The sequence below is a fragment of the Copidosoma floridanum genome, unplaced genomic scaffold (assembly GCF_036245765.1).
Source record: "Copidosoma floridanum isolate Cflo_tuat_1 unplaced genomic scaffold, Cflo_Japanese_pri ptg000032l, whole genome shotgun sequence".
Lineage (NCBI taxonomy): Eukaryota > Metazoa > Arthropoda > Insecta > Hymenoptera > Encyrtidae > Copidosoma > Copidosoma floridanum.
This window is the reverse complement of record NW_028321909.1, coordinates 5,799,730-5,871,818: the sequence shown is the minus strand read 5'-3', so window position 1 is coordinate 5,871,818 and position 72,089 is coordinate 5,799,730. Positions and strand designations below refer to the sequence as shown.

Here is a 72,089-nt window from a genome sequence, read left to right as displayed (position 1 = left end):
GGCGCACAATGGCACGCGCGCTCTCTCTCTCTCTCTCTCTCTCTTTCGATGTTTCGTCTTTGACGAACAAAGTGGGACGAAGAAGAAATGAGAGAGGGCAGAGCCATAAAGAGGTCGTCTCGACCATGAGAACGGCTTTTTAAATGCATTTTAGTTTTGGCGGCAACTTGTCAAGCGGGATTCCCCGGGCTTTATGATGTCTCGCGTCTCCTGTACCATATTACACTATACTCGGGGCTGCTTTTGCGGGGAGCGCGGAGAATCGCTTAAATATACGGCTAACCGAGCAATATTGTTTTATTGCGCCTCCTTAAAATGCTGTTTCGCGAGCCCACCAAGATCCTTTTTTTCTTTCTTTTTTTTTTGAGGAATCCCTTCGTTGATGAGCTCATTTTTGCCTCCGACGATAATGGTTTTTGCCGATGACGGGGGGAACAAAGATTTTCATGTTCCGATTTACAGATATTTGGACACGAAGATCAGAAGAAACATATCGTTATATTATGTGCGAGTACAATGGCGTACTTGTGTAAAAGGATGAACACAAAATCCTTTCGGATGAATGAAGTCGGCTATCGATATAATGCACGTACTATTAGTTTGGAAAACGCGCGTATACAAAGGACCCACCCTCGGTCTGTTTGACGGGTGTTTATATGAAACCCGATGCGCACGCGCCTACAAGTAATGCGAGGGTAAGCGAGAAAAAAAAAAAAAAAAAGAGCTCGCCGTGCTACGCGCGCGCACAATGCGGTCCTACGAAAATAAATTGTGCCGCGGAAAGCGTCGCTTGAGAAAATAAGCCCCGGCCGGGAGTTGACACGTACGCGTGGGTATATATAAAAAGCGTGATTGCTCTTACGCGCGAGCGATCTCGTATTTTCCTTTTCGCGTAGACTCTCGGTACGACGGTAATGTACGAGCAAAGTTTTCCGAAACCCCGTCGCTTTCGGGGGACAGTTCAAATAAACTCACCGTCACGGCGCTCCGTGTCTATATACTGTATATTATACGTAATACTTGCCGAAAGCTCTATAAATAACCGTGTTTGCTATGCATCTATTATTTGTATTTTTTTTGTTTATTTTGAAATACATTAAATTATTGATCACCACACAATATGTCGAGGCAGCCGTGTTGCTCATGTAAATTGACGATACAAGTCTTATCACTGACAAAATAAAACTTCTCTCGTGTAGCAGTGCACAAGTATACTAAACGTGTATACGGGGAGAAAAGAAATAAAGCACGTGGAGAAAGAGAGAGGGTGGAGGTGGGTATGTATAAAGGGGAGAGCTACCGATGCAGTTCATGCGGGCAATGCACGTATAGTGTCCGCGGCGAAGGCGCGCACGAGTCGACGGCAATACACATATGTATACATATACAGATAAGAAAAGAAGAGGAAGAAGGGAGCAGACGGAGGATAAGTACACGAAGGAACTGCAGGAACACGATGAGGGGAGAAGGAAACTGGTCGCATTCCGCGAGGAGCTGCATCCGCGGGACAAAAGGGGATACGCGCCTGATTACAACATTAATAAACAAATGAGCCCCGGGGATGTAACTATAGCTGCGCTCGTGGGTATATATAACGTGTGTGATGATGCCTTGTGCACTGCTGGTATAAATATATACTCTCTCTCAGCTGGAACAAAACTAGTGGAGGTGCAGTATTGCGTTGTAGGTGGGAGAGTCCAGCTGTGTGGGTGCGCGTGTACACATGCACACCGTGAGAAAGGAGCGGCGGGGCGGCCAATCGTCGAGAGTGGGCGGTTGAAAGGCGGCGCTGCTCGTGGCCAATCTCCGAGCGACGAGCCGAGGCATCGCGCCGTCTCTGTCCGGCCGGTGCGTCTTCGAGAGACGCCTACCTTTTTACATGTACCTTATACTGCGTGCACGCCGGGCATTTGTATGCGTCAATGCGCCTATGCACGAGTTTTACTTGCATGCACTCCGAAACCTCCAAACTGTACTTGAGCTGATGCGGGACGGATTTGTTTTTGGGTAACTGTACGTGCAAGAGTGTTGTATAACTAATTTTAGGATAATGGGACGTTGTACAGATTTTTACGAAAATAAAATTCGATGGCTTGAAAAAAGTTTGCAAAACCAACGGTTATACCATTCATCGAAAGAGAGACTGATTTTACAAATTGTACATTAATCATCGACCGTCATCGACTGGCATTACTCGTGATCTTATTCACACGTTTAGTTCAGAAATTCACCAAATTTCGAACCATCCATAAACTCATGGTTTACCTTTAACCGATTGAACCATGTCAATCTACACTTGGACGATATTATTTTTGAGTGTTTGCAATAGACAATATCAATCAAACTGATTGCAAACATTTATAATAAATCCGCTCGAATAACCGCACGAAGACGTTAAAAAAAAAGATTCCTACGCGACGCATGCATCACATAACAATATTTGATTCCTCTTTAAATAATTCCTCAAACGTGATAAGTTACTCCTTTTGTTTAGTACAATATCGTTTAATGTCAAGTATATTGTACGATCTGGCGATTTAATTTCGTGAAAAACAAAGCTCCCCCCAGCCATGCAACGTCAACATGTGTTCGCATCGTAGTACGTATAGTTACGTATTACCTATATATATCAATATTGTGCATGCAAGTCATACACACTCGTACACACCCAATATAAACCTCACGTTCGTGTTCTCATTCTCTTGCATTTCTTTCCGCTATCCTTCCCCCTATATATACTCGGAGAAGAGCCGACTTCTCCCGCTCGTGCGGTGCGCGAGTGTGGCTCTTCAGCTTGCATTTGTTGCGGCGAGGCAGTCCATTCAGAGTCCCAGAGATAGAGACGGAGAGCGAACGCGGCCCGAGAGCACAAGACAGGCTAAGCCAAACACTATTAGCTCCCCTCGTGCGGCTTCGTATCGTCCGCGTCTTCCGTGGGAGGCTCGATTTTAACCCTTTCTCGATAATTTTTACAAATCTTACTTGTCCGTGCGGTGGATTTTCATTCGGTCGCACTGATGTATGCCTCTCACTCGATCGAAGCCAACTGAGATGTGCTACGCGCGGAATTAATGAGGAAATTTCTCAAACCAAGTATCGAGCTATGAGCGACGCGTTCTAAAGCCGGCCCATGGATGTGTTTTTCATGTGCGCTTGTGAGTGATTACACGCGCATCAGCCACTCCAAGCGTCGAATAAATTTGCATTCCGTTCCTCTGAATTCGTAATCTATTTTGAAAGAGCGCTCGAGTGCGCGCCGCAGCTCGACCCATGGGATATTTTATTTTTCCTCTCCTCAATCTTTTTTTTTTTTTTTTTTTTTTTTTTTCGTAATTTTCATAACTCACCGCGGTGAAGGATCTCTCTCACCTGATTTTTATCACCGATGAATTTTCAATGCGATTACCGAGCAAACATCGCGATGTCGAAACGCAACGGGCGCGTTACGCAAATGGTAAAAAAAAAAAACAAAAAAAACTTTGTAATCCAAGGATGGAAAATTTCGCTCTTACGTATACACACATATATATACGGGAATCAAACCAAGAAAAAGAGCTGAATTGACGGATGGATGTGCTAAAAATAATACCCATCGAGCCATTTCCCGGTACTTAACCCCCCAATTTCGTCAATTGCCGTCCCGATGTGCCTTTTTTTTTTTTTTTTTTTGCTGCTCTTCTCAACTCTTTATTCTCCATCTTTTGCCGAGCTAGGGTATATACACGCACGGTATTATCAGAGAGAAGAAACGAGGAAAGGGGCAAGAAGGAGCCTCCCTTGGACGCTATTAGCTTTCGTTATGCGCTTCTATCTCGTTCGGCCGAGCCATCGCAAAGTGACCATTTGGGCTCGGTCATACACACATATGTGGGAAGTCGCGCTTTTTCTCGGTAGCTCCTTTTATTCTCCGTTTGATTCAAAGCCCGCGCTGGGATTTACACACCGCGTCACACGTTTTTATTGATTCCTCCGGTTGAGGAGTTGACAATGGTGATTCCGTTTGTTCGGAGAAGGAGTAATTTCTGTGCAAACTGTCAAAGACAAAACTCGATTATTGTATACTGGAAGTAGGTATATTGTATGGGTACACAAAGGCAGGGAACGAAAATTGGAGATAGTACGCGAAGCATAACGCGGTAGGCAGGAGAGAGAGAGAGAGAGGCCTCGCCTTAATCTTTAAAGCCCGAATTAGGCTGGAGCGCAGACTTTTTTTCCTTCCCCGCTCCGCCAGGGGCGCGCCTTTTCCTGCGTTTCGAGGAGTCGCGCTGAGCTTCTCCGACGCGCCGGTGCTCCAGATGGACTCCTCGGGCTCACCGGAAGCCCCTCATTGCCGGAAAGTTAATAGTCCGTGAAAACAATAGAATTACGCGGCGAATCGAATAAAAATCGTATACGCGCGAGACGCCAAGTATATACAGTCCGTGCCCGACGTGCCCCACCATCGCCCATCCATCTCTATTTCTTGCGTTGTATACTTGCGGGTCGTGTGCACGACCGAGTCGACACGTACTCATAGGTAGGCGCGATCAACACTGCACTGCTCGAGAATAATGAGAACAGGGGGGCAGCTATCGCTGATACACTTTGGAAAAATTGGCTGCCCGCGTGGAAGGAGATTACTTATCGTATCGGTGAGAACACATTTTTCTTTGAACAAATAATATTTGGATGAAACATTGCACCTATACAATACATCCACTACGTTGTATACCTACCTGAGCGAAATTCCTGTGCTCAACCTGTTTTAGCCAAAAAGGAAATTGGCGTCACCCCTCGACACTCCATTCACACGTATACACGTACACATCCCTACAGAGCTAAAAGGTCAAGACGAACGGGAACCCTTTCGATGGGGCGCATGTGTAAGCGCGTGTGAACCCAGTACGTATATGTATATACTTGGAGCGAGCGAGAAAACAGGGAGAGAAGGAGAATTCTCGTGGGCGCTACTGTTCCGGAACGCTGATTAGCCGTCCCGAAGAAACGAGAATCGCCAAATAAGGGGGATCGTGCAGTGCCCGGCGAGCCATGAGAAAGGGCCAAAGTGCCTCAAGTGTCGAGCGTGTCTCTCTCGTGGGTGGACGACGGTAAAGGATAAGGAGGCGGGGGAGCAGTCCGTGGGATAATGGCATTTTTTTTTTTTTTTTTTATCGCCGCGTGGCTCTTAATTGCTCTATCGACTGCGCTACCTCTACTGGGACGCTCGGCCGTGTGGTGGTGCGGACGACTTGAATACCAGCGACCGAGTTAATGAACAAAGTTAATTGTTTCCCAATACTCTCTCTCTCTCTCTCTCCCTCTCGTAGGTTCAACGATTTTCCAATTTACGGGAAAGTTTGCTCGTTTGTACAGTCATTTTAGGAAACTACCCTATTACTACCTGAAACAGACAACATTGAACTATTTTATTTTAAAAAAAGCCATCGATCCAGCAGACCGATCTGCACCACTTGTAATTTGTTTTTGCAAACGACACGCCGCTAAGATAAATACAGCACTGCACCTTTCATTGTGTCCATGAAGATGGTATCGAAACCCCGATGTTGGATAGGGATGAAAATTAAAAAGAGAGAGTGGTTGGGGGGGGGGGGGGCAAAAATCAAGTAGCTGGATTTTTGTCGGCGGACAAACCGGCCCAACGTGCGTCCTCCCATCGCGTCCAATGATATGTTATTACGGCCGTACATGATCGATACCGGGACAAAAACTGATGCACCTGTCAGCCGGTGCATTAATCCTCGAAAATATCGCATTGGGTTTCGTAGCGACGGGCGGCGGTGCGCCACGTTTTTCATATCGAAAACCAAAAGGAAACAAAGGAGGATGGAAGAAAAAGAAACACCGGAGAAGTAAGGGTCGAAGGGAGGAGGAGGAGGAGGAGATAGCCGGGGCATCTCCGCTAATGAGAAGAAAAGAAGGGCGATATCGGCGCAATGGCGATCTCGAAATTACGAGTAGCTCGCGGACGTTCTCTCTCTTGGACGAGGATGCACACGAGCCCGCGAGAAATGGGGAGTATTTTCGCGCTTGCATGCATATGGACCGAAAAGGGAGAGAGAGGGAGAGGAGGAATTTAAATGGAAGTACCGCCCACTCGGGCGAGCGAGCGATCGATCGAAGGTCGCCGCTCGTCTCTCTCGCGGGCGAAGCGAGCGCGTGAAGGGAGAGAGAGAAGGGAAGAGGGACAACTACGACAACTACCAGGGATCCTGGAAAATCAAGGGGCCGATCTCCGAGAGGAGAGTCTCGACACCCAAGAAGTCCCGAGAAGTGGCGATGCAGGTGAACCCCCTCCCTACGTCGTCGTGAGAGATGGACAACGGCTCAGCTCGCGAGCGCGAATTTTCAACGATAGCCTAGGGCCCCCCGCGCCCGAGGGGAGCCCCCGAGATCATTATAATGTTGATCGTACGTGTGTGTGTGTGTGTATACGGCTGCACAGGAGGAAAATTCTCGGAACGGACGCCGATTTTTCCCCCTCACTTGCGGTAGTTGCTCACTCGGAGCTACCGCTCGTCCTTGTTCCTTTGCCTGCCTTCTTCCTTTTTCGTTTTGAGGGAGGCCGATTAATTAGCTCCTCTCTTCGCAGGTGTTGCTGCCTCGCTCCTTCTCCCTCCCCCCTTGCTCTCTCTTTTCTTCCATTTTTTTTTGCTTCCGGACCGAGAGTTTTTTCAAAAGTTGCTCTCTCTCTCTCTCTCGCTTTCTTCGACATTGGGATGTTTATTGCGAGCCTTAATTGATGACAAAAGATTATTTTTCTCTCTTTTCTTCCCGGGCTGTTCGGGTGATCCGCAAAGGTGGGATTATATTGCGATTCGAGCCGATTCGAGAGCTTCTGATCGATTGGCGCCCGTCGAGCCGATCCGACGTAATTTAATACAAGCTCCGGTGTACGTGTATGCTTTACCGCGAAACCGAGTATTTATGGTCGTAATTAAAAACTTTACATTGGAATCGGCGCGAATATTGATGTACCCGCGCGTAATGATCTCCTTGGGTTATTCTGGCCTAATTAAAAATTGAAATTGAAATTGTTCTCAAGGCAAGGGAGATACGTTCTCGATGATAACGAAAAAAAAAAAAAAAAAAAAAAACGTTTTTAAGCGGTGCTAATAGAGCACAAAATGCAGAATATTTTAATTGAACGACACGGTCTGATGTACTTTTACGCACACACGCGCGCGTGCAAACAAATACTTGGATGGGGGCATCGAAGATGTGCCGAAAGTAAAATGGGACAAACAAAAAATATGGCGACACACACTTATTAGCATTCTTAACAATGGACATATCCTGCCAGCATCGGTTTAATCAAAGTTAAGCCCCGTGACTCACAATATACAAACTAAACAGTCCATTGGGTAAAAAAGGGTCTGGCGATACCACAAATGCGTGTTCCATCCTGATGTGATATGCTGCGAGAAAATAGTAGCTGTGCAATCAATAGCAGTTTCAGAACTCATAGATGTGAGACTCTCTTGGTGACTTCGTAAGGATTTAGAGATGCATTTAAAAATACATTCGACCCTATAGGGGTGGATCCAACAATTTACAATTTAATTCAAGTGATCGGAGATGTCCGTATCCAAGTTTATTCGCACTCGATAAAACTCCCCAAAGGATACGAATATCAAGAATTCACTTCCATTGTCCTTGTAAATGAAGTTCATCGTCACTATACGCAATAAAAAGACATTTATAGTACAATGAATAATCAACAACGTTATACCTCCATCTTCAATCTGAAAAATACAATTCGTCTGTTTAAAAAAAAAAAAAAAAAAAAATATAAGTCACATGGCTCGTGTAAAAAAGACTCACGGTGGGCAGATCACGAGACCACACGAAAGATCGACAATAGTGGAAAAGAAAAAGATGCGACAAGAGTGCGCGTTTCGAGCCTAGTCCGGGATGTTCACCCAAAAGAGCGTTCTCCGGTCGAGCGAGAATTATGCTAAAACGCCCGATACACCGGTCACTCTTTCCCCTCGACGCGTTTGGATTAGGTGGAGGCTGCAGATAGATAGGAGAAACAAGAGAGGGGTGGGGGGAGATACGGAAGCCGAGATTGAGTCGGTGCGGGGGCCCCCTTGCTCTTACCTAACACCGGGTTCCGGCGGCCTTCTTATCAGGGCCTGTTCATAGAGGAGACAAGAGAGACGATTATTTTAATTTAACCAGAGAGAGAGAGGGCTACCGGGCTTCCTCGTGATTCCTTCCGTGATTGGCCGGTGATTAATTTTAATTGCCACGTGGACCGACCGGGGATTAGGAGCTTATTTGGCTGCTGTGTGTCCACACGGTGGGTCCCCTCGGAAAATAAGGTTTAATTAAGGGTCCCCGTTTATGCTAGATCATCGCTCGGCCTATTATTTGACGTCTAATGGTGGGCCTCCTGCCCAGGGAAAAGACAGCTTCATTGTGGGCGGGATAATCATTGTTAAGAATATATACTAATAAGTTGCCATTTTTCCTTTTTTCCTTTTTTTTTTACTACCAAGATGTGCATACACGAGAAAATAGAATGATTTTTACTTTTTTTTCGCTGTACGATCATTTCCAAGATCAAATCTTTTTTCTTTTTTTTTTTTTTATTTCATCCGCACTATTATGTAATGTGCTTCCTGAAAATTGTGATTGGCATCAAATGGAGGATAAAAAGAAGATACTAGTAATGACATACAAGTGCAATTGTTAGATTATCTGAATACATTGAATGTGAGAGAGACCCACGGTCAGCTGTCCAGCGAGGGAATCGATTTGCATTATGTCTGTCTGTTTGCCCATCTCTCTTGTCTAGCTCTGCGTTTAACTGATGAATATATTCATATGTACATCAAAAATGGGCACCGCATACGGGGCTAAACAACCGCGAATTGTATCCAAAGACAAAGAAAGTTGCGTCTCGACTTTGACTGTATACGATAGGCCCCCACCCTCCCGTCCACGACACACCCCACCCTCCTGCGCGATGAGATGCAAAGCGTATGATTATTTTATTGAGGAAAAAGTCCCCATCCCTCGTCCTTCTCTAATTGACCACGATTCGCGATCGCCGTGGCTCTTCCACGTACTCACACGAAAAGCACATATATATGCATCAAAGGGAGAGAGAGAGAGCAGACACAATGTACGCCTCAACAGTCACCGGATGGACATATATATGCCACGACAATACTACACGAGGCAAACGCGTGCGCGCGGTAGACCTGGGGAGGATTTTTGAAATTTCAAATCCGTATATTTGCGTTGCAGATGCGACCGAGCCACGGGATAACCGGCAAGGGAGCATCGACAGATGCCATGTGTGCACATAGGGATAAGAAGAAGAAGCGAGCAGTGTCGTCCGGAGCACGCGCGCGCTCCGAGTATAAGATGTTTTCTCTCAATTAAGCCTTAATTAAGTTAAAATTAACATCGTGGATTTCTCCCTGTGTATACCACCGGTGTGTCGTCCCCTCGCTGATCCCCGGCCTTTGGCTCACCCCCCCCCCTCTCTCTCTCTCTCCTTCCGTGCGAGGATAAACGAGAGAGAGGTAGATCTGTTGGCCCTGGGTGGCCTCCTGGACCTCATTCGTTCTTTCTCTCTCGCCCTCCTCCTCCTCCTCCTCCTCCTCGTACAGTCGCGAGGAAAATTACATCGATCGAGCCGGAGGTGGTGATTGTGCCCGAGAGTGAGCCCTAAGGACGTGACGCTCGATTGATCGACTCCCTCTGAGAAAACAATTTTTTTTTTCCTCCCCCACCTGACCATGAATCGTGATACACGTCTTTTTTTTTTTTTTTTTTTTTTTTTTCTCTCCATTTTATTGCATTTCCAAAACGACACGGGCTCGGGCTGGGTATGTTTTCGTAACCCGAGATCCCAAGAATGTAAATCCGTACGAAATTGAAAAACGCAACCTCATCGCGGACGAATTGACAGCTCGTCAAAGACAAACACCGAGAGACGCGTTATACGTGCAGGGAAGAGCCGGGGGAGGTTGCCGAAAACGGTGGAGAGAGAAGCCCACAAATCTGTCATTCCGGCGCGGCGTGACAAATAAGGAAAAAAAAAAAAAAAAAAAAAAACAAGTCCATCGCACGCCATCTCTCAAAATGCAGCGACTATACGGGAGGCCAGTAACCGTATGGTCCGTGCGTTTATGTATACAAAAGGGATCTCTCGACAGCGAGAGGGCAGATGATGACGTATGGAGCGCACGAACGTAGGAAGAAAACGTATACACACAATAAGGACCTCGACTGTGGGTATATATATATATATATATATATATATATATATATATATAACAGTAGGCAGCAGCAGGTAGGTAGGTATATGTATGGCTCGAGCGCGACACACACCTGACGCTTCCCTATATTTTCTACCTGTTGTAGGTAGGTATAGATGCAAGTGTACCGGGACATTCGAGCTTTTGTCGGCGCCTGTACAACTCGCCAATACTCACCATATATATATATGTGTACCCACACCATTACCACGAAGTAGGTGTCTCTGTTCCGAGGTATAAGGGAAAGAGAGAGAGAGAGAGAGAGATGAGGAGGAGACCAGCAGAGGAAAGGAGAATGGGGGTTTATACTGGGAATCGAAAGTCTTTAGATAAACCAGGCTTCATTAGGACGAGGATGATCAGACAAGGCGATGTGGTGTGTGCAGCTTTGCTCTCCTCCACGCTCTTGTACCTATATATAGTTGCCATCGGCCGTGTATTGTGTACGTGTGTGTTACGGTAGCTATATACTTATACCTTTCAGGGAGCCCCCCCACGTCCGTCTATCTATGCAAGCACATGGACACGCCACGAGGAGATTGACCAAGTGAAACACACGCAGTGGACCGTATATTATATATTATATAGGTAGGCACGTACAAGGTACATGCAACTGCTCCTAGAAGATAGTCAGAGTGTCATGTACGTATATATACGTGTGTGCACAACTTACAAGACGGACGCAGATAAAGTGCGATATTTTAGGTACGGTCATAATACATATATAGTAGGAGGTTGATGTGGCGTGCTATTGGCTATTTTAATGGGAGCTCGCTTTTTTTTTTCTTCCTCTCGATATTGCGAACCGTGAGATTTCGGTCTCGAGCCATACTAATGATTTAGATGGGCTGTGTGCTCGTGTACGGATCTTGGCTCTGCGGTAGGGGAGTTAAGGGACAATAGTTATCGTGTGGCTGTCATTTTTTGAGAGAGAGAGAAATGTTGGTCTGCGAGTTGTGGAAACATCTTTTTTCGTAAAGATTAAAATACACCGGAATCATAACAGCAATCATTGTTTAGTCGAGTGGATTGATTTTACAAAAAATTGACGATTCTTGAAAAAAAAAAAAAAAAAAATTGGAGTTTAGTCAAAAGATCGTCATCAAGGCGGTTGTTCCACAACCTGCACGCCTTGGCTTCTCACATTCTCAACAAAATCAGCGTAAAACGTAAGCCCCTCGATCGAGCGATCGGCGATCGAAGCAAACCATTGAGCTTTAAAAAAAAAAAAAAAGAATAAGTGCGCAAAGAAAGTCTCGATTCACCTCGCACCTACTCGGGTAAATAACATATAGCATACCCCCGATGTCTTGTGACAGATGCTACATTTCCACACCGGGAGATGCGCAATCTTGAAAATTCAAAACATTCGCGGTGGAATGAGAGATCGCGGGCTACCGATACGATAATAGCTGCCTATAGGGCTTCTCATGTGTCACACGGGCATGATATAGAGTACACCTATATAGCTTTGGGGGGGGGGTAATTAGTCTCTCCCCGGACGCTTCGCACTCGTTCAGGACTCGCTGTCGTCTCCACCCCTCTGGTATTTCTCGCGATCGGAGTACCCCTTCGTGGAAGCCGCTGTACAGTGGTACACACTGCAGCCCCGTAATAGAAAGGACTCGGGCTATTATCGACATCGGCCACTTGGATTTTTCGACTCTCGTCTCTCGTTTTGTTGCTTTGTTGTCCTTTATTTTCCTGGTGACGCGAGGCGTGACAAGTGGCGCTGGATGTAGTCGACTCGGCTTGGGAGATGTAGCCCCGTGTGTATGATTTAAGTAGGAAAAATCTCAGCTCCAGCGACAGATTTATAGCGCGGAACAGAGACGATCGGTTAGTATCGGTAATACGCCTACGCTTGTTGTCTGCACTGAACTGCTGGTAAGGCGTATTTTGGTAGTATAGATTTTAAAATTTTTTTTATTGGTATAATAAAACAAGAGGCGCTTTTTAGTTTGGCGAGTCTTGTTTGTCATTTGTGTTAAATCGGTGTTTAGGTATGCATAAAAAATAATGCTTGATAAAAATGAGATGCGTAAAAACGTGTCTGAAGATATTTCACAAATAATAAATGAGAGCGATTGTTACCAAGTGCCAAACCTTCGCAAAAAAATGTTTGTATACAATAAAATTTAGTCGTGTTGAAAATCATAGATAAATAATTACAGGTTGTTACACTTGACTGGAAATATAAAATAAAATGAATTTGAATTTGCGCTAATAGTACGAGAAAAACACAAGGTACATTAATTTTTAATGTATTTTTTTGGACTGCGCGTTTGCTCTTCAGAATTGAGCAAAAAATAGCAAAAAATTAGACAAAAATCTTTGCAAAAATAAAGCACTTTAACTTCACCCACGCAGTAGTAAAAAAAAAAAAAAAAAAAAAAAAAATTAGATGGCTCCATGAGTTGTCCGTCAGGTCAATTTAAAACGTTACACGAGGCCTCCGTAAGCCAGTCGATGTACGATCCGCTGATAGTATAGGTATCGAGATTGGTATAGGAGCCGCATTCGCGATTAACTAAGGGCCACTGTTGAATTTTCCATTTCGTATTTTGCGAGTTTTAGGACGATGTTTTGTCACCGATTATCTAAACACTTTCAGTGCTTAAGATATTTCCTATTTGTAAATAAGTAAATTTTGTGCCACCAAAGTTTGCTTCAGTATGACCAAATGAACTTTTTTTTGGTTTCAGTGTATCACTAGTGTATGAATACAAACCAGGGAAAGAAGTACTTATTTCAGGTAAAAGGTTTAATTTTGTTTACTACAACTATCCAAAGCCTAGATATTCATAAAGATTTAAATATCCCTCACTGTACTTCGTAATTTCACCATATAGTATGGGGTACACAATCACAGCGTACATTCAACTTGGGAAGGTAATTGAAAAATTATCGCTCAACGCGTTTACGTCCGCGCAATCGCTCGTAGCAGTTGAATGCAATACAGCGCCTGTGTAAGCAGTTCCGTCTCTCTTTCTTTCTTCAAATGCACTCCGCAATGAAAACAATGTGTAAACACCAAGGACGACTGGACGGCCCCCGCCCATTGTGTTTTTACCTTTGTCCTTGCGGTTTTCCCACTCGCCGACACTGCCTTGCGATTCCGGTCTCCTGCATTCCATGGCTCGGTCGATCGGCAAATTTAGGACGCGAATCGTTTCTCGATATACCTCTTGGACAAACTCTCTCGCCTCTAATCTCAACTTTTTACTCGTACAAAACGTACTCGTATCGACTGTCGTGTACCTATAATCGATATAAATCATGTTAAAAAAGAATTTCTGTTTTTCATGACACATTTTATTGTACATTTAGACTTCAAACTTTGTTTTCTTAACGAATTTATTAATGATCAAAGAACTAAGGTGTTTTTGAATTTCTCATTGAGTTGATGAAAGTATCCAAAAGACATTATTTGTTCCTACTGCCCTTGGTACATATATATCAGTATATAAGGGGTCAAAACTAAAATTAATACCGTAATATTATATCTCTATAAAAAATAAATATACCTCCCATATATTGCGTTTGCGATTATACTTGCATTATCGCGTTGTATCTTTCCACTCAAAATAAGTATATTTCCTTGTTGGCCTCTTGAAAAATAAAATCTTAAGCTCAACTTTTATGAGTAAACGCTTGTGAAAAATTAATACGGTTCTTTAACCCGCGTTATATTTTATCAACGCTCGGCTATAAACCGTAGACGGCACGTATACCAAACACACCCATATCACGCGGCAGTTGGTTGGAAAACAGTTTTGTTCCTTTCTCTCTTTCTCCCGCACCATCATCATCATCATCGGTACGTATATAAATGTATGCCAGTGCGTGTGGTTGTATCGACAACGATGCCCGCTGACGTCACTTCCGTTTCCTGGTGTTGAGATTGTCACGCGTAAAATATTAAACGCGGCCCTCTCGTCGAGCCAACGATGGATCGGAAAACAAAAACGTACCCACGCAACGCGAAGATATTGAGTGTGCGCGACGCACTCCCCATGAACCGTTCGCTTCCTTCGCCAAGACCGTCTTTCAAGTGTCGCTTAATTTCATTTCCCTCGATACAAAATAGCGTCCCCCGGTGTCTTATCCAGGGACACAATTATTTTATATCGATTTTTTTTTCCTTTTGACATATAAATACTTTTTGAAACCACATTTATGCTATAGTTAAACATGCAAGAAACATTTTTTTTTTTTTTTTTAATGTTTCAAAGTAAAGTAGGTACTTTAACATTTTTTTTTTTTTGTGTTTGACGATAGTTTCTGCTATTATTAAAAAAAAAAAAAAAAAAACAACAATAACCCACCAATACAGCCAGAAAAATATCTAATGTCTGTAAGTTAAATTCGAAACAAATGTTTATATTCAGCCCACGTGCAAGATTGAAAACATATATGAATGAAACGAATCAATGCGATGGGCGAAGAAAAAGAAACACCCCAAAAGCCACGAAATCAAGGGCCAACTGTGTATCATGGGGTGAAAAATGATCTACACCTGAGCGTCGGCGCCCCACACAGGACGCTCGATAAAAGGATGTTGCTTTTCTTCTTGTTGTCGGATCGAGGAGGGAAAGGTCAGCGGCCTTGACTAATTGGTGGCCGTTTCGGGGGGAGATTACACAATGCCCGTGGAATTCGGCCCGGCATTCACGGCTCTCCACACGCTCCTACAGGGATAACTTTGATTTCGCAGATTGTTAACAAGCTCTCCCTCCCACCGTAGCCGCGGATGCTGGTGATTTGTCGCGCATATACATATAAATGCACCCGCGGTACTCCAACTTGCTCGATATTTTCAGCCACCCTTGGCTACAGAAATAAAACAAAAAATACGTATGCAACGGCCAGGGGAGGGAGGGAAGGCTTCATGGCCGAGGCCGCGAATATATCTCTCGGCGAGACGCGGATCGGCGCATGACTGATTGGCGGACCCGCGTGATGAATCGCCCAGCTATGATTCCCGACTTGAACTGATGATGAATTTACCATCCTCCTCCTCCTCTTCTTCCTCCGGCCGTTTTGTTCCCCACACATTATATACGCGCGAAGAAGAAGAAGGGGCATAGTAGCCGCAGCTTCTCTCTCTCTCTCTCTCCCATATGGTCACGGATTAGCATAAGTCCCAGCCGAGTCGCGGTAACACGCGCGACTTATCGTATGCGGATACACGCGGTACATTATATATTATGTACGCTCGTATGTGTTCGTTCGACGCGGAGGGGAGGGAATACGGCGCCGCCGCGGATATATCCCCGCATTGTTTTCTCCCGGCGCCTCTCGCGCCCCGTTTCTCGGAACGCCGCTTTCGGCATTGTTCTAGCTGTGTAACCCCCCCCCTTGCCCTCCTCTTCTTGTGTACACTCATATCGGACGGTATGGATTTTTCTCCTTTTTCTCGGAGATCATGCGCTGAATAAGCATTTCGGTAAAACTGATGTATACGCGGGGAGCATCGACATTGCCCGTGGAACAACAGACCTCGTCTCGCGAAATTTCGAAGAATCAAACGCGCCCTTCGATACACGCTACCCCAAGCAAGTAACACACGCTTGCGGAGCGACGTTATTTTTCATCGGCCCGAAATCGTCATCGCGAAAAGATCCACGCGTGATTCATCCCCGTAATTTACACATCAGGCGAGAACGGCAATCGAAACGAGAGCTCTGTATACCCGTCGATAGAACGATCGTGCGGACGCGATGATGAACACGTTGTTATCATCTTCTCTCGTTTCTCTCTAATGTACACGCATGTATAAATATATGAGGATGCGTGAGACGAAGGCGCTGCTCAATCGGACCGTCGATCAACTCGCAGAGGCCCGAGCTCCTTCCGTTCCGAGGCTAATATTCTCTTAACAAAGTGATACAGATGCGTTTGGCCGCAAGATTTTTCCCCGAACGCGCGGCGATGCGACACCGGTAGCTATGGTCACCGGAAGCCGCATCTTCTATACTATCTTTTCGGCGTCTCTCTTGTATGGCTGTGACGATGATTGCACCAAGTGGCTCGGTCCTCTCTCTTTTGTGCGCACGACGTGTCGTACAGTCGACGCTTCAGTGAAAACGGAAATCGTCCCTCTCCTTCGGAATTGGTTAATTCCCCGACTTAATCGAGCCGGATTCACGAGCCCGTTCCGGCATTCAATTTGTTAATAAGGGGAAAAAAGAATTCCTCCGGACGCCCAAACAATGGCCTGCGTTACGATCAATGGGGAGCTCCAAAGCACGACTTTCAAATGGTGTCTCTATGGCACAGACCGATGGTTAGTACCTACGTGTATCTGTATATATATATATATGTGGCTCGTGCAAAAGAGGAGAAGAAAAAAAAACACTTTGGCACGCTTTCTCTCTCTCGGCAAAGTGCATATATAGCCACAGCCGTCGTGAAGGAGCTTCGACAGCCTCGTCGTCGGTGGATATGGTAATTTGCATCGTGGCGTCATAATAAGCGGCTCGGGGGCCTCTTGCGCGCGTCTTTGGCACCTCTCCCCTCCGCCCCGTGTCGCTCGAAAAGAAAAAAAACAAGAAGAATCCAAACACTCGAGAGCGGTAAACAGTCGAGCAGCTTGGAATTTGATTTGTTTAAAAAATGTTTAAGGAAAAAAAAAAAAAAAATTGCAGATGAGTCTATCGGATCGCCATGTGGCGCAAATGATAATCCGAGACGTGTTTGGCCGACGCGCGCGCGAGCTCGATGTTTTCTGTCAACACAAAACTCGTCCCGAGACATCGCGCTTTATGCCTGTTGTGATTCGCTTACGTATGCACTAAAAAATAAGTAAACTCGTCAAATAGATTTGCAATGATTGAGCAGTTTGCAATTGTTAGATGTTGTGGTGGTTCAGAAAAAGAAAAAAACAGCCTCATTGTGTTTTAAAATGATCGAAAAAAAAAAAAGTCAAACTATCGGAGAATGTTGTAACCACTATTTGTTACTTTTAAATATTTAATACACCATTACTAGTTGTCTCATGATGAAGCTCCATATTAGACTAAATGCTTTTTCAACGATGTTTTTAACGAATGAAGTGTAAATTGACAACAAAAAACTAGTCGTGGGGTGATTATGCACTAAATACAATTCACTTAGTTGTCAATCAAAGTGTCAATACTGTGTTGATATACACCACATGTAAACGTTCACACGGTATGTATCGAAAATCATGGGAGTTTCCGAACTCACGTCTTACTTAGAGATAACCCATTACTCTCTCGACTGGGCTATGCCACCTGGACGATCCCATCGCACGGCCTAATCGATGCCTACACCTGAAACCTCCTACTACGACCGCCCTGGCAAATTGCATTTTTCTCCAACGCGGAGCCCCGTGTATAGATGAGAAATACGAGTCCGAAAAGAACAAAGAATGGAAGAAAAGAAAAAAAAAATTGACCGTGGGGTTGTTTACGAGGATAATGAAAAATCGCACGCGCCTCTCCGGGCCCGGCCCCTGAGCTATTTCGCAAAGGTGAAAAACGGGGGCCAGAGCGAGTATCTAGAGAGAGGCAAAAAAGCGCGAAAGCAGGGGCGTACGGGGGAGAGAGGCGCGCCCATAATACACTCTTAGACCGTGCGTGGCGAGGGTAGGGGGGGGGGGGAGGCACCGAATTCGAAACGAATTCTTTTGTTTTGGGCATCTTCCCCAGAAGGAGCGAGAAACGAGGCGTATCTTTCTCTCACAGGCTCCTTTCGCGAATGACGGGGAAAAGAACCGGAGAATTAAGGCGAATGGCACACACGAGAGGAGATAGCAGCAGCAGCAGTGCACAGTGAAACGAGGATGAGAGAGGGTATATAAGGTTTTATTTTCGAAATTTATGATTGTCAATAAATTTTAAAAGCGCACCGTCTGGAGGCCCGAGGGCACCCGGCCGACCAACCAACTAGCAAGGAGAGAAAGATCTTGGACCGCAACGATTGTCTCTCTCTCTTTCTCTCTCTCTCTCCACCTTCTTTCCTCCTCCTGCTTTTGCTCCTGATGTTACTGCTGCTAGCTACCCCCTCGCTTTTTCGTCCCTTTGCTCATACACGCGTGCACGGGTATACGTGCACCGGACAAGGGACGAGGTAAAGGCCCCGTGGGCGCATTCGGCTTTCGTTTAATTGCGTTGCAGCGCAAGCGCGCCCGCGTGTACTTTACAGCCCCGGACGCGATTTTCATCCTCTTTTTTTCACTCGCTCTCTCTCTCTCTCTCTCTGCTCTCTAAGCTTCTCCCCCTGCCCCTCATTTTTTTTACTCCGCATCGTTCTCCGAGTTACTTCTGTTTCGTGCTTCCCGCGATGTTTAATTGTTCGGCCGGTTTCCAAATCAACTCCCCACGTGGGGAGGAAAGGCACGCAATCGCCCCGAGGACTCTCGACCAGCCGCTCGTATACACTCACAAATTCCGATTTATCACGCTCGGTGCGTTCTCTGCAATCGCGAATTTTTAACTTCTCCGTCCATACCGATCTTCCCCCCCCCGCGACGGATCGGATAAAAAGTTTTACCCTCCATTTTCTTTGTTTTCTCGAAGAAGAAGAAGAAAAGAAATTGGCGCACAGTGGCAGCAAGTACATTGCTCATACGGGTAGAAATCGGCAAAACCCCAGCCACGGCCAATCAGCTTGTCAAAGCTCAGAACCAATAATGCACGGCGAGGGCCCGCGCGGACAACCGGCATTTAAAGTGCCTCGAGTCCCTATTTCTCTCTCTCTCTCTCTCTGTCTTCCCCCATTGAAACGCCAGACAGTTGCGTAGCAACTGGTACGGTAGTGAGGGACGATTTTCCTCTGCAGCCGGAGATCGGTACTCGGGAGAGGGACGCCGATGCTGCGCCGATCTTTCTCTCCCTCCCTCGCTCCACGAAAATCGATATTTCATGACTAATCACCAGCATTTTGGAGGCGTGGAAAAGAAGACTCGGGTTATTTATCGCGTCGCCTCGGGACTCGCGTCGCCAAACCCCTGCGTGTACCCGCGGCTACTTCGGGGAGGATTTTTTTTCTGCGCCGAGAGAAAACTGCACGCGCGTCTCTTATCTCTGGGAATCGGTCTTACGACGCGACTGCTCTTTGCGTCGACAAACACCTGCCGAATCGCTCTGTGAGTAATGAAATTTTGCTATCTTCAACAAACAATCGCTTCGGCGCGAGCTCGCATTCAAAATACGCGCGAAGGAAGTAATGGCGTGGATGACGATCGAGAAATACGACGCTCGCGCAAGAAAAAGCGGGGGGGGGGGGTAAACACTACAGCAAAACACAAGATCAAGCCGAGAGCCGATTAGAAACCGATTAAAACTCGAGTAGGTATATATACACAATCGGTGATGATTCCCCGAGTCCCGAGCAGCACAATAACAGTAATTTCGATTCGTCTCGTTCGCTGGGGCGCGTATACACGGGACAAACGTATTCAATAAACGCGGTACACGAGATACGAAATCCGATCTCGCGCGAGCCCGTCTTTTTCCGAATCACGAACGAAATGAGCCAATAAGCGGGGCGAACGGGACAAAAGCATCCAGAGCCGCCGCGATGATTATTCATAATCAAGTCCAATCTAATGTCCGAGCGATGACGCAGCTCTCCTCCTTCGTGTGTATGCATGTAGCACTTTTCGATTGGCCGTGTAATATTTCTCCTTTCGGGAGTACGTGCGAGCCGTGCCTTCCTCATGATCGGTAAAACCGAGCCTTGCCCCGCAGTTAAATTAATTAAAAAATCCATAGCACACGTCTTCTCTCCCTTTCTCTCTGAGGAGAAAAAAAAAAAAAGGAGAGATGGCTCGACTCGATTACCATTATATCGAGCCTTGCTTACACGTCTTTTGTTCTTAAACTGTGCCCCTATTCCACATCAAGTGTTTCTACGTATACGTCTTTTCTCTTGGTCGTATCAAAAATCGTAAGAGACAGGTTATGGGAGGGGGGGGGAGGGGAAAAAGACGAGGACCAAACAAGAGAAGAGACTCTCAGCCAATGACTTACCGATTCTCGTTCCCACAATATTGAAAGCCGTCGAGTCATCATTTCGAGTTCGAGAGATGAAAGAACATTATTATTCCAATTTTAAAAGATGCGAGGAGCGCGAGAGGGGGCGAAGAAGCCTCAACCCTTTCGGATCTCAATGGACTCTATATCTCTCTGCTCTTATCTCCTCCTCCTTCTCTTTTTATCCCCCTCCCCCGTTTTGTATATAGCGCACATCCATGAATCTTTTTCTCCTCTCCTCCGTGGGCCGTCCTTACGCTCCTCTCGATACACAACCATCTGTCGAGGAGGCTGCGCTTACGCACTCACCCACAGACGAGTTTTACCCTTTTTTCCACTTTACAACTATTTTTTTTCCCCCAACCTGTCGTTTTTCCCTTGAGACTTTCTGTATCCTAGCAGCAACGAGCTCTTTTTTTTTTTTTTTATGACTTTGGGGTTGTACGATCGAGTTCGCTATACTCCGTGCAATACATAAATTTCACAACATTTAAATATGTATACATCATCTCGTGCGCATCAGATGGTGGAATCAGTCCGTGAGCCATCCCACGTGTAGTCATTAGTTACTCAGTTTTGGAGAAGAAAAAAAAAAAAATAAAGGGATAAAAATCCGGCCGTCAAGCTTGAAATGAGTCTTTGCAAGGGCGAACGGGGGAAAAAGAGCATGTAGAGCGGCCGACTGCTCGTCGTGACTGAAAAATGAGAGGCCGAGCGGCGGAGCGATATTATTCCGCTGTGGAAAATTAAGCTCTACTATAGCGGAGATTCGTATACAATATATATACGAGGCGAGCCGGCCGGAAGGGTGGGGGGCTAAAGGGTCCGCTGATTGGCCGTGTAATCCCTATTAGGGCTCTATACGTGTATTAAGTACTCCTTCGCGAATCGATTCCCCGGTATGTAATGCCGATATATATATACGTGTGTGTGTGTGTATGCATTCAAATAATCGAACAATGGCCCTCGTGCGGCCGCCGCCTGCGCGTCTCTATCCCCTTTTTACCTTATCTCGCTGCCTTTATCTCTCCTCTTCGGCCTCGATTTTGTTTTTTTTGTTTTTTTTTTTTTTTACTTCTTTTGTTCTCATTCTCTTTTTTTCTTCTCTCATGTTGATCTTCGGCCAAGTAGTCCAGGCACATAATATTTGTGTTCGCGAAAAAGAAACAAATTTGAATAATCGTAATGAGTGCATGTATGATATTGGCCGAGGGGGTAAAGGTAGAGGGTAAAAAGTTTTACCAACAAAAGAAAATGATCAAGCGAGTAGATCTTGTTGGTTTTTTTTTTGCATGATCTTATATGGCGGACTTTCATGCTCGTCACTTTTTTTGCTTCATCCCGATAATTTACTTACCGATTCCTATAAATTTGACAACGAGATGCATCATTTCATTGTATTGAATAGCAAAAGAGGTGCGCGCGTTTTTCTTGATGCGCGTAGATACTCGGAACAAAACAAAGTCAAACCACTCGTCCGTTGTCATCTGCAAAGAGAGTAGATGTGGATACACGTGACGTCGATCTTCGACGAGGCGTTTCGTCGCCAAGCATCCTCAGGCAGCTATGATGGCTCGAATACCTCCAAGACAAAGAGAGGAGGGGGTGAGGGAGCGATCTTTCTCCGAAAGGGAATCTCAAAAGTAATTTGTCCGTCGATAGTCCATCTCCGCTCATAAATAAATCATTGCTCCCCCGTGCGCTGGAGATCCGATCTTCGGCTGTGCCCCTGCCGTACGTGCACATATATATATATATATATATATACACGTGTATGTGTGTGCGTGATTGTGCTCGCGGACGATAATAATTCAGAAACAATGAGCAGAAGTGGATTCCCTTCGTTTTGGACGCTTCCCCGAAACACGACGGCTGATAATGCCTAATATATATGCAAAGGTGAAAAAATTGTTACCGCAAGGACGAAAGATCTGCTCGAAAATTGAATCGCGGCTTATACTCGTATCCTCGATGAAAAATGCCCTCGCCGCTAATCGCGCCTTCATCTGAATAGGGAGTCTTGTTCTGCTTATTTTCCTTTTGTATTTTTTTTGCTTCTTTTCTCAAATTAGTCATACCGTATGAATATACACTGGGAGTTCAAAAGTCGAGTCGTTTATATAATGACGGCAATAATGGATAAATACACGCTCAAATGTAGGGGGGGGGGGAGCGAATAAATTCGCGCTATCGGGTAATTTATTTATTACTCGCCCGACTCGATCAGTTAAAAGGCCGCTTGAAAAATCATTCAATTAATTTTAACAATAACCGAATGTTGCAAATAACTCCGATTCTCAATGAACCCCCGGGAATCGGACGCGAAAATTTGCCGCATCATTCCACGGAATAAGATTCGATGGACTACACAATACGTTTGCGAATAAGATGACAATGGGACATTCTAAAAATCTTATCGATATTTTTGGGTAACTTGACATCGCAGTGAAAATGCAAACTTCTGGAAAAGAGAGACACATATAAAATATCCGCGTGTATCTCGAGTCTGATTCATTCAAGAGATACGAATCTTTTGGAATATGAATATCGTATTCACGCGTGCACTTGTACAGGTATACCTTTGTTGAAAAGAATGGGAAACAATTATAATCGACAGCAAGTGAGGTCAAAAAAAAAAAAAAAAAAAAAAAAATGGATTTCCCCATAGAGCACGCAGAGTGTAGATTCGACGTGATTGACGTGTATTTCGATTGCGTTGGGTGTTGTTGTATTATTTTTTTTTTTTTTCCCTTGCATTCACATGAGAATGTATATCATTACCCGATCTCCGGAGCGGAGCGAGATAAAGTTAAAAAAGCGCGCCTTTCTCTCTCGGTTGTTTCTTTCTTCTTCTTTTTTTTTTTTTTTTTTCTCTCTCGTCTCGCTTTTTTTGGAATAACGAGAGAAAGAAAGGGGGTGGGGAGCAACAAAACGCAGCGTATATAGGAGCGAGAGAGGTGCCCTCTCGTCGTATATGGCTCTGTCGTCCAGAAAAAGGGCCCCGCGGCGTGTACGCGCGCAGACCCGTCAGTTTGAAGAATTCTTCACGAGTCAGAAAAATGAGCATCGTCATGATTTTTGAAAGTAAAAAATGAAGAGAGAACGCGCTCGGCTCCGAAAGGGAGATAATACGTATGAGCTGCTCGCGGCTTTGAGGCTTGACGATCTTTCTCTCTCTCGGTCCAGTCCTTTGTGGGAGTCCCGGTGCACTGCCCTTTTACCCTTCAGGTATCGTCATTATTGTATTGCAGTCGTAAACACACGATTGTACGAATAAGCTTTCGGAGCCTTTTATCAGGTCATCGAGGGGAAAGGGAGATTTTCAAGTGCAATCTCTCCGGTACAATGCAACTTTCAATTATTTGGTTAATTGTACAGTTGACCCATTGGGTTTTCTCACGGCTGCGCATCCCTAGTCGTACGTAAATTAACAGAGGCCAAGGGTAGATAGTTTGGCCTAACTGCTACATCGTACGGGTCGGCGGTACACCTACGGTTTTAATGGCTTTCGGAAAAGTAACAGCTATTTCAGCGATAAATGAGACGACTCCTGTCAAATTTCAATTAAGCCGATTCCCCGGGGGTGGAAACAAACACGCGTTGAAAAGTCGAAAATCCGTTTTTCATCTGTAATTTCGGAGGGCTGAGCTCGCGTGTGTACGGGAGGTGAAAAAAAAAGGTTTTTCAAATTATCCTGAAAAGAGAGAGGGAGGGAAAAAAAGAGAGGAAGAATCCATTTTCTCGAATCCTTTGCTCGTCCAGCATTACCGAGCACAAAATGCCACGGCACGGATTTAAAAGCACACATACACACTCTCACGTATGGGGTTGTACAGAGTTGGAGGAAGGAGCGATCAAACGACCGGCAGAGAGAAGCACGTATATACATACACACACACATATGGTATGAGGCATCTGTGACTCGCACGGGCGCGAGCAATTAATCATATTTCGAGAATCATTTCGCGCCGAGATTCCGGAGGCCAGATATACTGCATAAAGGGGAGGGAGGGACCGATCTGCGGGAGCACGAAAGTCCATAGTCATATACGGCGTTGGGGGCTGGAGACGGGCGCAACACTGTGGGCTTGTCTTTGTGAGCCATTGGAATCGAGACGCGACACCAAGGACTCGTGTAACTACTTGCTTTTAAATTTTTCTTCCCCCCATCCAAACGGGAGCGCGGGTTTTTTTTTCCACCTGAAACCCCTAGACTGTACGTATGTAGAAAGAATCGCCTAACACAACCAAGTACTTAAATTTTGTTCAAAGAAACGCAGGGTTTCAAGTAACCCTCGTAATGACAGAAAATCGTGTACGTAAAAAAAAAAGTACCTCGCAGTTTCACGCTCAAAGTACAAAATTGCGCGTATAATGTGTGCGCAAGGCAAAGGTATATTATATACCTGAATCATTTGCACGACCAAAACGCGTCGGGTTTGCACGAGAACGCGCTTCAAATTCCGCATATGAATTAAAGTCTTCCGGCTCGAAAAAGCAAAAAAGCGAAAAGCAGAAGAGCACGTCATATTTGTGCACGTGCGTATATGGACACGCATGCGAGAAAGGGCCGAATAACGCTTTTTACGATTCAAAGCGCGTTAAACTTGCACTTAAGGACCGAAGCGGTGTATGGGCGCATTCCCGCGCCCTTTTCTCGCATTCTGCTCGCGCGCAGCTCGCAATTATAGCCAATTTCGCGTAAACGAGAGCGGAACAATCGAGTCACCCGTCCGTTGTTGTAAATAATAATATGCGCGTATACGCGAGCCGGAAAATAAAAAAAAAAAAAAAAAAAAAGTACCGGGGGAAGAGCAAAAAGAGCGCGGGGCCGTGTTTTTTGCAGCCTCGCCCTCTTTTTACTCCTCGGACTCTCTTTTTCGGTCTCTGCAGCCAGAGCACCGCGCTCCAAGTGAAGTTATTAAATTTAAAATTGAATATCCAATTTAATTTGCGCTTCCAGCAGTCTTGGGCTGTTTTTTTTTTGTTTTTTTGTTTTTAATTTACGAGCGAAATAAATCACCCAGCCCACATAAATGTTTGATGATACTTTTTCGGAACGAGGTGTCGCATACGAGGGTACAGGTATAATTGAATTCTTCCCTCGATACCTTGCGATCCGACGATTTCTCGAAATCGACGCGTATAGGCATCTAATTGCGATCTATCGGAGGGAGTGCATCGTCGCAGAAGAGAGACAGAGGAAGGGGGCAACTCTTGGGCTTGTAATTTGGCATCGAGACGAAAGAGAGAAAGGGAGCGAAACCACATTGGTTTCGCAAGTCACGTAGCAGGAGAGCGTCTTCCCCTTGCCATATATTTATATGCACTTTTCTCCTACCCGCCCCCTCCCTTTCTTTCCTTCCTTCTTTCCGTATCCTCGAATTGGCCGAATAAAACGCGGCGAGGCCCTTCTCGCCCCCTTTCGCAATTATTCCCTCCTGATGCCCAGCCTCGAATCGACCTCTCTCCCCGAGGTATTACCTCTATTTCGAAATTATAACATCTGCAAGCCCCCCCCCCTCAACCCCACCTCTCTTTCGCAAAGTACGAGAATCGAGGAGCTTTTGTCCCTGCAGCGAAGAATCGGGCCACGATAATTTCATCTCTGGCTCGGCGATGCGCTCTGGGCCGCCGGTATACAAAGCGAGAAAAACAAGAGCAGACCGCCGCAAGTGTAGATTGCCGCGGAACATTGTTGTCCTGCCTTTATATATATATATGTAAACGGTATAAAGAAACCGAGAGCTAATTTTTTTTTTCTTTTCTTCTTTTTTCATTTGGCCAGGACAAAATTTCACTTTCTCACGCCGCACCGTCCGAGACTCGTATTGCAGTGGGAAGATAATACATATAGTTGCGTCCTGATGGAGGGTGGGGTGTCGGAAACGTGTTACACATTGGCGATGATTCTCGTTTCGAGGAAATGCCGATACCCGAGAGATAAGAGCTCACTGATTTCACTGTCAGGGGCACACCCAAACTCTCAGGCCGCAATGGGCGCAAAACAACGAAGCACGACTGTATGGAATGAATCGCGGTGAAGTAAGAAGAAGAAGATGCTAAAAGAGGAGGAGGGGGAGAAAAAAGAGTTGGGAGCAAGAGATGGGGCGTTTGGAAATTGTTGGGGGGGGGCAAGGGGGTTGACAGCGGCAGCAAATCGCGATAGCGGGTTATAATACTGCGGGGTGTATACGCTCACCGAGGGCTCCGTCTCTTTTCAAATAATTCAAAAACCGGCCGATCGGACACATATATTTCTGGGAGCCCCCTTCCCTCGCAACCCTCGGTGTTCTTCTTCTCTCGCGCACCGTGTAATTATCGTAGACCCTTTCTCTCTGTCCGCGAACGGGCGAGTTGGGGTTTTTGTGCGAGTCCGCCTGTGCTGGGGTTTTTCAACCGGCACGAGGGAGATCGGATTGAGATTCTTGTCTTATTGGGGGCTCGTATTACCTGAGCGGGCGGCTGCTTTATTTTGTGATTTGTCGTGCGCTGCGATGCAAATGCTGCGAGTGGTGTGCGAATTATCATGCCCCCGTTCGGCCAGCTGCTCGGTGGGTTTTCGGGAGTCCTGCTAATGGCGATCGGATCGGATTCGATTGGACCTACCTTCGCTTAGGATTTATTCTTGTTACACGTGATAGTTGTATTTTCGGTATTGATGCGTGAGAGTCATTATCCGACGATTTTGCTGCTTTTTTTTCTTTTCCTTTTGCCTAATCTTGTATCGTATGGGGTGATTCGTTCTAGAAAATGATTGGCTGAATTTTATCGCATTTACGAATCGGAATCACCCGAAGTTATGGGTATGTCTTTTTTTTTTTTTTTTTTTTTTTTTTTTATAACTATAGAAAATGACATGCACAAATTACACTTGAACATTTTACTTATACAGGCACACGGTCTACAGTTGACTATAGATAACTCACAAAAATTAATAAACACAAATGCACAGTACAATCACTTGACCTTGTCTTTGTAGGAAAAACATGAGCGAAAACCAATGTTTACCAATGTATACAAAATCATCACTACAAGAAAATTTTCTATGCACGCAAACGTTGAGCTGACAACAAATTCAAGCGTCACATTTTTTTTTTCTTACTTTTTGGTTTATCTTATTAGCATGACTTTCCCTTATCGCCAAATCGAGGCGTACCATTATCGTGTACATTTTTGTAAGTTTTTGATATGAATCAGATCGGCCCTTGATAATGAGATCGTTAGTCGATCGTTGTAAAGTTTGGCTGATCGGGTGAAACAAAGATTTCTTTTCGTACTAGATTTTTCTGATTTGTCGTGCGATGTAAGCGTCAAAAATCGAGACGCGTCGAGTAATCTCTTAATAACATAAATGAATACATAGTCATGTATTACTTATATCCATTATTTACAAATTTTTCGTGTTCGACCAAACGAGGAGAAGGAGCTGGTCTGATAATTTCATTTAAAAGAGTATAACTTTTAAATCACAGGGAATGTTTGGTCGCTAAAGTATTCAATTCCTTGATTAAACAACTGCGATTAAAATTTTTAATTTAATTGTTTCGTAAAATATATCATAAAAAAAACTTTTTTTTACTTATTCTCCTCCTTTTGGGAATTTGGAGAATAGTGGATTTTCTGTGTGAATCAATAAAATTTGATATTCTGTTTCAAGTATACAAAAATGTCACTTGAGTCATAGCTAAATGATATTTTTAATTTAATTCTTAGTTAAAACAATAATCAATCAAACAGTAAATTTTAATTACTGATCAAACTGTTATTAAAGTATAGGATTCAATGAAATCATTGAGAAGACTTGTACTACTTCAAGTTACACGTTTTTTGTATTTTTATACTTGGGCACATATACTTTACGATTTTTAAAAAAATTTTCAGAAGAATGTAATACGTTGTTTATGCTAAAAAAATTTTTTGATTACTATTGTTATAACATGGCAATTTTTATAACGTTTAACATAATATTTTTTAGGAAAAACAAAGCATTCTGATTTAAAAGTGAAAACAGTTTATAAAGACTTAAAGTATTTGAATGAGTACTTAAATATTAAATTTCAAACAGGTACAAAACAATAAAATTCAATATTTAAAATGGAGTGTATCTGACGAATAAAAATAATTTTCTGACTTAGTATTGAACTGTCAATAGTGATGAACAAAAAAACTTTTCAATAAAATAAGTGCACTTTATTTATAGGAAAAAATAATTTTTTTTCAAGATGTATCAAAATGTATAAAATAATTGTGCCAAAGTGAGGTCATGTTAACTTGGAAATGAAGAGCTTCCGGCTGTTTGATAGAAAAAACGTACCCTTCCAGTTATTTCCTGTCTTATTTTCTACTTGAAAAAAAAAAGTCTCGAGTGGATTTGAATTAATAACAGTTTTGTTCATAATCTCTCGAGGTTTGATAAAAAAATAAAATCCCATCACGAAATAAGTATAACTCGAAACGCCGAGAAATTGTACGCACGAGACTGGGAACGAAAAAAATCCGTTGGAAACTCAATTTGGAGAGAAAAAAAAGAAAAAAAACGTTACCTTTCGTCCCGAGCGCGCTCTCCGCATGTAGTGCTCGATCATTAGGTACCGTGAACTCTTTCACGCTTTTCGACGCCGTTGATTGATGGATCAGCCCGTCCGCGTTACCGAGACCCCTTTGAGTCGCAAACGCCGTGTACGTACGTAAAACAGAGCTCGAGCGCAAAAAAAAAAAAAAAAAAAAATTCATCAAAAATTTGTGAAACCTTTTTAAAACGCGTGTACCAGCTAGAGCGTTTCGTCGGTGCGTGTACACGCATTACACGCCAGTGAGGATATTTTCATCGGAAATTTTTTTTTTAAGGAATCACGGAAGAAAAAGAGAGAGAATCGGTGCGCGGAGAAAGAGATGATTAATCGATTTTCGGATGATCGGCCGTCCCCTCGCCCTCAAGTACGCGAGCCTCGGATCATCAGCGTTTTTTCCCATGTTGATCGCTTCGGTCGGAAAAAATTGATTCTCCGACGCGCATTCCTCCAAAGTGAGTACCTACATTTTCTTCTTTCGAAATGTTATTGACTCCCGACGGATTCTTAAATTTCCAAAAAAAAACAAAAAAAAAAAAAAAAAACAAGATTTATGTGCCGTCCATCCATCGGTGCACCAACACAATAACTCCTGGTAAATAAATTACGAGTAACGAAAATCGGATCTTTTTCGAGCAACACACGGATAAGTATTCAAACACTTTCACCGGCTCATCCGAGCTGCGGGTGAAACAAAGAGTTTCCCCCTCGACGAATCCTATACATTTAAATGTACAGCCCACTTAGCTCTCTAAACGTTCCTTTTTTTTTTTTGTTTTCCTACGAGAAATAACATAGGTGGTGAGAAAGGCGGCCGTAAAAAAGGTATAACCTTATATATGCTCAGCACCGGCCTCTTTTTGTCATCTGCTCGGGGGTGCTACGACTCTCACAGTTCACGCGGGGGCGGAAGTAAGATTCAACCCTTCGGCCGATGTGTACTATTAAGCACTTTCTCATGGAAAAAAGGGAAGGGGGGGGGCGAAGGAAGCGCCCCGAGAGCCGTGTATTTTAGTCGCTGCGGAGGTGGCGGTGCAGCGCGCATAGCGGCACTTTCGTGGGGAGGGAGAGACAATCGAGCAAAAAAACTGTGGAGTATGGGTTTCCGAAGGGTTTTTCTAATATTACCGCCGATGGGGGAGCTTTCATGAGAAAATCTGGAAAAAAAACGTGCCCTCCGGTGTCTCATTTATCGCTGTGAAAATCAACTTGTGCCCCTGCGCGTACATTTATTTTTGAATATGGGATCGTTTGTTGCCTCCTCTACGAAAAGCGAACTGAAAAAAAAAAAAAAAAAAAAAAAAACCACTCGTGCTTCAAAGTGCCATTGGAAAAAGCGCGAGTTCGAAGGAGTTAAAGTTCGACGACCAGGAGAAGAGCGCTCGGCATTGGAGCACAGTATCTATAAAACCGTACTCATTTTTGATAAGCCTCTTTTTCGATCGGCGGGCCATCTGTTGTACCAGTTATTCGGAGTACGCGTGCATGAAGGAGTGAAAGAGCGCGCGGAGGGAAAATATCGAAGGAGCCCGAGTCGAATGAGCAGGAACGCGGTCTGTTACTTCTCAAAGCACTCGTATCTCGCGTATAAGCAGAAACGCTCCCCCCCTCCCTCCCATGCCGTTGATTTTTCAAATAACGAGTTATCCCTCGGTATCACGTACGCGCTCGACTTATTGGTTGAAAACAACAAAAAGTATTTTTGGTGATACAAAAAAAAAACAAAAAAACAATGAATAACCACGCGGTGGAGAAGCTCCAGTGAATTTATTTATCTCGAAACGGTGCCTATTATCGGCCAGCCCGAGCTCTCGAACTTTGTCGATTTTTCCAGACGCCGCCTCGCGCGATCATTTTTTTTTTCTTCCCCCGACGCCCCGATCCACTTTGGACAGATGGAGAGGGTGTATACGCGTGCGCACCTATTTATGTGTATGCGTACAGATTGTACGCACAGTGCAACGAACTCTAAAGTGTTAAACGCCATCTCTCGAAAAGTGAAACGAAGCAACGACGAGCGGCTAGAGCGGAGGAGAGAGATAATTCGCTTCCGTCCACGTCGTGGGAATAATGGGCCATGTGACGTATATATATACACGCGCTTCTTAATTTCCTTTCTCCCCCTCTACATATACATATATGCTATATCTGACTCTTAACTCCCCCCCCCCTCCTCTTGGTATTGGGTACAACATGCGCTCTCTTTCTTTTCTTTATGTTTCCTCCTTTCTTCCCTCTATTACGCGTGTAATACGTGGGTTCTATGTGTACCCGAGTCGGATCTCGTCAATTTCGAGAAGGGCACGTCTTTTGCTCCGTCAATGCATCGCGGAATGAATATGTACAACATTACATGGATTAATGAATGGGATCCGAGCCGACTGACGAGTGAAAGAGTGAACGCGAGCGCTGCTCTCGGGCACTTTTGTACATTGACGAGAAAGTCAAAGGAAATGGCTCAATGAGGAATATAAAAAAAAAAAAAAAAAATCTAATCGGCCCTGCTTTCGTAACAATACGCGTATGCGATACGATGGGGGAGGGCTCGAGGAAACACGCTGGTAAAACTACTCGTCTTTCCGCTCGAACAAAGACCGATTTGACAATGTATAAGGGACGATTAGGGGTGTTATAATACATATATGAATACAGCTCGGCCAACGAGGAAAGCGAAGCAAGTTTTCGTATTTCGATGATTTATGTTATTCACAAAAAAGAGCCTCGTCTTGGATTTCCATCACAGGATATGGTGATCGATTCGTATTTGCGGTGTATCGCGTATCTCGAGAACACGAGGGTGGGGTGGAAAAACAAAATCACCCCTTTGGCCGGTCAAACAAGGGGCTGATCGGCGGAGGAGAGGGTAAGAAAAAACCTTCATTTGCATCGATTGACTCACGATATTACTATTACCATTGAAACCGATCCAACGTACCAATGTGAGAACACACGTAGCAGTAGTACATTACGTATCGAGGTAAACTCTCCTCGGAGCTCATACAGCTGCCGCGTATACTGCTGTGCCGTGTATGCAGCTGACGACGGGAGGGAGGGAGAAGGAGCTTTGGGAGGAAAAAGGGGTTAAGGACCCCAGTGCCGAAACACTGGGGTGTCGTTAGGAAGGAGCCTCGAGGGAGCGAGAAGGAGAGAGTCGGTCAAGTGTTGCGCTCGAAAATCCCCCGAGTGATCATTTATATATGTAGGTACGTGAGAGAGGGAAAAAAAGCGCGTAACCACTCGAGGCGCCCTTCGCGATTTCTGGATTTCCGGGCGTCTTTAGTAACCCGAGAACCGAAAACACGAAGCGGACAGGTAGGTCTCCCGTTAGTTTCACCCCTTCGCTCGCCGAACCCCTTTGATTGCGCGCGTACACACGAAATTGCGCAAGATGACACGGCTCCACGGCTCCCTTTCCCCCCTTTTCCCGACGATTTTCGAGGGGTGCGCGCTCCATCCTTCTTTCCCTCTTTTCTTCCATACAATTGCGCAGTGCTCCTTCTTCTTTTCACTGGGCCATTCTATTCTCCGCCTGGCTTTCGACGCCAATCTCTCTCTCTCTCGCTGTAAAATTTCTCAAAAATCCCGTATACCTGCCCCCTCACACGTACACCCGATCACGATCTCTCTCTCCCCGGGCACCCATACACGTGCACTAGTCCCAGCTGTGTTTTCTCAAAAGATTTTAGATTTTTCAGCGCGACTCTCGCTTTCATTGTTCAGCTGTATATACGAGATCTGCGGAAAAGAACTGGTTACATAGGTGACTCGCGATGAATTTACCGCTGTACACTCATTGTTGTGCATTGTTATTAGTATACACCTCCTTTTTTTTTTTTTTTTTTTTTTTTTTTGCTGCACAATGTAGTTTTTTTTTTTTTCATCCTCCCATTTGATGATGTAGTAAAATGATTTTTGCCGATTGCCGGTCCATGGCGCATATTTCTGTGGGACAGTTGTTTTGACAGAGACCCAAAAAGTTCGGGTGACGTGTATGCAGATGGGTCCGATCAATCTTGAAGGAGGAAGGTTCTGAAAGTGAGAAAAATAAAAAAGAGAATGTGATAAATTTTCAAAATTATACGCAACGACGTCAAAACAAAACAAACAAAAAAAGGCACGTGCGAGACCAACGACAGAAGCGCAGCCGTCTCTTATTTTCTTCAAATTGGATAAAACCGAGCTGTATACCGCCAACGAGTCCGGAAAAATCAGACAAAGCCGCGACTGAGTTGGTACAACCTTGAGATCCCACCCTCTCATCCGTCCCTTCCTTTCTTCAACTTCTCCGGCGGATTATTATACCAAGCATGCGTCGGGCCTTTCATCCACCTCTCCCCTCCTGACTCGCGTATGACACTGCTCTCTCCCTCCAACGCCCGAGTCAGCCTCCTTTTCCACCTTGTCCCCGTGAAAACACGATTTCCCATCTTCGAATGACTAATGTCCAGAGATTTTGGCCCCTAGCTCGTATTTTTTTTTTTTTTCGAAAAATTGGAAACGTCGGCAAATGGACCCCTAACGAGATTACCGGAGCTGTATAAGCGGGTTCGTTCCGCTGAAAATGTAAAAGAAAATTTATCGACTCGAAAGGCGGGAGTCTCCGGAGCGGATGTGCTCTCAAGCCCTTCATTAAAATCCATCGGAGCGATTCGTCGTATTGCGCAGCCGCAAAATAAAGCGGAAAAAGAGACGAGAACACCACGTTTCGTCGACTCGATAGACGTGCGGGGATGGGGAAATAAGAGCGGCGAAAATGACTACCTCTAGCATCCGATTTTCGGTTCTAATGATACTACGCGGACACTGGCTAGACGCCCGATGGGTCTCAAGGGGACAGAATTCGATGGGAGCAATCGAAAAGGACTCGCTGGAAAATTTCAGGAAACGTATAGGCAATTTTATAGCTCGCGATCGCATCGTGAGACCCTTTCGATCGTGTTTTTTTTTTTTTTTTTTTTTTTTTCTTACTATACGCAATTCGTTGTACGTGACTCATCGATATTTAAAAATCGGCACAATATCACTGTATGAAACTCTGGACAGTGTTGTTTTTCAACTCGATTCAAATACTTCGAATGATACGACGCTATATATTCGGAACTAAAATATTATAATCAATACACGAAATTCAAAACGCGAAGCACGACGCTACCGACGCAACACAATGTACACAATATGTGTACATTTTTAATACTTCGTTACAATGAACCTCCCCGTAGGTAGACGCGCATCTCGAGAACAAGAGCTGCGGGGAAGAAAAAATATTTATTCATTCAAAAAAGATACAGCAGCGAGCACATATACGCGACGAACCGACGAGCGGAAGAAATATCCTCGTGAGTTGGAAAAAAAAAAAAAAACGTTTTTCCCATGAACTTCTCAGGTATACAACCCGTTACGATGTTACCGCTGGTAGCGTTACCGAACCTATTTTAGAAAAAGGGAGAAGATCAGGAAGTGGAGAGAGAGAGAGAGACACGCAATAATATGGTTCCTATTCAAATCAGAGACGCCTCGTATAGGTATATTATGTACACACAGGCTCCGCCACTGGCAACACGGAAGCTGCTTATCATTTTCTGCGATTCCCCGGGCCTTGTCTATATACATACACGTATAGGCACGCATACCCGTTTCAAAAAAGCCCTTTCCTCTCCTATTTCACCCCTTCGTCGTTCTATACGTACCAACACAAAACACACCGTAAGCAGAACGAATCTTGGCCGTGAGCGCGAATAAGGACGAAAAACTTGAATGTCGTGCGACTGGCTGCGATGCGCCCAGAAATTCTAATTTTGTCGCTCGCGCACCAGGCCCCCCATGTACCTACCCCGAAAATGTTGATTTTCATGATCAAGGGGTCCACGCAACCCCGTCCTTTTCTCTCTCTCTCTCTTTTTTTTTTTATCTTTCTTTCGCATTCAACAACCCTTTTGTGCCGGGAGCGTTGGATCGAGCTTGTTATTATCCGTATGCAAATAGCAGGCAAGCTGCGCGAAAAATGCCTATAGCACAGCAATAAAACATTTCTCTCTCTCTCTCTCTCTTATTTCGTGTACAAAAGTGCCGGCTGCAAAAATCCCGGAATACAGTGGCGCGCATGTATGTATCCCCGCTCTCTCCTTTGCATTTGCATAAACGTATTTATCGTACTCGCGCGCGCGATTTCCGAGGGAATCGCGCGCCGATCATTGTTTGCTCTGATATGAAAAAAAAAAAAGTGCGAGAAAGGAAGATGACACCGGTGGCGTGTATATGCCTACTTACAGATTTCCCGTGCGTGGTACCATGGGAGGAGGGGTGGGTTCGTCCTCCCTTCGTGCCGGTGACAAATGGATTTCGGAATAGAGAGCGAATCCGGGCCACTTGAATTCATCTCCTTCGGCGTGTAGGCACTTTTTTGATGGATGATTGCGTGTCTTCGCTCATGTGTGGAAAATTTCGCCAAGCCATACATATACCTACCCCCCGGGACTTGTAACGGCGTCGTGTCGAACTACACCGCGAATTTCCTCGGTAACGATGTCAGGCCGTATTGTCGGCACAATGCTAGAAATCCATATTACGTATGCATCTGTTTGCCCTGGTTTTTTCGATGCTTCGCTCCGCATTGCACCCTTTTCTTTTCAGCTTCGAGAAGGGCGCGTCAACTGCCCTTTTTTTTTTTTTTAAACATCCATCGCAGCTTTTTAAAATGAATGACAGATGATCTGGTCTACTCTGACTCTCATGCATGTGGGAAAAAAAAACGCGTGTGTGTTTACGTGACGTTTCTGACACAAGTCGTCGATTTGCGGACAATGGGATAATGTATATTTTGACGCTCTCCCGATCACTTCCGCGGAGTTAAATTTCACCCGATAGTTCCGCGATGGGGTAGCTTTTAAATCGTCCACCATCAGGGATATAATGACAAATGCCGTCGTTTCGGACTGATGGTATTGCAGTGAAGAAAGGATCAACGATCCGTACCTCCCCTCTCCTCTGGTTTGGAAAACGAGCGACCGGAGCGTGTTCGTGTTTCGGGTACATAAATATATACGTACGGTATATTATCTCGAGCGCGCGGGTAAATAGAAAATTAATAACAGCAGCGCGGTTCCAAAGGAATCACGATCGGCGAGCGTTTGTAGAAACTTCAAAAGCCGAATATTACTTTTCGGAGGGGGTGGGTGGTGTGCGGCATAAACATATACCATACTCGTTTATGGGACGCCCGTGTAAATATATACATATAATATATACATGGATGCACGCGATGCTGGGCCGGCGCGGCTTTATTAAGTGATTACTCTCATTAGGTCGCACGCGATATTCTTTGTGAGCCCCACTCTCGGCGGGACTTGTGTGCACACACGCGGATGGCTATCGATTTATTTCCCTCGTTAATTGAAACCGTATACCTACTCGAGGATCATTTTTTATTTATCTTTTTTTTTATTTATATCTTGCATTTTGTGTACCTGTATAAATATATGTATATACCCTCTTGGTTCTCGGTTACCATTGTCTCCCTCTGCGCCAGTTATTGTGTATCAGCCACGATTCGGTACTTTTACGCTAATAGACGATCGGGCGTTTGTTGCATTACACTCGTAAGATCCTTTTGTTTCTCGCGAGTAAAAAGTTATACCTATAAATGATATAAATACATGCAAGTGGTATACATGAGCGAGAGCCCCGGGGATATCGGATTACAATAATCGTAACAACTTTTAGTGCTAATCGACGCCTGTTGCCCGCTGGAATTCTCGTTTTGCTTCCTCTGCTCTTTTGGCTCGGCTCCTGGCTGCTGCTGCCCAATAAATCACTCCGCTTCAATTAAGTAATATATATCGGCAGAGCCGCAGCGCTGGAGAGAGAGAGAGAGAGAAGAAGCGCGGCCATTAAATTGTTTCTCGAGGAACAGAACGGGAGAGCGAGATGGGAGATGGGACATGACATTACACGCAGCCCAGTCCGTGGATATACGTACCAGCAGGTCTGTTTTTTTTTTTTTTTTTTTTATGTGTCCTCGCTGCAGCACACACGTTACGCACTACTGGCCGCGGGATCCATAAATCAATTAATTTTAAGCTCGGGCGCGGATGAGGCGGCTGTTTTCTCGTCGATATACGTACTCTCCTCCCGAGTCTTGGCCGCTAATTTAAATTCTTTCGGGAGACAGTGGAGCAAAAGAGATTCCCTTTCTTTTGCGCCAAAGTTAACGGGGGGCTGGGGTGATGTGCAGAAAAACACAATGGGGGACTGGCTATGACGCGCGGTATGGGATGTGAAGGGGAGGCTATCCAAACGCCACCTCAAGTATTTTTCTGATCGGATTCCGAAAGATCCGTGGCTGGAGCCTCGTAAGAAATGAACATCGCGGATGCGGGCAGTGCGAGCAAAACGACGAGAGGGACGAGCAAGTTATTCGCTTATTAGAGGCGTGCGGAAATTTTAAACCCTCGATATGGTTCTTGATCGGGCCTGTGCTGGGCTTTTTTGAGATTTATTATACGTATGCGTAAACATTGATTGGACTCTGGAAATAAAGAAAAAAAAAAGTTTCGATTCGTAGTGAAAGGAATTGTTTATCTATCTTTGATTCATTTAGCCATTGTCCTTTATTCCATTCATTTAGATTTATAATAGCATTCAAATCTCGATAAGCCAAACTTTGCTCGTTTCTCGTGATTCTCATTTAACTGTAAGTAGTCCATGTGCTAGTATAGAGCAATTTCAAGAGTTTACCGCTGTTAAAGAGAGTGTTTGTATGCTAGGGAATTCTTGTAACCAGGTGGTGGTTAATGACAGCAGCAATTTATGCAGTACACTGCATCTTTCGTTTACCGACTGATAGTAGTGAACATCACTACCATACCATCAGGTAATAAAAGGAGTCCGTAATGTTATGTATCTCTTGTAGGTACATGTCAAGCAAATTCAAATTACTGGCAGATGATAATGCAGATGTTAAACTTACCTATGTATACATAATGAATTTTTTCTCAAAACGTGGCGCTGTTGTCAATCGAGCTCGATACGTTCATTATCCCTATAGTACCGACTCCTCTTAATATTTTGTTGTGCATCGTTAATATATATAAACTCGTTACAAGGAAAAATTTTTTCAATGTACACATTCAACTTCATAAAATTTACAATTTGTAAATGCAAAAGTGAAGTTTTAAGTAAACGTTGAAAAAAATTTATCATTTTTTACTTTTCTTAAAATTTAGTGTTCATTGATTTTGGTGATGTCTAAGGTTGGAGATAAGATCAAATAACAAGAGAAGTTTATTTTATTGATGGTCACATTTATTCCAGTCGACGCTTTATAAATAGTCAATTACAATATTTATAAATTATTACATTTTCCACAGAAACAAGTACCAAATTGTTCGAATTTCATACTTATTTCAATGTCTTGAGATGTGTTTGATTGGTAATAACGCGTTACACCAATGACAATGAAATTCTCGATTCTTATGTTTTTGCGTATTATAATCCTGACAACGTAACTGAAACATTGACGTTTAACGCGTATAACGTTTTAAAACATATATATACAATGCCGAGCAAACTATAAAGTAAAAAAAAAGAGAAAACAAACGAGGTGAAAACCACTCGAGTGACTCCCACCTTCACATAACACCGAATAGTAATATAAACAGTCTTGCGTTGGGCTTAGCAGGGGTGATCTTGCTAAAATTCGCCCTTACGTCGACTTACGAAAATTTGAGCCTCTTTGCGTAGTATTGAAGAGGCTCCGATTTCTTCGTCGATTTTTTTTTTATTAATTAAATAGTACTGCCTTCAAATGCTTCATTGTCAAGTTATTCAATAAATCAAACAAGTCTGGCATCAACAGGTATAAATTACAAGTTATGTGATGTAAAAAGAAAAAAAAAGAAAAAAAAAAATTAACACATATGCGTAATATCGCAATCATCCCTTACCGTCAACACAGACACTCTCTCCTTTCTTAAAACATATACAATTAATATAATAAATAGTTTGCTATAGCTACGATTTGTTTTATTTTTTATAATTAATGGCTTTCGATTAGCGGTTACGATAACGATTACAATTTTACATAGGAGCGTTTAGAAGATTCACTTCGCGCCAATATCACATATATAACACACGTCATCTCAACTTTTTCTCGCATGCGTCAAACATCTTTTCCTCGTTATAATAATTTTTTTTTTTTCTGTTTCGATCTCAACTTTAACAATTTCCGTCTTTTCGAGCTTATAAAATTTTACCTCGTTCCTTTCTTCACTCAGACACCCTTTAATGCGTGCACGAAACAACGACAAATATTACAACGTGTTAAGTTTTTTTTTGTTTTGTTTTCTTTTTTCTTGAAAAAAAAAGACTGATTGGCAAAAATGTCATTCAAGGCACTTGAATGTTCGCCTCAGTTAAGACATGATTCTCTCCAACGCACGTGTACATGTATAAAATTTTCTTCAAAAGCTTCATCACACCGAAGGATATCGCCGCGTGTATCCCTTTGTGCATTTAAAAATTAAAAAAATACATTAGTTTATACTCGATATATTGAAAAAGACGTTAATTTATTAAAATATATATATATTTTTTTTTATATATTTATATACAGATGATACGATTATAAACGGTACGCAAAGTGTGTGAACGTGTGTAATTTTTCGAAAAAAAGATTAATTTCGTTGAATTTTTTCTTAATTTTCTACATATTTTCAATTGGGCTGTTAATAACAGACGTGACTAGGTTCCCATGATGGTTGGACGATGCAAACAAGATGGCCCAGAAAAAAAATTGTTACGAGCGCACACACGCACACTCACACTGTGCTAACACTTATGTGTGCAGTGTTCAGTACAGCTAGTACACCTGTAGGCTTTTCGCGTATAATACTTGAAAACGTACGTCAATAAATCGATATATTTCACCACATGTTTTGAAAAAAATACATTTTTTCGAAACAACGCCTATGTTAACTTTTTCAGACACTGCACACATTGTACAGAATTCGTTGAAGTGAGGAAGACGCAGAGATGCGCGAGACGATGATACATTTTTTTTTTTTTTTTTTTTTTTTTTTCCTAATTTTCTCGACAGTAAACGTGATGTTTGAAAGTTAAATAGCCGATGTGCACGTGACATCGAATGAGGCGCGTGAAATGATGCAGAGATCGATAGAAAGGCGATGTAGTAGAGTCGAATTTACAATGAAAATCGTGTGGATCGAAAACATTATCTTCAGATTCCTAAGGGATACGTGGCGGTGTTGACAGCTAGTTGCGCATTTTTTTGTTTGTTTCTAATAATCTAACATGCTTTTTTCGTGGTAAATTTTACATCGTCCGATTATATATCTAAACTTTGTCGCTCGACAATAATTAGCGTTGAATGAATGTAAAGAAAAAAACCATCGACAGCAAACAAGAGAGAGATGTTCTAAAGCTCCTTATGCACTTGCTAAAGACGTAATTTATATAATTTACTTAAAAACTACAAATTTTTCGCGATTACGTGTACAAAACCTTACGAATCGAGGGTGCTGTGTATAAATTTCGTACGCTTGTCCAGCCGCGGGTGTGAGCCGTGTATATATTGTATACGCTAGTGACGTGATCGCACCGAAACAAGATCTACTACGAAAGATATTGGCTCTACGTGGTATTTACAAAATAACATCGGTGTGTATACTTATTATGCGCTTATTGTGAGGATAGCATGACGATGATGGTACGCGTGTGTGGGTTGCGTCATTTTTCATACACGGGAAAAATTTCATAGCGATCGGCTCCTCTTTCTTACTTGGGTGTATACACAGGCTAATCATAAAGCATCATCGTCACCTTTGAGTTTTCGCGCGTCGGCCAAAGTAACAAGAGCAAAGGGGGGGGGGGGAGGAAAAAAATTTGCGTGTTGAGTCCCACAGGTTTAAGTAAACAGGACGGCGCTTAAGACGTATAAGCTCGATAAACTATAATGTATATGTATGTGATATAAGAAACGCCATACGTTGTACTATTACGTATTTATGCAACAATATATAAATATATATGTGTATGTATATGTACTCTTGTCCAGTTGCCGACGATCTGCACGTTACAGCGTACAATTTTTATATGCATATAGTTACAATATTGTATATGTTGATTGATAATATATATATATATATACGTGTCTGTGTGTATGTACATGTATATATATATATACTTCCATATGTAATGATAGCAATAGCAATAGTAGTAGTAATAGAAATGTTAACAATAATTTATACAAAAAGTGAAGGAGCTAGTCCCGGGCCGAAGCGAGGCGCTGGAATCCTTATCACAGAATAATATTTAGCAAAATTGTCCTGCCCCACTCTTCGCGTCGTCGCCACATGGGTATGTGTGTATAATATATGCGTACGCGTATAAGAAGTGAAGCACGGGATTCCACTGTACCAAGCCCGAGAGCCCCGCCACGTGAATATACATGTACGTAGATTTGTATAGGAAGCAGGCGTGAACGATCCGTCGTATCGGCAGTTTGCACCACGTGGAAGGCCACTCTGTCTTTGGATGCACCCCGACTACTCCGGACCACCGGCGTACGCCTCCACCCCCACTGCCGGGGCCAGCCGAGCCAACCACGACTCGGTGCTCCCCCGTCTGATGTCTCTCCGTCGGCGGGCGCTGACCCAACGCTGACCACCTCACGGCGCGCCCGAGCCGCCCCCGTTACCCCCGACCTCACCGGCCGCCTTGCTCTGACGCAGCATACTCTGCAGGGTCGCCACCTCGCTGGCCAAACGGTCCAGCCGGCTCTTCACCTCCCGCTCGCTCTCTGGCGTGCCCACGACCACCACCCCGCTCGGGCCTGTCCACTCTGCCCCCAACGAGATCCCCGAGTCCCGCTCGTCGCTCGAGCCCGACTCGTTGTCCCAGGGCGGCGAGGCCCGTGGCGACGCCCTCGGCGCCGGCTCCTGCTTGATACCCTGGAGGGCCAGTAGGGCGCTGGCCGCGCTCGCGTCCTTGTCCTGGATGCGCGACTTGTGCCTCAGCTTGTGGGGCAGGCTGTTCCCGTTGACGCTGACCGCGGCGACGGCCGCAGCGGCGGCGCTGACGATGAGGGCCGCGGTGGGGCTGCCGGCCATCTGGACGCTCTCGTCGCCACTGCCCGAGGAGAGCTCGAAGGGCGATTGGGCGCGCCGGGCGGCGCGGGACGACAGGTTGAGGGCGCTCGAGGTGTCGAAGCCGTGGCCGATGGCGGGGTGGGTGAACGGGGGGTACTGGAAGCTCTCGGTCTCGGGGTAGGCGGTGGTCTCGGGGGCGTAGAGCTGGGCGGGTGAGCGGGGCGAGCGGGCCCTGGGTGCGTTGGCCGCGGAGCTGGCGCTGCTGATGGTCTGGTGGATGACTGAGGCGTGGACGGGTGGACTGGGGGTGCGGGCGTAGAGGAGGGCCGTGGAGGATTGGAGCTTGGCGCGCTTGACGAGGGTGGGCTCGGTTGGCATGACGGCGAGTACTTGCTCGGCGCTTATGACCGACTCGCCGCAGATGCCGTACTTTTCGCGGATGGCGTCCAACTGGGTCTTGAGGATGTGGTTCTCCTTGGTGAGCTCCATGACCCGTTGCTCGAGGACCATGTCGTTGAAGCGCCGCTTCTCGCGCGACCGTTTGGCCGCCTCGTTGTTTCGCCTGCGCCTGTCCCAGTAACTGTCGTCCTTCTTGTTGTCGGGGATGAACTCGCGCTGCTTGCGCTGCGAGAACAACTCCTTGCGCAACTGCTCGCTCGCGTAGTCCCGGCCGCTGGTGCTGCCGTTGCTGCTCGCGTTGCTACCGTTGCTGTTGCTACAATTGTTCACTATCGGGTAACTGTCCCCACTGCCCAGCGATTGCTGCTGCTGCTGCTGCTGCTGCTGCTGTTGCTGTTGTTGGTGTTGCTGGTGTTGCTGTTGTTGGTGTTGCTGTTGTTGTTGCTGGTGCTGTTGGTGGTGTAGGTGCTGGGGCTGGGGGTGGTGGATGGTTATGGGGCCTTGATGGTGGGACGGGTGTCCCATGGGCTGCATGGGGCCATGGGCCTCGTGGCCGTGGCCGGCGTGGGCCATCGTGTGGGATGCCGGCATCGCGCTGCTGTTCAAACACGCCGTCTCACCATTTATGGGCGATCCACTCTGCCGGGCGATGAACTCTGCCACCATTATTTGTTTTCTCAGAACATCTGCAAGCACAAAGAAATAAAAACGTTTTTACACCATTGATCGGCATTATTGCGCAACGCTCTCTCTCGTATAGTTTGCGTATTTGTGTAAATTATGTATGGTAAATTTGGGCTCACCAAGACGCCCACCAAGCAAGGGGGTGTTATTTATAAAACTCGCGTGTACTTGTATATGTGTCGCGTTTCTTGATGTCTCGAAATTTCGTCATTTGCGTGCCAGTCCCGAGCGTGTCAACGAACCGCAGTCGAGTTAGAGGTATAATCGATATTGGGGCTTGTAGAAACAAAAAAAAAAAAAAAAAAAAAAAAAAAAAAGAAAACTCATTTCCATTGCTCACGAATGCGTGGCACGAGTGCAAACAATGGCAGAGAAGGAAAGTCGCTAAGAGGAAGTGTACATTCCAAAGGCGCGAAATAGCAAATAACAAAAAAAAAAAAAAAAGTGACCGCGAGGGAAACGAGAAGCATCATCGGTTTGCGCAGCTGTAAGCACGTTTCGCTTCATCATGAGTGTATTGGCGTTTATCGTCGCGCAATAGCCAACGAAAGCACGTGGGAATAAGCTACATAGCTCCGTGCACGTGACCGCGGAGCACACGCTCTGCCAAGAAGAAGAACGACGCTCTTGTCCGAGATGCTGTAACACTTTATCGAGCGAATTACGTCCGAGCATATAATGCGTGATGTGTGCTTATGGTTGTGAAATATCGTAGCCATCGAGCGAGTTTGGATTGAAAAAAAAAAAAAAAAAAAATAAAATAAAAAATTGTACCTATACCACAGTCGCGTGTTCTCGTATTTTTAGTTTTCTCCCGAGCGCGCGGAGATTAATCGGTAATCCGCGAGTGTCGAGCTTCGGAAAACTATGTTTAGAAGAGATTGAGCAATGCGCCATCGGGTTGTTGTAAGAAACTTGGAATTTTCTTCCATACGACATACACATCGAGTATTATATGTATGCATACCTGCTCTACAATAGCGCTAATACGCATACACGTACTTCGCCGTGAGAATCTACAACGTATACAACAGATCCGCGCACGGGCTCGTATTATTAACACACAATGCGCTCGATCGGTCAAATTGCAAAATTGACATAACACACACTGGGTTGGGGATGGAAAAAAAAATCGCGCGATAGATCGTTACGACGTGCTCATAGATTCCTTAGGCTTATAAACAATGCGCGCTGTGTTTACAATACCCATATACCAGGATGCATATACATAAGGCGTAGGCATCCATATCTAATAATCGCACGGTTTATCTACACAAAATATTGTTAAAACTAGATACGTCACCATCCGAATACCGCGTGCGTGAGATGATTCAAGTGTATCTGTTGTATGGAAGAGAAGGGAAGATATTGCGCAACGGGGCTACCCGGTGACGTCAGGCACCATCAATTTTCGCAAGCGCTTTACCGAGCATGTAATAAGCCAATGTATGCTTTCTCGGCTGAGTACTGCACGTACGGGGCGTTATGTCACTGCAAATGTGTGTACACGCGACGTATAATGGACCATGGCCTACACCGGTAAGAGTAACGGGCCCTTGCCTCCAGAATTCGTAATGCCCCGCTTGGCATTGAAATCCAAAAGCCGGTGCAGGTTGCACCATGTGGCGAAACGGGTGACGGGTATTGTTTAGCCGAGCGTTCCGCAGCGCGATATTGAAAATCGATGCCGAGCGGTGCTACTACTGTTCACATAATTTCGCTGAGCAAACAAAGTGCTGTGCATGTATGAGTACTCGTATTGCGCGCATCGGTCGACGATTGTGACGACATGTGCTCGCGGAGACACGTGCATCACCTCGCGATTATGCAGAGCGCGTACACGTGACGCTGCCTTTTGAGTTTTATTTATTTATTTTCCCCCCTGAGGAAGGCACCTTTTTTTTCTTCTACCTCCTGTGAAATCGATGAATAGTACCTCAATATCGATCTCTCGGCGCACGCGAGCTTTTTTTCAACCGCACCGCTGCGGCAATTATCCAGCCCCGACGTGTGAGTCATGATGAAAAAAGAAAAGAAAAAAAAAAAAAAAAAAACAAACCAATAGTCGAGCTTCCTCGGATCGCTCTGGTTTTCACGCACAGGCAGGCGCCAGGAATCCGGGAGCCAGGGGAGCTTTTTCGTACGCGGCAAGTGACGCGGTGAGTAAGTGCAAAAGCTGCAAAAGGGGACCGGCCCGTGAGTCACGCGCCTCGAAGCTTCCGCCCGACACGCGACCTCAAAGACGAGCTCGGGCAATTTTATGGCGGTGGTGTATGTATGCCTAAGGTATACTTTGTTTTTGGGCACAAGATATATCCCCCCATGATATATATATATATATATATATATATATATATATATATATACGCGTCACTCTGCTACACTAATATTCACGAAGGGGCGTCGATCGATCGCGCGACACGACCCACAGATTAGAAGATTTTTTGTTTTTCTGTCTTTGGCCAACCATTGCGTAACTGTATCGCGCTATTGCGAGTAGAGAGAGAGATAAGCGGCGTCGAGGGAGCACGCCTCCGGAACAACGTCGTTGCCAGAGAGACTCCGTGTGCGTAGATCGAAGATACCTACTACATTGAAAAAAAAAAAAAAAAAAAAAAAAGCAAACAAAGATCACCGCGACGATACGCCGAGATGCATTACACTTTGTAATCGGAATATTGTACGCAAGGGTGGGGGATGTAAACACCGCGAGTGGCACACGTGCACGCACGTACACGACCCAGCCGGAGCTTCGTCACGTGTCGGCGAAGCGTGAGCGCACTGCGTATCACTGCAAGCTTGGCGCTGAAATGCCGATCGATCGATAAGTCACAGCACACATGTAGGAAAAACTAGGATAGATCGGCATCATCAGAAGGAGGAAAGAAAAATCTAGCTACGATATATCGGATGACGCGCGTGAGTATGTATTATGTGTTGTGTGTGTATATATATAAGCGAGGAAGAAACGGCGGCCGCGTGACACAACAGACGCGTACATACACACACAACGTGTAATAATGCCAATGCGCTCGCTTGACTCGGCCTACTAAGCGAATGGGACGTATAGGTATATATTACGCGAGTTCTCGCGGCACGTTTTTCTTCGCGCAGCTCTCCAAGCTTTTCCTCCGCCGCCCACCAGCTCGTGTCGCCCACCCTCCTTCCTTCGACAGCCTAGTTTTTCCCGGCACGTTTTCCTACGGCCAGCCTATATACACTCCGGCTCCGGTCGGTGTGGCTAATTGGCTCGGTGGTTACGAGTCTCTTTTTCCTTTGCCCATACTCCGTTTTACGAACGCGCGGGCTATGTGTTAAAGTATTATACAACTGCTACTGTACTTTTCAGCGTGTTGGACGGGGTGAATTGATTCTTTTTTTTTTTTTTTTCCTCAACATCGTTCGATCGAATGGCATTGCGTAAAACGTCGAAAGGAACCTTCTCCGTTTGCGGCATCGACATCATTCAGAGGCCGTTTATTTTGCAAATCGATCGCGTTGTCGGGCATCGGCTGTACTGTTTGACCTCCCGATTTGTCACGCCACGGTGTGTAACGAGGAAGCAAAAAAAAAAAAAAAAAACAACTTCCAACGAGCGTGCGAATGGACATAAAAATCGTCATACGTTGTAAACACGTGACTATAGTCAAGCAAGGCTTTTCCTATATTCAATAGCCGCGTCGTATTGTACAGGGAAACAACGTACCTACAAGTATGCATGCACGTGTCACTTTATTGTGTAACGTTCCAATACTCGCCGATTATATTCCGCGGAGCGATCACGTTTGGCGCGTCTGAAATTCTTCGGGGACACGTGCATCATGAGCGACGGGGTATAGGTACGTGTGTCGGGGTTGCGCAATTGCGACACAGCAACACGTGGTGCCGGTGCTGTGTGTTTGCTATTTTTCGCGCACAATTTTTTTTTCTCCCCCCCCCCCCTCCTCGTGCAAATATACACACACGTATACCTGCGCACGTTGAAAACTATTGTGTAACCGAGCACGCGGCTCTCAGCTTGTATTTATGTTTTTACACGGGGGAGCTAAACAGAGAGCCTGATAACGATGAAAAGAGATAACGCGCGATACACAATATCATACAGATACGTGGACGTTATTACAGAATTACTTTTTAGCTCACGTTTTCCTAAAATGAGGGAAATGTAAAGCTGTTTCCAATCGGAGAAACCAAGTGTGGAAGCTGTAAGTCGGATAATGGAGAGAACAATATGTCTCCGTGATAGTCGATACATCGATTAGGTCGATATATATAACCGGACAGCTCCGCGCGAGCTTCGATTCTTCCAGACGCGATAACAACCGACGATAAGGGCGTACAAGTGCGCGCTGGGTAATGGCCACCCGACTACGGGTACGTTGTACCAATTGTGTATACCAGGAGGAGGAGGAGGAGGGGGGCGTTGGCGCGATGATCTCTCGCGGATGATTATTCAATTTATCCTCGCTACTGTACTCTTCTATCTCTCGGCTGGCCGTTGCGTGTTACACACATGTATACGGTACATGGTACACGGACCGTTGACCTCGCGTTACGTGTATATATACGGGGACTTGTCAAGGCTAGCTCGATAACGCTCGGAACGACAATAGAACTCCCTCTCCCTCCTCCGTGGGTATATTGTCCATTGTCCTCGTCGGATGAGTTTTTTTTTTTTCTTTTTTTTCACAAGAGCTGCTGACTAACCATCACACGAGGCGTACCACCTATACCTAACTAATGATTTAACAGTACGTATATACATGACTGAACGATGCCTGACTTTTGTGACTATAATTCATGTGGGTACAATAGCCGAGTGTACATGTGTAATATAAAAGCGATAACGCGGGCGCATTTCGGTCCACACCAAGTGTACTATAAGGTTTTTCGTTCCCGACACGCGAGTACGCTGCACGTGCTCGTCGTTTTGGCGCGTGACTTATCGCGCCGGTTGCGCAAAAAGTGTCGAGTCGCAACTTTTTTTTTTTTTTTTTTCAACGCGTGTTTTGCTTCAAAGTATAATCACACGTTGCTGGAGACGTGAAATAAGATGAGTCCTTAATCGCCTTACATTTATTTTTATACTTGCCACTTGGAGCGACTGCTCAATAAAATGTATATTGTACAAGTATAGACGAGGGACAACAACAATCACTTTGTGTCAAAGTTTCCACGATTGATCGATCGCATCGGCAATGAAGCGCTCGTGGGTATACACGTATATTGTACATACGTAACATTTTCCACGTATGTGTGTGTGGCCGGTATTATTATCTCACTGATTACTCTTGCGTAACCCTGTAAGTTTATCCGTCGCTTCGATCACGAGTGATACATATATGATTAACGGGCTAATTGGGATTTGAAGCAAACTTATGATATCCGCAAGAAAAAAAAAAAAAAAAAAAAAAAAAAAAAAAAAAAGAACCAATCTATTATGCGTGGTTTGAACGCTGTGATATACATGCGTTATCTATGTGTACTTTACTCGCTCTAGTTAATATTAATAATCACCGCACGAGCAGATAGACACACACACAAAAGAAGTCGTTTGCCGAAACAACTCGATATACACTGTTATACATTGAGTTTTTTTTTTACTCATGGCACACGTTAACGATTTTCGTACACATGCGTAAACACACACGAGGCGTATTACCCACCAGCTCGAGATTTCGATATCGAGGCCGAGGAGCGGGAGAGAGGGGCTTTAATTAACCGTTGGAGGCAAGAATTCGGCTGGCGCGTCTCCACTTCCAGGATAATGGGACGGCTAACGGGTCCCCTATAGGCAGCCGCGGCTCGAGATGTTGCGCGGCGTGTAATGTGGGTATACACAACACGTCGAGCCCAGGTGGAAAGAAGGCGTTTAGCGGAAGAGGGGGCAACTCGAGAGAGGAAAACGATGACGGAACAGTAGCTGGAGGGACCGTAACATGTATAGTTGCGTCAACTTCGTACTAAAGGAAGGAGAAAAACGTATAGACCCCGGCTCACGTGTAAAGTGGCACGTGTGCGCCCGACACTGGTCTAATGGAGCACGTGGCTCTTTCCCTCCGATGTGTCATGTGCTTCTAATTGGCACGAGCTCTTTATTGGATTTGCATGCCCGTTTGCGCATCAACTGCAAATGTTTTTCACTATACGTGTGCTTTTTCGTTCGCAAATCGATAAATAAAAGGCGAAAAACAACGTCACACGTGACACGATCGGTATGTTTTTTTTTTTTTTTTTTCCATAATATTTCTCATCGGTCTACTGTTACGGTGCTTTTCTTATCTTCCTCCTTCGTGGGTCACGATCAATATTTAAATTCCAACGAGGCGCGTTATGTACCAATGTGATAATCATCGCGCAAACGCGTGCTTAGTCACGCTTGTAGTTCATAAATAATCATCACCTCCGAAACACAACAAACGGACGAGTAGGTCGTACAATATGACGTTACAGGTACACGAAGCAAAAAGTATGTAGCATCGGAGGGGATGAATAAAAAATACGAGAGGGTGAAGGATCTGCGAGCGGTGCAAAAGTGTCACGGCTTATGTGTACCTACAACGGTGCACTTGTGTTATACATGTAATACAGAGAGCTCGGAGTGGCGCGCACAGTGGCAGTGGCCGAGTTACGCGATTTCGCGGCCGCTCGCTCGCACACGCGTACTTATATATATATGTATACACGCGTACACGATAAAAGAAAGGCTTCGCGAGACCTGAAAGCGCTATAAGTATATACGTGGCGTCGGAGCAAAGCCGATTGATTTTTCACGGCTCTCGCGTACGCGTTTCAAAGGGGGTTGGGCTATATCGATCGGCGACAGGGGGCTGAGTCGTAAAGTGCAACTATTTGATGGCGACGGAGGGGAAAAAAAAAAAAAAGAAAAATAGCACGAGACAACGAGAAAAGGTTGCACAAGAGCGATGTACGTTGTTTTTATAGCAAAGAAAGAAAGAAAATGTAAATTCATCGGTTCATGGATGTTGGCGAGGCAACGATTATCGGCACGAAAACTGTAACGATAGCAAGTGCGGCACGGCGTAGAGAGGCGAGAGGGGGGTTGTTATACTTTCTAGCGGAGTGTATAATACACGTTACCCGAGAGCCGGATGAAGGTCAATGAATGGGCTCGTAAACCGTACGGGTACAGTTTTGTGTGTGTGTGTACGCGCATGTGAGGCCTCTTACCGGTTTATGTACGGGCCTATCGCGCTTGTATAGTTACGTTATACGTGGTAGATATTATATATATGTGTGTACAGACATTTTAGAATACGTAAGCGCGTGCCGGTACACGGAACCGAAAAATCCATACGGCGTTGGATCTTCCGTGGAACCGTTAGCCGCGATCTCTTGCCTGTGTACCTATTCCGTCTAATGAAAAAAGAAACGGTAAACTACGCGCTAGGGGCCGAGAGAGGGACCGTGTAGCTGTAAAACTGCAAATAGATACACATACACGTGTGTACGTAACGATGTACATAATACCACATTATGGGAGGACGGTTGTTTCGGAGCGAGTCGTCCTTGAAAGCTATCGGGGCGAGATTATTCCGAGCGGCCGTTTGCAACAACCTGTTGCACGCTATTTCCAATGGGCCTATACGCGTAAGTATACATCTACGATACAGTTTCATTGATCGGTATTATGACTATGAATTCCGTGTTGGCGAGAGGCAAACCATATAATTATATCTCCGTTTCCCTTGACACAACCCAGCTCGTGGAACGTCGATACGTGCACGATCTATTTGCGTTCCGACACCCTCCCAAGAGTATTTTCACCCCAGTCCTCCCACTTGTATTTATTTACCACCACGCCTATAAAGTATCTCGGTATCGGTATAATTATATAGGTCAATCATAAAGTGGCGTCCCGATAAACGCGGTGCTCTCGACCATCAGACGGCCGAGATTAATCGGCCTATTCATCCGTGACACCTGTTGTTGGAGGCGAATCGAGCCGACTGCCGTGTATACAAGTATATCTTATACATATACAACGCGGCTGCAGTTTTGCTCCACTGACATTGCGCCCGATAGAGCATTGTGTACATATATACACGTGCCGAGATATTATATAGCGCCAAGTGCAAGTCGTTCGTTTATATGCGGGGGCAAAGTGGGCCACGTACGTATGTCTATAGGTATATTTATTTATTGCTGCATAAGGTATTTTACATGTATGTATATATACAAACGAGTGCCAACACATCCTCGACATCTTTGTCTCTCGTTGTTTGCCCTTCGCCTCCTATACCTACATATATATATATAGATATATATACGTACATACTATATACCCACACAGTGTAATACACCGGCACAGCGACGTAACCCACTTCTCGCTTATATCATCCGTCCATATACAATACCCGCTATCGAGTAATACACGCGCGCGCAACCGAGCGAGCGCAAAAAAAGCAGCGAGAGACACGGCACACGAGTTTCTGCAAATTAGGCCGTGGCCCACTTTTCTCGCCCCGCTTGTATATATAATATATATACACGTACGTATGTGTATGCGGCTGTGCGCGTGCGATCGCCAATAGGAGCGAAGGGGGGGGGGGGAAGAAGCGCAGTACCGTTTCAAGGATCGCGATCGATCGCCGCCACGTGCTCCGTTGCTATACATGCACGCACCCACGAGTTTATAAGTCACTTTACCACTATTGCTACTTTACCATGTATATATATATATTTATATGTACTTTGGTGCTGGGTTGATCGCTGCACGAATGTGCAGGCACAGTGGACGAAACTGGATTTTTCTGTCTGACAGAGGGACCCCCAATAATAGTTAATAATGTCGTTCGTCATTTTAATTATCAATCGGAGTAATGACAATATTACTAACTCATTTGAGTGTCGCTAGATCTGCTCTTGATTACCATCTAGGGATGGTGATGTCAAAATTAATAATTGCGCATGTACTAGCCGATAAACGGACGAAGGGATAAGAGAGGAGATACATCTTCGGCGCGTTGAAATAATATGTAGAGTTGTTGGAAATCTAATGCCCGTGCAAGCGTGTGTATTCTATTATATACTTGAAAGTATGAGTCGGTGATGGGGTAATTATCTTATCTGTGGAGTCGACGATTGTTACGAAAATGCGGTGTACACACCAAGATTACGGCATAACTGGGTTGTATTTACATGTACATGGGGAATATCTATATATATATATATACGGCTGTACGACATGCGTCAGGGTTCTTTTGTGCCACGCTATTTTGGTGTCCATGGTCCATTAAGCCTACACACATACATACATATATGCCCATCTCTTTCTCTGGAGCATCGTAATACTAAACGATGACACACTTATGGTATGCTGGTGTGTATCGAGTCATCGAACTATTACTATTTACTTTTGCTAATTACTTTGCTATCATTCCACGAAACGTGTACGCGACAGCTCATCGTGTTAAGTCATAATGTATCACTGGTGAATCAGCATCAAGGGTACACATGTGGACAAGGTTTTCCGCGACAACTACTAAGCTCGTAAAAATAAAAAAAAAAAAATAAAAAAAAATAAAAAAAGAACCTAATCGAGGAAGTTGCCTTCGATCACAAAGTGTGCGTGGGGGTGGGGTGAGAGGGAGGAAGCAACAATGGCACTGATACTACTTTACGGATTCGTGGATCTGGATCAATGTCGAGCGATAGTTCCGCTCGTCGCGCTAGCAAGTGCAAAACAGACATATACACAGACAGGTATATCGCGTAAACTTTAGCATGGGTATATACATAAGTACACGTTGGTGTAGCGGCGAGGTTTATTTATCGATGCGCGTCGACCTCCTTTTTTTCTTTTTTCTTTTTCTTTTTTTTTTTTTCTATTCGAACGAGCCAAAACGTGCTCGCACCGCTAACGATTGCTCGTCCATTTGGTATACAATATATTGTAAGCTCGTGTGTTGCTTTTTATCAAATTTAAGTGACACATCGAAAGAGCGATCCGCTCGAAAATGGGTCGATCGTGCTTATCGGGCTGTACAGTTCTTACGTAACGTCGTGTCGTACCTACTTGTATTTTTTTTTTTTTTTTTTTTTTTTTCTTTCTTTTTTTAACGCGGACCGATAACGCCGGCTATTCCGAAATAGCCTATTCAGGAGAGGGTCATTATTCCCAAACACGCGATCAACGTCACCGAAATTATTTCGCGGTAACCCCGATTTTCTGGAGCTTTTCTTTCTTTGAAATCAAACGCAAAGAAATACGCATCTACAAGTATAACTGCTTATGCGCCAGAACCTCGATCGCTTTTTTTTTTCTCTCTCTCTCCTTTTTCTGCGACACCGACCTTGTTCGCAATGCCCATTAACAATAGCCGAAGAAGAAGCAGAGAATGAAGAAAAAAGGGGGCAACAACTGAGGGACCAAATTTTCGTAAACACCTTCACACACAAGTATACGTTTAAATTTCGCTGCTCCTTAAATTCAGTATTGCAAGAGAAGTACCGATGATCATAATAGTTGCAACAATAATAACAATAGCGATCGTTTTCGCGACCTCGAGGGAGCGAGCGAGTGACGCAAGGCTGCAGCAGAGCCGATACAAGCGCAATTCACGTTTTGTATTAATATATACGTGTGTCGTAAGTAGCGTAAGAGACCTTCTGCATGTCTCTCTCTCTCTCTCTTACCGCAAGCACGTAGCCTCCTCTCGAGTCCTCGCCGCGTTATCTCTCCTCGCTCGTAACACGACACGCGTATATTTTTACGTTCCTCTAACACCGACTTCCGAACGCGCGCAAGCTCGGCCGATGATGCAATTGTAGGAAAAAAAAAAAAAAAAAACCACCATCGTGTCCTAAGGATGCATCACCGCGCGTTTGCGTCAGAAGAAATGCGAGCTGTGGCTCTTTTGCAAACAGGAGGATTTTCCCCCTTTGGGTGATGATGATGATGATGATGATGATATAGGCATTTGTACACACGATCGATGCCGGCTCTCGTGCAGTAGGTTAATGCATACGACACGCGTCACCCCACGCGACTAGTCGCGAGATTTACTGCAGTGATTTTTGCGCTGAATCTGTTTTTTTTTTTTTTTTTTTTTTTTTCCATAGAGAGCAGAGGTAGATTTTTTTTCTGTGGCGCGAAAATTAATATTCGGGTTGGTTGCTTTTTTTTATAAAAAAAAAAAAAAAAAAAAAAAAAAAAAAAAAAGTGGGAAAAACTCACCAATTTTGAAAGGTTCCTGTAGAAAGGAAGCCGGTAAAGTCTTGCGATCCACTTTTGCCGGTCACTCGGTCATACGATCCTCGGGCAAAAGAAGCAGCGCCAACGCGCGATCGTCGGCTTGTACTCGCCGACCAAATATTCCAGGATCAACGACGATATTTCCTTGCGTCCACCAGCACAATGTAATTTCAACGTAATATTCAAAACTGAACGAAAAAAAATTATTTTTTTTGTTTTCCAAGCAAACGAGGGCTTGCACTGTCCAAACGAGGACGAACCGATCGCAAATCACACACCGAGTTCGAGTGAGATTTTTCCAACGCGATCGACGATACTGGAAAACGGAAGAGAAAAAAAAAAAAAAATTCACCAAAATATGTATCTTGAATAAACTGTGTCACACTGTTTGTAGCGGCAAGAAGAGCTTTCAGCGCTATAGCAAGACCTGCAAGCTGCGCCGACCAAGAGCGACTAATGCAATGTGCAGTACGCAAGAAGCGCAAGTCGTACACCGTCTCAATTCAAAGAGCTCGATCGAACTGTAATCGGCGTCCACTCGTGAGGACGTCGCGCTGCAGACTGACTGTGTTCACGGACAGTACGAAGCACACACTAGTAGCGAGAGAGAGAGAGAGCCCGCTCACTACCCGTCTCTCTTTCTTTCTCCTGGCGCGCGCGCGTGCGTGTGTGTGTGTGTGCCGTCGGCCCCAATGTCGCCCGATCCGACTCCTCTCTCTTTCTATACCGTCGCTCCTTCCTCTTCCCTCGCGAGCGGTGTCTCGAGCGCGCGCCTCCACGCTCTCCTTCGGCTGTCTGCACCACCACCTCCTCCTCCTCCTCCTCCTCGCTCCGTTAGTCGAGCCGCGAGTGTACACAAGTGGGGAGTCGGAGCCACGTTCCGGGGGAAGTTTATGCGAGCTTTATTATCGAGGCGCCCTCCCCCTCGCTCTCTCTCGCTCCTTGTTTCGTTGCTGTGTACATTTACACGCATATGCTCATTATGCGCTTGTCTCTCTGCCCCACTCTCTGTGCCTTTTCGTGGCATTTTGTTGTGGCTGCTGTAATATATTATATCTTGCCTTTTTTTTTTTTTTTTCCTCTTCCATATGTTGAGTCAGAAAAAAGGGGTGGAGAGAGTGACCTTTTATTTCTTGTTGCTATTTTATGCATAAAAAAAAGGCACGTATAAATATAAGTGCAAGTTTCAAGTTTTGTACAATTTGACGACTATGGGGTGTCATTGCAGATGGGCCAAACAGGTAATTGGCCGTTTTTCTTCTCGATCGTGCGTGGGTGTTTTTGTTCGGGCGTGCCGAGATTTTTCGATCGATCGCAAAACGGCTTTGTTGTCCGGCTTCCGGCGCGAATTTCACGACCATCAAAGTGACTCTACTTTCGGTCGATGTGTCATATTTTAAATTTACCCGATGGTATAAACGTAGATACGCGTTTTACATTGTAGAGCAATCGGGTCAAAAAAAGACGGAGTCTTAATAAACTGGTTGGTCAGCGTTTTGTAATTGTTTGATAAGTGCATCCTTGTTTCGAGAAACGTAAAAATACGTGCACGCGGAGCGATACGAGCCAGTTGGTATCTCGTTTTCCTGGTATTCCGATTTTAGGTACGATGACCGATTGGACGACCGGCTATTCCGAAAACGCTGATTTCTTCCCTCGCTCGACCCGCGCGTACAAATGTGATATCTGAATGTGTGCACTTTACACTATTGGACGGTACATGCTGAGTCATCGGGGAAAAATTACCCACTGACGCTGAAAAGACGGTGCTCTGTGCAATCAAAATCGTAGATTAAAGGACGTCGTCCCCTAATGTACCCGCTCGGCTGGAAAATTCCACTCGACCCCCCGAAAGCGACTTGCTCAACGTTCCCCTCGTGTTTCATCATATACGGCGCGTATCGGTTCGTTTGCTCAAAAAAAAAAAAACGAGTCAACAAACTCGGGTTTTCAAGTTCAAGAGCAACCAAACTCTCGAAAGAAGAAGGAGAAGCGTCCAAATAAAAAAAAAAAAAAAGAGGAGGAGCGCGAGATATCGCTTCACCTGCAACGTAGTATACATTTGTATCCCGAGACGACGGCCCTCGTATATCTCTGTATCTCCGTCCCTTTGGAGGTGCGTGCAAACAACGTATACACACATACGTACGTGCTGTGTATATATCGCGTAATAAAATTAAACGAGAATAGGGGCCCCCGCGTGCCGTGTATTCTTTGTCTCCTCTCCCACTCCCATGGGCTTCTCTCCCTCGACGCCCCCACTCCAACGTACGTTCCGAGTGTTCCGACTCCGTTTTGCCCCACTACTTTTGCCATCCTGCACTGTATACGGGTGGTAGTAAGTACCGGAGTCGTGTTACGTTATACGCGTGTGGAGGAGCGGCGAAAGCTGTTGCAGCACACACGAGAGTGTAATTAGATTGCGCCGCGCCGCGACGCTGAGCGCATCTCTTTGCTACATGATGCTGCGATGAGAGCGCCTTATCTATTTGTTTATCCATTTTTTTTTCAATTTTACCTCTCGTTTTTAAAATTGTAGCTGAAGACATTGCTTTTTTTTCAAAAGAAAGGATTGAATTCAAATTTAATTTGTTTTTCCTTCTTTCGTAAAACCTATTTTTAGGTCTATCGAGCCGATTTTCACGATATTTTGGTCAATAGGCTAAATAAATTAGTTAATATGCTTCTCGTGATGGTAATTTACCACCAGAAATGATATCCCATTGGAGATCAAAGATAACCGCGATGACGGAAAATTGCGGGAATAGGAAAAATAAAATCAGTAGTAAAACCCCATGAATAGTCAGACGGAACCGCTTAGCGTAATCTCGATCCCATGAATTAAATGTCCGTGCATGGATTATCATTTTTGCAATTCGTCATCGATACAGTGAGCTAAAAAAAAAAGCTGCTCTCACTGCCACGTACGGCCAACGCCTATTGTGTCCACTTGAGATCCGCAAGGTCAAAAGTAATCGCCCTTTCGAACATTGGACCGTCTGTATGTCTCATCCCGGTTATTCTCCCGATCGGAAACAGAAGATCCCACGCCTTAGAATTTAATGTTTCAATTAATCTAAAACACATCGCAAAAAATCAACTGCTGCATCTACAAACCAATTTCCACTGTCTCAAAAAAAAAAAAAAAAGAAAAGAAAAAGGTATAGCACACCTCGAAAAAAACTCGAGAACGGCCAGTTCGCACCTGCATTTCGTGTGTTCGTGCAAAAACACACACGCACACGATAATCGTTCGAAAGATCGGGTTCCTCTCTCATCGGAGCATCGGGTACACACAGATACGACGTGTGGTGCATAATAATAATACACGGCGACTCCACGCGCACACGTACGAATACGTGCGAGCGCACGAGAGCGAGCGAGCGCTCATTCTCCTGCCGAGAGGCTGACCTTGACATTCGCCTGCTGCTCTATTTTTATCGGGCCTCGGTTCAACGTCTCTCGGCCCTCCCCCCCCTGGCCGCTTCCTCCCCTCGCCGCCGCCTCCTCCCTTTTTTTGCGGAGAGCTCCCATCCGCCCCCTCCCTCCGTCCCTCACTCGCGACGATTGGCTCGATTCGCCGAAATTGTTATTTTTTTTTCTCTCTCCTCTCCCTCCCTCCCGATCCCTCTCTGCAGTTTTTATCGCGGCGCGCACACGCTCGGAATGCGATCGCTTGGCTTCTTGACGCGCATAAAATTACGATAATCGCGGGCAAGAAAAAAAAAACAAAAAAAAAAAAAGAGCCGAGTTATCATCCTCAGGGCCCCGGGGTCTATTGAATCATCATCGAAATTTTGCCGCCTCGGATTCCCACATCGCCGAGCTCGTGATATTCTATAACCCGCCGACCGAAACTTTCCGCGACTCTTATTTTCGTCGCCCTCGGTGAATCTGTTTTTGCATTGCTCGGACAAAAAAAAAAAAATGACGTCACGTCAATGAAAAAGATAATAAGGAAAACACGCCCATTACCGATTTACACAAACACAGCGCTGAAAAACCCAAAAACAAAAGCAGTGTGTACTCCCGTCACTTAGATCGCGTATGTATTGCATAAGCGCCTGGAACAGTCAGTCCGTTTCCTGCCTCTCCCCGTATATGCGCTTCTGCACCATATAATCATAATCACTCGCGTCGATGAAACGAAAAATAAAAAAATTCACTCCCATTCCTCTCCCACTTATGGAGAGCGATAAGAGGAGAGGAGACCCCTCGAAAATCGATTCGGCAAAACAGCCCATTGGCCGCGAACAACAAAGAAACGCAACGGACGAGAGAGAGAGAGAAGAGGCGAAGCGTTCACTTTCTCCGTCTTTCTCTGTGTCGGTCTCCTCTCCTGAGCTCGCCGCCGTTGGTCGAAAACACCAGACAACGAGGGCATCAGCCCCTCATGAATCACCCACCACGCGGGTCACCTTCACTTTTTTATGTAATTTTGTTAACTTTGCCTCGGTCCCTCCCTCCTTTGGGCTGCGCCTGCGCCTAAAAACGCACTCTCTGGCGCCCATACAGCGCGTATCTGTGTATAGGTGAGGTATACATCCCATCGACGTCTCTGCGGGTTTCTCCCCTTTTTCTACAGTGTATTAGTATAGAGGACTATTCTCGCAAAACTCTACGTTACACGCATGTATACATACGTGCAGGATTCATTGAGGAGCGGCTGCATGCAGAGTCGGGGGGAGGGATTAGCCGCACCTGACGGTGTATATATACCTGTACTCCTTGCGCCCGGCTGGCTGCTCGGTGTTTTTGACCCGATGAGTGTTTTTTCGCGAGAGTGAACGGCCTCGGCAAACAAAACTCTCGGGAGGAAAGTTTTTCTCTCACCCCGCGCTGTATACCGATCTTCGCAGTCGCAGTTTTTCTTTCTTTCTTTTTTGTAATTTATCACCGAGGTGCCTGGAATTTGAGGATAAAACGGGTCTCTGCGCTCGCTGTTTGCTTTTGTGCAGGTCTTTTCTTGTTCGAAACAGCTTGGCTCTGCATTCGACGTATTTTTTTTTTTTTTTTTTTTTTTTTTTCATCTCGGTCATATTCAAGTATATCGAATCAAGCGGGTAAGACGAAATTGACGCAACGAGAGAAGAGGTGGGTCATCCCAATATCTCGTAATATTACGTGACGTTGGATGTGCCCTCGGTTAGAGGAGAATCGGCGCTCGACTCCACAGTTATTGCATCGGTCCGAGCAACACCTCATCCGCGCAAATGCGCCAAAATATACCAACGACGCGTGTAAAATTTCGAGAAGCGAAACTCACTATTTTCGATGAGAGAGTAAGCAATGTTATCATATACAGGGGGGAGAGTGAATTTATATACATCACCCGTACCTGCTTATACTTTTAGCGGTGCAGTTCGTTGCTCGGCAAAATTTATTTTCGGTGGCACAACATAGTACACCGCCAAATGACGCTCGACGCGTAAGCTTTCTCCTTCGATACTTCTCCTCGTGGGTAATGTATTTTTAACTGTTGTGCAATCGTATATTGTTTACCTTATACCGATGCGCACGTGCGTATATATGATACATTAAAAGTGCCTATACGATAAAATTAGTTATCTAAAGTCGCGCGTGTCGATGATCATTGGCTCGATTTCAAATCGGCAAGCATACCTATACATCATAGAGCCTCCTCGAGAGAGAGAGAGAGAGAGAGAGGTAAACAAGGGCGGGGGCGACTTATTTCCCTCCTATTCGGCTCATGCGATTGCAATCGAGTATACGTAGTGCGCGTGCGGCTGCCGTTGCATAAACACACCGTACGTACTCATCGGCCGGAGGGTTAAAATTAAACGATGTTTCATCAATAAAATTAGCTAATTCGCATCGCTCGCGCGCCTCTTTCAAGTGCGCGTATACACATCGCGTTGCGGCGTAACAGAGCTTGATCGAGCACCTAATGATAAGAATGAAGTGTAATGAGAGAGAGAAAAAAAAAACAAACAAAAAAACAGAATATTACGCTCATTGGCTTCGAAGAAACAAAGATGGGCTTCCTGTCCCCGTACGTATACGTACTATCCTCGAGCTGATGCGTTTCCGCATCGCGAGACAAAGACTGCATTTGTACATACATAGCCGTACGTAACGCGAGACATGGGGGGACACTCGCGGAATCGCTCGTCAGCCTTTTTTTTTTTTTTTCTTCTTCTTTCCCGGCCAATCACCTTGCGTTCTACCGCTCCTGTGCGAGGCCGCGCTACCAAGTGGCCTCGCCTGCTAAATTCAGCGATTGCTGCATACCCTCCCCGGCTAAGTACGTGTGTGAATTTGCGTGCATGTATATATAAATAAATATTCGTTCGTGTACTGCGGCGTTGGCGTCTTTTTTCATATTATGGTTGTACGGACATGTTGCTTTGTTTGCCGTGGGGTTGGATCTCTTTTTTTTCATTTTCACCTGAAATCCTCAATTTTAATCAGTGCCACTGACTCGGCTGTCGCAATTATTCTTCGCAGAAGCTGAACTTTGCACGAAACGGCGCGAGAAAATATTTGCCCCGCACATGAGCACGTATATTTATATAATACGTGTTTGCACTCGCGTTTTATCGGCAAAACCGATGAACGTGAACTTTGTCCAAAGGCAAATATTAACATTTGCTTGTTATTCAACTCGGGGGAGGGGGAAAAAAAAAAAAAAAAAAAGAAATGCTCCACCGCAACTCTTTCTCTCCGCGAGTGTAACAACGGCGGCCGGAAGAGGGGAAACTCGACGCTTAGAGGACGAGTTTAGGGAGAAAGTGTAACTGTTAAAGTAACAGCGACGATGCAGGTGTAACAGAGATTGCGCGCACGCGAGCCGCGAGTGTAATACGATGCACGTCCGCGATGAAACTCCGTGTTTTTCACTCCCCGCGCACGAGCTAATAATCGTGATATTTGCTTCTCGGAACGAAAGTTACCGCGTCTTTTTCCTCCTGCAGTCTATACCTAGGCTGCGCTCTGTCATTATTGTACAGTTGATTTTATTTTTAATCGGTCGCTTTCGCTTGACAACCGCTTCGTGCAGCTACGCGTGATTTTCAATTGAAAAAGAAAAAAAATGCGTGATCGATCCTTGCGACAAGTTTGTGAGGCGTTAATTTCCCTCTTTTATAATATCAGCGTCGTCGTATTCGTATTATCTCTCGCTGTGGCGGACAAACGTAATGATTTCGAGAACAGTCGGGCGAGAATTTTTTTTTTTTTTTTTTTTTGTTTATTCGGTGAATTTTCGGGAAAAAGAAGAAAGTCAATTACGAGTCGATAACGCGATCTGTGCATCGGATGGGTGTGCGCGATGAATTTCTCTTTTCCGAACGGAAAAATTTGGCCCCGTGTACGTGCTCGAAAGACGGTCAAGTTCGATGACCCCAACATTTCCTATTCCCGAAAATAAGTCGAGTCAGCGCTTCGGGTGATACGTTGCTCATCATAGTGTCAATTTTAAGGTCTGGACAATGGGGACGTTGAACCGACTGGCGCTTGAGGTAATTTAGCTCGCATTAGGTGGATGTTATGGTTCAAGGACTTGCCCTGAACTGTAAGGTCTAGAATGCGATTTTTGAAAAATCACCATCATCGCGTTAGTGCGGTAATATTATGAAAAAAAACAAAAACAAAAAATTAGAATTTCAGGGCGGTAAAAATAAATGTTTTCTTCGACAATACCACTTACATTTGTTGGTTATCAAAAAGTTTCGGGGCAAAAGAGTGTGGGAGAAAAAAAAAAGAAGGATAAAAATACCGAACAAACACAACCGAGGCGTCGATTATAACGGTTCGTAAAAGGAGCCGAGCGAGTGAGAGAGCGAGCAACACGCTACTTTCATCGGCCAAGTGAAAGCAATATGAAAGTGCTTGATTGCAAAGTAGAAAGGTGAAATGCACGATAAAAAAAAAAAAAAAAAAAAAAAAAAAGAAAGAAAAAAAAGACAAGACTCAGCTCCGTTACGCCGAGGCTTGGCTGTATACATGTATATACAGGTATTTTGTAGAGGGGCAGACATCGGTCGGCCCATTTCGCGTCAGCGAGGTAGCTATACATTCTAGAACCATCGCGATGATTCTAGACACGACCAAGGGTGATTTTTTTTTCTTAAAAAAAAAAAATTTTTTTTTTTTTCTACTTTTACAATACATCCTTGATGGAATTCGTGGACTTTTCGGATATCAAGGATCACGAGCACATTGAAAGTTCGGTAAGATACACTGCTCGTGATATTAATTTATTTTCAAATTCCATACAGTGACATATGATTTTCATAAGTGACAAAGTTATCAACAGATTAAAAGTTTATTAACGCATTATGTGAAATTGGATAACGAACGCGTGCATGGCCATTAAAAAACGCGTGGTGCAATCGATTAGGCATGTTCAATCTAACAATAGATAAAACATCCAAAAATTTTAATATCACTAATTTCACGACGACTTTAACTCTACTTTGCCTCCAAAACTTCACCGTAGAAGAGAAACAAAAAAAAGGGGAGCGTATATCACTTATCGAGTATGCACGCATAAGCAGAGACATTAACATACATCGCAATGCGCGTTATACGGTACTTTTAAACGTAACACTTTCTCCTTGCGCGTCCGAATGACGAAGAAAAAAAAAAAAAAAATAGAAATAAAAATAAAAACACCCATACACGCGCAGGGAACGAGAGTATCGGCAAGTACGCATTAATAAACACATTCTCGAAAAACATCCTCTCCGAAAGAAAGAACTCGTATTGTATATACCCGCGCAAAGGACGAAAAAAAAAAAAAAAAAAAAAAAAAGAGAGAGAGAAACGAACAATATACGCACACACACACGAACGGGACTTCCGATTGCAGCACGGCGCCTTGGCCATTACACGTAATTTCCCCCCTACAAAAAAAAAAGTTTATCCCGGTCAACGGCTCGGTTCGGAAGAAAGTTCGGTTGTTCTGTATACAGGTACCCTCTCGGCCCGGGAGTCGTTGACATCGTCCGTGGCAAGTATACCTGTACCCACGAGGAGCCTCGCGCTCGTAAACGAGCCCCGCTCGAAAAGGTCCTGCGGAGGAGCGTGTACACAGGTAACAGGTGTCGATGAACTGGCAAACTTTCTTTCTAACTGCTACGTAATGGGTACACGAAAGAGGGGGGAGGCGATGATTTCTCCGCGGCCGCGCTCTTGTGTGTGTTACGAAATGATACCGCTCGCTGCACATCCGCCTTCGAATGTCAATGACGCCCCGGTCGCAATTACGCGAGCGAAACTCCGTAAGCCTTTGCCCCATCGTTTTCCGCGTGCTATTGTGCGCGGCGATGAATTTTTCGAGGCCACTTCCGAATCGCCCGATGTGATGACTGACTCACCCCCACCCCCTGGCTTTTACCGCGTGTGCTTTCCGGTTTCGTAATGCACAACAGCATGAGCTGTGTAGCTTGCGTTTATGCAAAATGTATACTGTTTGTTATTACCGAAAGAGAGATGGGTGTGCTCTCGAGCTTCCTATGTCGTCCTGTCATCGAAAGTACAATTTATTTATTGGGGGGGGGGGGGGCAAAGAAGGGGGTAGTGAAAAAGAAAGTTGCGCTTGACGGGGAGTAGCGCGTCGTAACCGAGAGATCGAGGAAATGGTTTGAAGGATGCAACGCCGGCGTTTCTCCAATTTCACCCGAGTTTTACGATTCGGTCCTCCTCTTGTGGTAAACCAGTTTTTCCACCGATGTATTCTCGCGCTGTGCATTTGCTGGTCGGGAAATCGTTTTCTCACCAATTTTGTACACCGAAAATAGACTTTAACGGGACCCAATGGATTTTCTTTTTTTTTTTTTTTTTTTTTTTCTTTGGAGTCGTGTCTGTTTATCAGAAAGCTCCGACGGCAACTGGTCGATAAATTTTCACGAGAGCAAAATGAGATGTGAACTTTGAAATAAAACCAAGAGCCCCAAATTAATCAACTCCATTAAATGTTATGAGCCTCGTGTTTACGCGTGTCACGTATACGCGCTCAAAGCGCCGCAGTAAAAATCGTGTCAGTATAAATAGTATACATGCATATGTACCTACATGATAATATTTCAGTACAGCAGTGCCACGTAAACAGTTACATCGGGGAGTGTACAGTTATTTCGGTGTACTCGTGGATATGAAGTGTTTTTTGTTTATTCGCTTATTTTTTCACAAAAGCCTCGTCCAAGCTCGCCGGTCGAGAAAAGAGAAACCGAACGAGAGCAAAAAGCTGCACGCGACACATTTTTGCGCCAATTATTTATCCAAGCGGCATTTTTCTGTCGCGTGTACATATATACACGCAGTACCGTTAGAAAGAGCTTACGCAATCCAAGACAACATTTTCTACAATCCCCTCCGTGCCTGTAATAATGCAAGCTCGAAGATACAGCTACGGGAAAGTACGAGTTACCTGCAAAAGTTGAAATATTAGTACTCACGTAGGTCCGTCGCCGATTGTCTGAGCAAAAGAGGCCAGACAAAAGTTGGCCGTTTAGGTGTACCCTCTAATGTGAAAAAGAAGAGTAGATCTTCAGAAAAAGAGTATACATGTATCCCTGCATAAGCCCACACACCTTTCTCCTTTTTTCCTTTTTTTTACGATATATATCCATACGACACGTTGTCGTGTCCATAAGAGAGGATGAGCATATTAATTTACAGAAGATTCCATGTTGGGCTCGAAAAAGTTGTACTAATGTAAGAGTCGTAAGGACACTCAAACATGGTACTACGTGAAAAGCTGTAATTTAGGCTCACGGATCATACTTGATTATGTGTGGAAAAAAAAACTCTACAGATGCGAATGACGAAACCGACCGAAAATCATAAAGACGGGCTGGAAAAAAAGTCACCTCTTAATCGTCCCCAAAATCGTGAAGAAAGAAAAAAAAACTTTATCTTGAGGCCATTCAACGCAGCTTTGATCGTTTTCTAACGCAGATAGTACATTACACCGAGTGGCCTTCGACGGAGAAAAAAACCTCGAGTCGCGATTAGGATGCTCTCCCCGCGTTTTTCTTCCATTATACCAAAACACCTATACACCGTTTGGCATCTGCATGACTCGTATTCGTGTACAAAAGTGGACAATCCGGTGCGCGCGGCAATGATCATCAGGGTCAAGATGGTATAGGGCAAGGCCCTCAAGGCCGGTCACTACAACCGGTGACTTTGTTTCGCGCTGTACGCAGGTATGCGCGTATGAATATATATATACACACGGGCGTGGGTACGATATATTATCGTATATTGCAAGAAGCGAGACTCCCTCGGACACAGTTTACATTATTTCTCTCGTGAATTTCAAATAATGTTTTACTTGTTTTCCATCTTTTTCATCGTGAAAGTAACGTTTATACGTGGACATTACAGTGGGCTATAACGTTATTGGGCTGTGTATAATGAGACACATCGAGAAAGAATCAATGTACTTTTCGAATTATTTACCTACTCTATTATCTTTTTTCTTCTTCTTTTTTCTGAACGTATACAATTGTACATTTACATGTACAAGTCATGTATAACATGTATACGTAAGTACGCCATTTTTACTTGGGTACAACGACGCTACTTGCGGTTGAAATTTATAATTGGACATCAAAAGTCCAGTAAATGTAAAGTATACCCCAGTTTTAAGCTTCTAGAATTTTTTTTTTTTTTTTTTAGTTTTTTGTACTCATAACGTGTCGTTTTGATTGTTACAATACTTGCTAGGCAAGTATTTCGTAATTTATCGAACGAAAACGAAATAATCACTCGTATTTTCATTTTTTTCGGAAACTGATAATATTATCATACCTGTTATTACAAACGTTTATTGGCCGTATGTGGCTTGAAAACAGCTTAAAACGTCGTTTCGAGTTTTACATCACGTTTTGCATCATCACTCCAAGTTCATTGGACCTGTGACTTTCAGATGTTATTCTTTGCCGAAGTTATCGCTTCCATCGTGCCGATAAAGCTTCTTTTTTTCCCTGACTTCCATTAATCTTGAATTTTACACATCGCGCACCTACAAGCTTTTATTTGAGTAAAATTTCATAAACTTCCTCTATGCAACTAATAAATTGTCGTTGTATGATTATACAAGTACGAAAATAATGTACGAAATACGTATTTGAAGGTAAGATTACCCGAAAAATCGATTTTTGAGTACGACTATATCCCCCGTTAGTACCAATCCTAATGAAGTACGAAAATTATATAGATACCAATAAAATTATACTTATTTCATGTGAAATATTTTCGTCTACCAAATTATCTCAGCAACGATGATTGTTTAAAATTTGCCGAAAAATCGTTGAGTAGCATCTTTTATGCACGCTTTAAATCATCCAATGTTATTTTTTTCTTCTCATGTTAACGTAGTCTTCTCGATAAATACAACCACCGGCTTTATTTTAATACTTTTTTTAATAAAAAACGTTTCCACAAGAGTTATTATTGTTTATCATTTGTATTTGCTGCCAAGGACTGTTAGTTCATCTTCACTTTTCTGTTTGACGTACATTTTTTTTTTTTTTTTCACCACGAATAAATAAAAACAAGTTTAAAAAAATTATTGTCTCACTTATTATCCTCCCGCAAAAGCATAGCTGTAACGCTGCGCTTGCAATTATTATTATTATACGCGATCGTCGGCTTATGTAAAAATATTTTATCTTCTCGCTGCATGTTTGGCTTGTTGATAAAATAAGGTTTAATCGTACGAAACAAAGTGCACTTTTCATCCCGATTTGTCATCAAACCCGAGATCTTCGTTTTAAAAGCCTCGCACGTTTTATATACACAATGAAAAAAAATTTGGTAACACACACACACACTCACGCGTTAGCTAAATTATCTGCAAAACTACGAGGTACAGGTCTTATCGGAACGGAACAGATATACCATATTCGCCTGTTTTTATAAATATTTACTTGCACGAGCTTGTAATCTCCGTCGTTTCCCGTCCAGCGAATTCGTTGATGCTTTATCCACCCGAAAATATAAACTTTCACGTAACTCGCCAAACATCACTTTGAAAAATGTCAACAACAGAAATCCGGGACATTAGCATGGAGTTTGAAAAAAAAAAACCTATAGTATATGGGACATAAAATTGTTACCTTTCGAACCATCGATAATAGCACACGTCGAACAAACGCGTGCACCGGGTGGGCGTATCAAACGGATGGAGGTCAAGGGGGAAATAAGCTATACGAAACGCTGCATCGTTGGTGCGGAATGAATGAAAAAACGAAAGATGTGCTTCCTGCCGTTCCTCCTCTTCTTCTGCATTCGATGCATTGTGCTCCACCCCGATTCTCTTGTGCCCTGTATATTTTTCGCTTCGATAGTGATACAGTAGATACGAAAGGAGTCGTAATTTCAGCTCATTAAAATCGACAGTATATTTATACAAGGGAGGAGGAGACGAGTGCGGTAAAATACATTTTATCGAAAGCTACACTCCCTGCCGCGTTGCTCGGTACACCTCACCTGTTTGTCCTCGTCAATTGTAAAGACAAGTCACAAGAAAAAAGGGGGGGGGGGAAACCTCTACGTAAACTCGCTGTACGTATGCATCACATTGTATCATTCATATTGCTCTCCCTCTCATCCACGAAGGGAAGACGCCTCCGTATACGGGAGCATAGGTATGTCATAACAGCGACGCAGTACAGCGGTGTTTCACAATAGTATAAGGCGAGAGAAAGAGAGATTGCGCTCCCGATGCGTGTGCAGTGTGTATCGAGGGCGAGGCACCGTTATATTACATTATGCCCGTGTACTCTCTTTCTTTCTTCTTTCTCCCGCTGCTCTTCATTTTTTTTTTTTTTTTTTTTTTTTTTTCCTCCTCCCGCAGTGTACATAAATACGTACAAGCGCGCATTACGCGAGTTACAGTGGAGCGAAAGAGACGAAGGATGCGCCGCGTGTTTTCGGGGTTCCTTTGTCTCGCTGTCGGAGTCCTGTTAACGGGGGCGTGAATGTTTTTTTTTTTTTTTTTTTTCCCGTTCCGTCTCTCGGAATATCCGATGATTTACGCGTCGTACACATATACATATATAGGTAGGTACTCCATTCGCTCCGGATCGATTTGAATGTCAGATCGTACGATCAAGCGGTACATCACACACAACTGTGCAAAAGTGCAGCGGCAACCCACCCCCTCTCATCCGCGTCGATTGACCTATTTACCCGAAAATATCCGTTCGAACGGCGTACATGCGTATTTGTACCCATTGTACACGTACAATCGAAGAGACTTCCGGCTGCAGCACCGCGAGCGAGAAATGTAGGTCGACGTGTGCTCTCCCTCTCTATTGTTAAACGTCTCTCTCTCTCGATATTTTGTGTGTATATTGTTATACACCCCAATGGTTTGTTTCACACCGGTCCCAGTACTGCTGTACTTCTGGGTTAACCCAGTTATCCGATACATTTCTTCTAACTTCCCTTCCTCCCTTTCGCTCTCCAGTCACGACTTATCACGTGACGAAACTGACGCGCGCTAATCCAGCCTCGTATATAATGCACGGATACTTTGCCCAACTCGCTTTCGTTTAATTCGATTTGATCTCTCTCTCGGCGCACTCGGCCGCGTGTGTAATCTCTATGGCGTGTAATTTTATTGGCAAACGGGGCTCCTCGATAAAACGATATAGGTATCGTTTTTTTTTTTTTTTTTTGCATCTGTGAGGTCTCTCCCCGCTCTCGGATATGGGCCATGCTCGGCGTTACTTTTAACCATGTACCGGTGATGCTGGATTGCTTGTAAAAAAAAATCCACGCTTATTTATACATGTATGTTGAGAGGAATCGCAATCTGAATTTCTCCGCGCGTCTTATACATATACATACGCGTGTATAGGTACACGTATAGAAAGTCACGACGATAAGATATGTGTGTGTATTATGCGTGCGTTTGTCGGGAATTCATTATTTATGGATATGTAGTACATGCAGTTTCTCATATTATACATGTGGCTTTATAGCGAAACTACGTGTATATACTTTATTGATCGTAATGGCTATTTGAGAGCAACTGATTGAAAAACGGCTATACGTACCACTCGTACAATAGAGCAATCGGTTAGACTAGCGGTGGAAAAAATCGCTGATCCTTTACTTGACGTGACGTGCTACGTATGAAAAAAAAAAAAAAAAAAAAAAAAAAAAACCAACGAAGGAAGATACATCGAAAAGTTATAATTTCGGATCCATTCGCGTAACGAGTCCGATCGACGACGACGCACGCCAGAGAGAAAGAGAAAGCGAGAAAGTATCAAGCCGCGCGTATATAAATATATGTTGCACGCAGGACACACGCACACCGCGAATACTATTATCGAAAAAAACGGCCTCGTCCTCGGGTTGAACGACACCGTGTACGGCAGTGCGCCACTTTTGTCTCTCGCTCCGCATCGTCGTCATCTGCAGGATGTCCGCTTATCTGCCGCCCATGCGGAGAATGACCGATTCGCCTCCTCCTCCTTTTATACGTGTATGTACAGATTCTCTCTCTCTCTTTTTTTTTTTCCTCTCTTACTCGCTTGTTCACACACACACACTATATGTACCAGTCAGCGCAGTTGGGTATATGAGTTGAACGAACGTAAGGGGCCCTCTTTCACGGATTGATGCCGAGTCAGCCGCGAACAGAGTTTGATGTCCTCCAACTACAGCCCGGGATATAGTTTCGAAACACACGGAATCTCTGGGTATAAGGTAATTGTTGCATCTTTCACGCTCACGTATGTACATCGGACTGTTGATAAAAAGTCACCGAAGGACAGTACATATATGTACATGGAATTCATCTCAAAACCAATAGCTTGCGTTATTTACCCAATCACACCCCTGGCTCGTTTCCAAAGAGGGTCGCACGTACTAAATTATACGTGTATTCAACGAAAGCCAAAATTGCCGCTCGAGTAAGGCAACCCGAGACCCCCTTGCACCGGGAGCTTTCCGAGAACCCTCGGCTGACGCAATGGCACGCGTATACCTATATGGATACTTGGGTGAGAGCACAGCTCAGCAGTTAACTGTCAGTCGGACGCGTCTGCAGTGCACGCGCGGGGGAGTTGGTACATTGCAGGGTATAGGAGAGCGGAAGCCTATCGACACGTGTGTGCTGGCTAATTTTTCTTCTTCTTCTTTTTTTTTTTTTTTTTTTTTTTTCAGCTAGCTGCAGCTGCTGCTTACCATGTTACACGCGCGACCCTTACAATCCTCCGAAAATCATCGACCAAATAAACGTCGCGATCGTAGACTCGACAAAGTTCAGAGGTACTTGAGTGCGCTTGCACTTGACAATGTGCAGAGTTGGATACGTATATATCATGTCGGAGTGTTGTAGAAGAAGAGGCGTCGTTGGCGAAGGAATGATCGACGACGAGGAAAAACGAGAAGCGCCGTAATGCGATTCAAACTCTGTATGCGCAAGTTTAAAATGTAGAACAAACGAACACACGAGCCGTACGCACTGTATCTTTTTACTTGAATCTTGTATCATATACCTAAGTGATGCTCAAGTAGGTATCTTTGGACTGCTGTTCTTAAACTGTACTTTTTTTTTTTTTTTTTTAATTTTACCAGTCATCTCGGACATTGCTTGTGTAACGGTTTTCGTAAAATATGTTTGTCGATTGATAAAGTATACACCACGTTTCATCGCAACGCAAGCACTAGTAAGTAAAAGACTTCATTTTGCAGAATGTCATCGCAAGATTTTTTGATCATATAATGCACAACAATAATGTAAGCCTCTCGATCTTCGTCTGTTGTATCTAAATATTTCATCGAGCGAGTGCATCTGTGCATCCTCTGATAATGCATTGTGCACGACCCCAGGAAAGATTTATTTGATAATTTTCAAGGGATTACTGAAAAAAAAAAACTTATACTAGTATCGTACACAGATTACTGACCGACTGACGAGTCTTTTTTTTTTTTGTGGTGGACCTCGAGGAAGACGTCCTTGTATCATCATGCAATGTTTGATCAAGAACAGGTCCACCAAAACAGTCGTTTACTTACCAAAACCTTAATTTCCAATTTAGAATGTAGTAAATTAAAGATTCACTGGAGAAAAGAGGAGAAAAAGAAAAAAAAAAGATACACGTGTACAGGCGGACGACGAAAGCCCGTATTTTATCGAGAAATTCTTGCGCGACATCGTAATCACGTTCCCTAGGATTTATCTTCCGATGCGTCTCGTCGATTTACGCTAATACCACGAGACTTTATAATAGACCGCTGGATAATACGCGTTTCTTATCTATCCCGCGTGTCCGCGCGAGAAGCTCCAACGACGCACAACTTACAGAGACGTGATTTTCGTTTTATGTTATTACATGCAACGAGGTCAAAACTCCTTATTCAACGAACGGGAGGGTAAAGTGGGAAATTAAAAAAAAAAAAAAATACTCGAAGAAAAATAAAATAAAACTAGTATACACCCAACATCCCACCCTTGCTCACATGTACTATTTGCGTCTCGTCTCCTTCTGCTCTCCAGTCCCTCGTAAAAACTCTCTATACGTTCCTTCTTCTTCTCCTCGTTTGGTCTCCTATACGTCCTTCGGTGTACTTACGTCACCTACCCGTACCCAAAACTCACATAACTTTCCTCAACCATCAAGTGTCGCGTGTAAAAGCATAGCGTCTTGGCTTCTTTTGCTGCTTCTACCCTTACTTTGATAATTACAACATTGTTATCGTGGCTTTGAATTTAGAGCTTTAATTTCAAATGGTGCACCGTCGAGGTACAACAGCAGAGCTTTCAATAGTGGAGCGATGTTTCCGTCGCATAATCGTGTACGTATGGGTTAGTTGCACACGGGGTACATAATATTAATAGG

General features: G+C 44.5%; 1 protein-coding gene across 1 annotated transcript; it reads right to left on the bottom strand.

Annotated features, from left to right (window-relative positions):
• Positions 1–41,010: 41,010 nt before the first annotated feature.
• On the bottom strand, positions 41,011–54,802 carry LOC106639392 (uncharacterized). The gene is made up of 2 exons (XM_014353002.2): positions 54,238–54,802; positions 41,011–43,039 (listed from the first exon to the last, which is right to left on the bottom strand). Exon 2 carries the CDS (start codon positions 43,017–43,019, stop codon positions 41,535–41,537), a length of 1,485 nt encoding a protein of 494 aa, XP_014208488.2. The 5' UTR covers positions 43,020–43,039; positions 54,238–54,802; the 3' UTR covers positions 41,011–41,534.
• Positions 54,803–72,089: the final 17,287 nt, after the last annotated feature.

Bases quoted from the DNA above. Each gene is read 5' to 3' on its own strand.
- LOC106639392 (XM_014353002.2), bottom strand. From the start codon at position 43,019: ATGGTGGCAGAGTTCATCGCCCGGCAGAGTGGATCGCCCATAAATGGT.